The 70,443-nt window shown below is 44.1% G+C and overlaps 6 protein-coding genes across 7 annotated transcripts; 4 read left to right on the top strand and 2 right to left on the bottom strand.

Annotated features, from left to right (window-relative positions):
* The first annotated feature begins 28,900 nt into the window (after positions 1-28,900).
* On the top strand, positions 28,901-30,266 carry LOC123165439 (uncharacterized protein At2g34460, chloroplastic). The gene is made up of 4 exons (XM_044583082.1): positions 28,901-29,237; positions 29,331-29,447; positions 29,587-29,859; positions 29,963-30,266. The coding sequence occupies exons 1-4, from the start codon at positions 28,938-28,940 to the stop codon at positions 30,128-30,130; spliced, it is 858 nt and encodes a 285-aa protein (XP_044439017.1). The 5' UTR covers positions 28,901-28,937; the 3' UTR covers positions 30,131-30,266.
* A 1,135-nt stretch (positions 30,267-31,401) lies between these two features.
* On the top strand, positions 31,402-34,129 carry LOC123169560 (60S ribosomal protein L18a-like protein). The gene is made up of 4 exons (XM_044587426.1): positions 31,402-31,699; positions 31,799-31,919; positions 32,468-32,582; positions 33,796-34,129. Exons 1-4 carry the CDS (start codon positions 31,537-31,539, stop codon positions 33,856-33,858), a joined length of 462 nt encoding a protein of 153 aa, XP_044443361.1. The 5' UTR covers positions 31,402-31,536; the 3' UTR covers positions 33,859-34,129.
* Positions 34,130-36,324: 2,195 nt separating this feature from the next.
* LOC123164554 (protein MICRORCHIDIA 2) lies at positions 36,325-53,662 on the top strand. Of its 2 annotated transcripts, XR_006482504.1 has the most exons (21): positions 36,325-36,559; positions 36,645-36,734; positions 38,717-38,751; positions 38,884-38,962; positions 39,070-39,159; positions 40,014-40,089; positions 40,197-40,275; positions 40,361-40,489; positions 41,332-41,430; positions 43,233-43,337; positions 43,414-43,563; positions 44,277-44,369; positions 45,882-45,933; positions 46,012-46,123; positions 46,471-46,709; positions 47,339-47,403; positions 47,756-47,841; positions 48,951-48,993; positions 49,074-49,180; positions 49,406-49,501; positions 53,386-53,662. XR_006482504.1 is itself a non-coding variant. In XM_044582080.1 (20 exons), the coding sequence occupies exons 1-19, from the start codon at positions 36,436-36,438 to the stop codon at positions 49,176-49,178; spliced, it is 1,851 nt and encodes a 616-aa protein (XP_044438015.1). In that variant the 5' UTR covers positions 36,325-36,435; the 3' UTR covers positions 49,179-49,180; positions 53,386-53,662. The 2 variants fall into 2 exon arrangements, 1 of the variants encoding a protein (XP_044438015.1); XM_044582080.1 differs by lacking the exon at positions 49,406-49,501.
* Positions 53,663-54,109: 447 nt separating this feature from the next.
* Positions 54,110-55,842, top strand: LOC100192147 (probable WRKY transcription factor 70). Its single transcript, XM_044582081.1, has 3 exons — positions 54,110-54,672; positions 54,799-54,903; positions 55,123-55,842. Exons 1-3 carry the CDS (start codon positions 54,383-54,385, stop codon positions 55,622-55,624), a joined length of 897 nt encoding a protein of 298 aa, XP_044438016.1. The 5' UTR covers positions 54,110-54,382; the 3' UTR covers positions 55,625-55,842.
* A 659-nt stretch (positions 55,843-56,501) lies between these two features.
* On the bottom strand, positions 56,502-58,403 carry LOC123165444 (uncharacterized). The gene has a single exon (XM_044583088.1). The coding sequence runs from the start codon at positions 58,297-58,299 to the stop codon at positions 56,878-56,880; it is 1,422 nt and encodes a 473-aa protein (XP_044439023.1). The 5' UTR covers positions 58,300-58,403; the 3' UTR covers positions 56,502-56,877.
* Positions 58,404-58,645: 242 nt separating this feature from the next.
* On the bottom strand, positions 58,646-60,786 carry LOC123165446 (ribosomal RNA small subunit methyltransferase). The gene is made up of 2 exons (XM_044583089.1): positions 60,337-60,786; positions 58,646-59,639 (listed from the first exon to the last, which is right to left on the bottom strand). Exons 1-2 carry the CDS (start codon positions 60,655-60,657, stop codon positions 58,896-58,898), a joined length of 1,065 nt encoding a protein of 354 aa, XP_044439024.1. The 5' UTR covers positions 60,658-60,786; the 3' UTR covers positions 58,646-58,895.
* Between the last annotated feature and the right edge of the window lie 9,657 nt (positions 60,787-70,443).

Genomic DNA, 70,443 nt, shown 5'->3' with positions numbered 1-70,443 from the left:
CTTGCGACGCTGACTATTATTCTACGTATTGATGTTAGCCACAAAATCCAAGTTGCCATCAGCCTTGCGCTTACCATTGCCACCTTGACCCGGCGGGTTATGCTGCTGCCCTTTCGTATTGCTGCTCTTCTTTCCCTTTCTCGGCTTCTCATCATCAGACTCGGGGTCCTTGGTACTATCAGAGTCGGCATACTTGACGAGAGCCGCCATTAGCTCCCCCATGTCATTGCAGTAGCGCTTAAGCCGCCCCGGCTTCTGCTTCAAAGGGAGAAAGCGGCAGTTCTTCTCCAACATCGGGACTGCTGACCCGACATTGATACTATCCGACGAGTGTATGACAGCTGAGATCCAGTGCACCCAATGGGTTGTTGACTCGCCTTCACCCTGGACACAAGAATCCAAATCCAGGATTGACATAGGTTGTTTGCACGTGTCTTTAAAATTTTGGATAAAACGGGCCTTCAACTCTGCCCATGATCTAATGGAATTAGCGGGCAGCCCTTTCAACCAAGTACGAGCCGGTCCATCTAACATCATGGTGAAGTACTTAGCACATGCAGCATCACTAACATCCAACATCTCCATGGCCATCTCATAACTCTCAATCCAAGCTTCAGGGGGTTGATCCGCTGTGTAATTAGGCACCTTACGAGGACCTTTGAAATCCTTAGGAAACCGCTCATTACGTAGAGCCAGCACTAAACTGCACACCCAAGGTTCTAGAGGTCACTCCTGCCTCCACCGAAGCTGATGGATAAACCGGAGATTGTTGTTGAGCCGCTAACTGAGCAGCCAGCTCAGCCTCCCGACGCGCTCTGCCCTGATCCACCAAAGTTTGAGCACCGACACCTTCGCGCACCGGGTCATGCCCTCGAGGCTGGTTGCGGCGCTGTTCACTGCTCGAAACTGCCGGTGAGTCAATGTGCCTGCTATAACTCCGGCTTGGACAAGGGGTTGAGTGAATCCTTTGACGGCTATAAGAATAAGTCGCATGTTGAGCCACAGCTGTCTGAAAAAGTTCTCTAGCCCTCTGTGTCTCTATCGCCGTTGGAGACTCGCCTTCGACTGGCAGAGCCGCCAATCGCGTCGAAGCAGCAATCATATTATCCAAAGGGTTAGAATAATGTCCCAGCGGTGTCGGAATGTAACGCCCCGAGACCGACGCTCCAGACGCCTTCCATGTTTTTCGTTATTGTCGTGTATATTTATTTGTTTGCTGCATTGCTTCATGTCATCTCTTGCATTGCATCATGTCATCATGCCATCATATCATTAATTGTATAACTCTTTTAAATAAATTGTATGGATCTTCGATCCATTTAAGTCGAGGGAAGGGTGACTTCTCTTTATAACATATCCTCCAAATATTAGGGAGCTATTATAAAATATTCCATTCTTTAGGAATAAACCATAACACACTTACAGTTTAAGTTTCATGCCTTTTCCTTCTCAATTCCCGGCCTCCATCCTTGCTATAAATTGTTTTGTCACCTTCCCAAGCTCTGCCAAATGTTCGTCATTTTGGACACTTCTAACTCCTACGTCCACTTCTAACTCATTTGGTTTAAACTCAATCATATTGAATTTAAAGATTTTTTCCAAATCGTTGGAACTGTCTTTGTTGGCTTGGTGTTGCTCCAGTAAGTCCCACAAAAATGTTGCATATTTTGGCCAAGCCCTTTTGCTATTTCTTTCCTGCCCTTTTCTTATTACTCCTTTTCTGTTTGGAGGAAGAGAGAAGAAGCCCAGCAGCCGCATGCCACTAGGCCAGGCCTCTGGTCAACATTTCCCTCTCCACTGGGCCGGCCTCTAAGGCCCAGCCCACGCGCCCTTAACCCTAGCCTTCCCTCTCGATCCCTGACCTCTCCCTCTCTCGTTCCCGTGGCCGCCGCCACCACGCCCTCGATCCCCATCTCTCCCTCCTCTCAATCTCTCCCTCGCGCTCCCCCTCAGCGCCATCAACGCCCTCGACCCCTGCCTCCTGTCAGCCACACACACACACACACACACCTCGAGCCAGGGGAGGAGCCCCCGCACCCGATTCCCCAGCGCCGCCAGCCTCCAGGAGCTCCCCTCCTGCGTCCTTGATCCGGCGAGCCCCGCTGCCAGATTGCACTGCCGCCCGCGTCCGCCACCGCCTCCTCTGCTTCGCCTGTCCTCTGCTCCGCCTCCATCGTCGGCGACCACGACCAGCGCCCGCCTCTCGCAGCCCGAGCGCCACTGCCAGAGCTGCTCCGTCCGCCGCATGCTACCCTCCGTCCCGGCCGTCGTCGACCTCGTCTCGGCCTCGCCCGTCGCCTCTGTTGCCCTCCTCGACGTCCTGCTCGTCCTCGCGTGGGCCATGGACGTCCGCCGCTGCTGGCCTCTGCTGTGCGCGTCCCGTCTCCCTCGTCAACGCCATGCTCTGCTTCGGCCGCCACTCCTTCACCTGGCTGCTACTGTCTCCGGAATCGACAAGGTCACCGCATCCATCCTCGGTTTCGTCTGCGTTGACGCGAGCACCGCCTCGCTGTAGTGCCCCACCTCGGACCCTAACATCCGAACCCAGGCTCTTTCGTCTTGCTTTGTTTCTGGATCGGCAAGTACCCCTTGGAATCCTTCATGATCGTCAAGTGAACGACTACCACACCGGAACGCCAAGTACATGGATATGCCAAGTTCCTCTCCAAACGTGCACGAATACGCCTGCCGATGCGACAAGTACCTCTACCGACGACCCCGAACTTCTACGAAAACGTGTACCACTACCGTCACCGAAGACCCGTGTGCAACTACCATCGCCGTGTACCACTACTTCCCTCGGCGACCCGTGAACAACTACTTCCATTACCGCCGAATTCGTTCCGCCTCGAAAATGCACGCTTCAAAGGTATACCCGCCGGAACGATGCCCATGGACGAATGCATGTAATGTATGAGATGCACCGTATGTTTGCACCGTGTCTGATTTGTCACCGTTTCCATGCCACTAACTCATGGGAACCCGGTAGTCGGGAGCACCCCACCATCTCTAGCATGTTCCGCACATCCGCACACTTCCTTTTGCACCGGTATTTCCATTAGCTACCGGAACCGATACGTTGCCGTGACATCATTTTCGGATTCGTCGCCGTGACACCTTTTCTTTCCGCCACGATGACAAATGACTCGTATCTTGCTCAAGTCAACATTTTCATAAAAATTGCTTAAAACTTGCATATGTCATCCGCATCATGATAACAACATTTAAATGTTTAAAATTGTGTTTGTATTAAATTGCTAAATGACATGAGGATTTATCGGAACTATTGTTTGATGTTTCCGGCCTCATTTAAATTGCCTAAAATGTGTAGTTTACTTATGTCTCACCTCTTGCCATGTTAATCAACATTTAATATTGTTGGGTACATAAATGAGAGAGAACTAAATATTTGATGTGGTGTTTCGTCAATATGCAACTTGTTACATATTGAGCTCCACTGAATTTGTAGTATTGTTTGTTGCATTTTGCCATGCCATGCTTCATTTAAACCGGACATGCATCAAACTTGATTGTGCATCATGCCATGTGTATGTGGTGGTTGTTTACTATGTTGTTTGTTTGTTTCCGGGTTGCTTCTCTCGTTAGCTTCGGTTTCGTTCCGGAGTTGTGAGGATTCGTTCGACTACGTCCGCTTGTCTTCTTCATGGACTCGTTCTTCTTCCTAGCGGGATTTCAGGCAAGATGACCATACCCTCAAAATCACTTCTATCTTTGCTTGCTAGTTGTTCGCTCTATTGCTATGCTGCGCTACCTACCACTTGCTATATCATGCCTCCCATGTTGCCATGTCAAGCCTCTAACCATCCTTTCCTAGCAAACCGTTGTGTGGCTAAGTTACCGCTTTTGCTCAGCCCTTCTTATAGCGTTGTTAGTTGCAGGTGAAGATGAAGTTGGTTCCATGTTGGAACATGGATATTTTGGGATATCACAATATCTCTTATTTAATTAATGCATCTATATACTTGGTAAAGGGTGGAAGGCTCGGCCTTATGCCTGGTGTTTTGTTCCACTCTTGCCGCCCTAGTTTCCGTCATACCGGTGTTATGTTCCTTGATTTTGCGTTCCTTACGCGGTTGGGTGATTTATGGGACCCCCTTGACAGTTCGCTTTGAATAAGACTCCTCCAGCAAGGCCCAACCTTGGTTTTAACATTTGCCACCTAAGCCTTTTTCCCTTGGGTTCTGCAGACTCAAGGGTCATCTTTATTTTAACCCCCCCGGGCCAGTGCTCCTCTGAGTGTTGGTCCAAACTAGAGCACCGTGCGGGACCACCCCTTGGCAACTTGGGTTACGTTGGTACCTGTACGCTTAGCTTATCCGGTGTGCCCTGAGAACGAGATATGTGCAGCTCCTATCGGGATTTGTCGGCACAGCGGGTGGTCTTGCTGGTCTTGTTTTACCATTGTCGAAATGTCTTGTAAACCGGGATTCCGAGACTGATCGGATCTTTCCGGGAGAAGGAATATCCTTCGTTGACCATGAGAGCTTATAATGGGCTAAGTTGGGACACCCCTGCAGGGTATAAACTTTCGAGAGCCGTGCCCGCGGTTATGTGGCAGATGGGAATTTGTTAATGTCCGGTTGTAGAGAACTTGACACTTGACTTAATTAAAATACATCAACCGCGTGTGTAGCCGTGATGGTCTCTTCTCGGCGGAGTCCGGGAAGTGAACACGGTTCTTGTGTTATGGTTGTGCGTAAGTAGTTTCAGGATCACTTCTTGATCATTACTAGTTGACGACCGTTCCGTTGCTCCTCTTCTCGCTCTTATTTGCGTATGTTAGCCACCATATATGCTAGTGCTTGCTGCAGCTCCACCTCACTACCCTTTCCTACCCATAAGCTTAAAGAGTCTTGATCTCGCAGGTGTGAGATTGCTGAGTCCTCCTGACTCACCAGATACTTCCAAACAGTTGCAGGTGCCGATGATACCAGTGCAGGTGATGCAACCGAGCTCAAGTGGGAGTTCGATGAAGACCTTGGTCGTTACTATGTTTCGTTTCCTGTTGATCAGTAGTGGAGCCCAGTTGGGACGATCGGGGATCTAGCATTTGGGGTTGTCTTCTTTTATTTTGGTTCCGTAGTCGGACCTATGTGTGTACTCTGATTGATGTATGATTTATTTATGTATTGTGTGAAGTGGCGATTGTAAGCCAACTCTTTATCCCATTCTTGTTCATTACATGGGATTGTGTGAAGATGACCCTTGCGACAAAACCACAATGCGGTTATGCCTCTAAGTCGTGCCTCGACACGTGGGAGATATAGCTGCATCGTGGGCGTTACACGGAATGTGCTGGGGCGGAGTATTATTCAAGCGGGGCGGATCCATCACATGCGGCTGAACCGACGCTCTGGTCCCAGGCGCCTCAGCTGCCCGGTTCTCCACGGGCGGGTCACTGGTCCCTGCTCCAGGCGTGTTGAAGAGGTTCCTTGCATCATAAACCGGAGGTAGACGACTCTGGTGCCTCCTCCTCATGATGTCGTTTGAAGCATTCTGATCCAGTGTGAGCTGGAAGGACTCTGCCTGAATTCGTTGTGCCTGGGCGTCGAAAGCGGTCCACTCCGTAGCCATCCTAGCATTCTCAGCCGCCAGTTCTTCATTGGCTTGAGCTATCTCATCACGTAGACTTGCCACATCCATCTTGTGATGTTCTTGAGTATCCGGGGTTACCTCCACCACCATCAAGGTCGCCAGAGCCTCCAATAACTTTGTGAGAACTTGAGCTGGCAGGCGCGCAGAGCCGCTAGCATCAGCCGCCACCGCAGCCGTTGAACTGGAGTTCATAGCCGCGGCAGTTGTTGAACCAAGCCCCGGCTGTGTGCCGGCCATACCCTGTTCGGCGGCTCATAGGGGTCCGGAATACTATCGCCATCGGAATAGCCCCCAAGCCGGCCGTCTTGTAGTTGATACAATGAATTAGTCTCGCCTGTGGATGACTCACCATCAGAGTAGATGGCCATCTCACCGCCAGACATATATCCTTCCTCGCCTTCTGCCCCATGGATGAAACCAACAAAGGCGTGCTTCACGGCGGGCTGAACCCGGGCGGGTCGTGCACCCTGAGCCGTCTCGATGATGTCGGTGCAGATGTCCGGCTCAGGGCCCGGTTCGCCGATCTTGCCAATGAAGACGTGGATTCCGCCGAAGGGGACCCGGTACCCGTACTCAATTGAGCCGGCCTCGGGGCCCCAGCCTGCATCATTGATGTAGAGCTTGCCACGACGACTCTTGGTCATCCGGCCCACAGCGTATCCCTTGATCCCTTCAAAGCTGCCCTTTAAGAACTCGAAACTACCGTGCGCCAGACCCACGGTGGGAGCCAACTATCATGGAATTATCACGGCAGATGTCCTAGCGGAAGGACTTAGTCATGGAGCCATCGCAACTAGGTTAGCTTTGTTGGAAATATGCCCTAGAGGCAATAATGAAATGGTTATTATTATATTTCCTTGTTCATGATAATTGTCTATTGTTCATGCTATAATTGTGTTATCCAGAAATCGTAATACATGTGTGAATACATAGACCACAACATGTCCCTAGTGAGCCTCTAGTTGACTAGCTCGTTGGTCAACAGATAGTCATGGTTTCCTGACTATGGACATTGGATGTCATTGATAACGGGATCACATCATTAGGAGAATGATGTGATGGACAGACCCAATCCTAAGCATAGCACAAGATCGTGTAGTTCGTTTGCTAGAGCTTTTCCGAATGTCAAGTATCATTTCCTTAGACCATGAGATTGTGCAACTCCCGGATACCATAGGAGTGCTTTGGGTGTGCCAAACGTCACAACGTAACTGGGTGGCTATAAAGGTGCACTACAGGTATCTCCGAAAGTGTCTGTTGGGTTGGCACGAATCGAGACTGGGATTTGTCACTCCATATGACGGAGAGGTATCTCTGGGCCCACTCGGTAATGCATCATCATAATGAGCTCAATGTGACCAAGTGTTTGGTCATGGGATCATGCATTACGGTACGAGTAAAGTGACTTGCCGGTAACGAGATTGAACAAGGTATTGGGATACCGACGATCGAATCTCGGGCAAGTAACGTACCGATTGACAAAGGGAATTGTATACGGGATTGATTGAATCCTCGACATCGTGGTTCATCCGATGAGATCATTGTGGAACATGTGGGAGCCAACATGGGTATCCAGATCCCGCTGTTGGTTATTGACCGGAGAGTCGTCTCGGTCATGTCTGCATGTCTCCCGAACCCGTAGGGTCTACACACTTAAGGTTCGGTGACGCTAGAGTTGTAGAGATATTAGTATGCGGTTAACCGAAAGTTGTTCGGAGTCCCGGATGAGATCCCGGACGTCACGAGGAGTTCCGGAATGGTCCGGAGGTAAAGATTTATATATGGGAAGTCCTATTTTGGCCACCGGAAAATGTTCGGGATTTTTCGGTATTGTACCGGGAAGGTTCTAGAAGGTTCCGAAGTGGGGCCCACCTGCATGGGGGGACCCACATGAACGTGGGTAGTGGGGGCAAGGCCCCACACCCCTGGTCAAGGCGCACCAAGATCCCACCTTAGAAGGAATAAGATCATATCCCGAAGGGATAAGATCAAGATCCCTAAAAAAGGGGGATAACAATCGGTGGGGAAGGGAAATGATGGGATTTCTTTCCCCCACCTTTGCCAACGCCCCAATGGACTTGGAGGGCAAGAAACCAGCCCCCTCCACCCCTATATATAGTGGGGAGGCGCATGGGAGCAGCACCCCAAGCCCTGGCGCCTCCCTCCCTCCCGTGACACCTCTTCCTCCCCGCTTGCGCTTGGCGAAGCCCTGCCGGGATCCCGCTACTTCCACCACCACGCCGTCGTGCTGCTGGATCTCCATCAACTTCTCCTCCCCCTTGCTGGATCAAGAAGGAGGAGACGTCCCCGCTCCGTACGTGTGTTGAACGCGGAGGTGCCGTCCGTTCGGCGCTAGGATCATCGGTGATTTGGATCACGACGAGTACGACTCCATCAACCCCGTTCTCTTGAACGCTTCCGCGCGCGATCTACAAGGGTATGTAGATGCACTCCCTCTCTCTCGTTGCTAGATGACTCCATAGATTGATCTTGGTGATACGTAGAAAATTTTAAATTTCTGCTACGATCTCCAGCAGTGGCATCATGAGCCAGGTTTATGCGTAGTTTCTATGCACGAGTAGAACACAAACTTGTTGTGGGCGTAGATGTTGTCAATTTTCTTGCCACTACTAGTCTTATCTTGTTTCGGCGGCATCGTGGGATGAAGCGGCCCGGACCGACCTTACACGTACGCTTACGTGAGACAGGTTCCACCGACTGACATGCACTAGTTGCATAAGGTGGCTAGCGGGTGTCTGTCTCTCCCACTTTAGTCGAATCGGATTCGATGAAAAGGGTCCTTATGAAGGGTAAATAGAAGTTGGCATATCACATTGTGGTTTTACGTAGGTAAGAAACGTTCTTGCTAGAAACCTATAGAAGCCACGTAAAAACATGCAACAACAATTAGAGGACGTCTAACTTGTTTTTGCAGCATATGCCTTGTGATGTGATATGGCCAAAAGGATGTGATGAATGAAATATATGTGATGTATGAGATTGATCATGTTCTTGTAATAGGAATCACGACTTGCATGTCGATGAGTATGACAACCGGCAGGAGCCATAGGAGTTGTCTTTATTTTTTGTATGACCTGCGTGTCATTGAATAACGCCATGTAAATTACTTTACTTTATTGCTAAACACGTTAGCCATAGAAGTAGAAGTAATCGTTGGCGTGACAACTTCATGAAGACACGATGATGGAGATCATGGTGTCATGCCGGTGACGAAGATGATCATGGCGCCCCGAAGATGGAGATCAAAGGAGCAATATGATACTGGCCATATCATGTCACTATTTGATTGCATGTGATGTTTATCATGTTTTACATCTTATTTGCTTAGAACGACGGTAGCTTAAATAAGATGATCCCTCGCAATAATTTCAAGAAAGTGTTCCCCCTAACTGTGCACCGTTGCGAAGGTTCGTTGTTTCGAAGCACCACGTGATGATCGGGTGTGATAGATTCTAACGTTCGAATACAACGGGTGTAAGCCAGATTTACACACGCAATACACTTAGGTTGACTTGACGAGCCTAGCATGTACAGACATGGCCTCGGAACACGGAAGACCGAAAGGTCGAGCATGAGTCGTATAGAAGATACGATCAACATGAAGATGTTCACCGATGTTGACTAGTCCGTCTCACGTGATGATCGGACACGGCCTAGTTGACTCGGATCATGTTTCACTTAGATGACTAGAGGGATGTCTATCTGAGTGGGAGTTCATTGAATAATTTGATTAGATGAACTTAATTATCATGAACTTAGTCTAAAATCTTTACAATATGTCTTGTAGATCAAATGGCCCACGCTAATGTTGCCCTCAACTTCAACGCGTTCCTAGAGAAAACCAAGCTGAAAGATGATGGCAGCAACTATACGGACTGGGTCCGGAACCTGAGGATCATCCTCATAGCTGCCAAGAAAGATTATGTCCTAGAAGCACCGCTAGGTGACGCACCCATCCCAGAGAACCAAGACGTTATGAACGCTTGGCAGCAGCGTGCTGATGATTACTCCCTCGTTCAGTGCGGCATGCTTTACAGCTTAGAACCGGGGCTCCAAAAGCGTTTTGAGCAACACGGAGCATATGAGATGTTCGAAGAGCTGAAAATGGTTTTCCAAGCTCATGCCCGGGTCGAGAGATATGAAGTCTCCGACAAGTTCTTCAGTTGTAAGATGGAGGAAAATAGTTCTGTCAGTGAGCACATACTCAAAATGTCTGGGTTACACAACCGCTTGACTCAGCTGGGAGTTAATCTCCCGGATGACGCGGTCATTGACAGAATCCTTCAGTCGCTTCCACCGAGCTACAAGAGCTTTGTGATGAACTTCAATATGCAGGGGATGGAAAAGACCATTCCTGAGGTATATTCAATGCTGAAATCAGCGGAGGTGGAGATCAAAAAGGAACATCAAGTGTTGATGGTGAATAAAACCACTAAGTTCAAGAAAGGCAAGGGTAAGAAGAACTTCAAGAAGGACGGCAAGGGAGTTGCCGCGCCCGGTAAGCCAGTTGCCGGGAAGAAGCCAAAGAATGGACCCAAGCCTGAGACTGAGTGCTTTTATTGCAAGGGAAGTGGTCACTGGAAGCGGAACTGCCCCAAGTACTTAGCGGACAAGAAGGCCGGCAACACCAAAGGTATATGTGATATACATGTTATTGATGTGTACCTTACCAGCACTCGTAGTAGCTCCTGGGTATTTGATACCGGTGCGGTTGCTCATATTTGTAACTCAAAGCAGGAGCTGCGGAATAAACGGAGACTGGCAAAGGACGAGGTGACGATGCGCGTCGGGAATGGTTCCAAGGTCGATGTGATCGCCGTCGGCACGCTACCTCTACATTTACCTACGGGATTAGTTTTAAACCTCAATAATTGTTATTTAGTGCCAGCTTTGAGCATGAACATTGTATCAGGATCTCGTTTAATTCGAGATGGCTACTCATTTAAATCCGAGAATAATGGTTGTTCTATTTATATGAGAGATATGTTTCATGGTCATGCCCCGCTGGTTAATGGTTTATTCTTAATGAATCTCGAACGTAGTGTTACACATATTCATAGTGTGAATACCAAAAGATGTAAGGTTGATAATGATAGTCCCACATACTTGTGGCACTGCCGTCTTGGTCACATTGGTGTCAAACGCATGAAGAAGCTCCATGCAGATGGACTTTTGGAGTCTCTTGATTACGAATCATTTGACACGTGCGAACCATGCCTCATGGGTAAGATGACCAAGACTCCGTTCTCCGGAACAATGGAGCGAGCAACCAACTTATTGGAAATCATACATACTGATGTGTGCGGTCCAATGAGTGTTGAGGCTCGCGGTGGCTATCGTTATGTTCTCACTCTCACTGATGACTTGAGTAGATATGGGTATGTCTACCTAATGAAACACAAGTCTGAGACCTTTGAAAAGTTCAAGGAATTTCAGAGTGAGGTTGAGAATCAACGTGACAGGAAAATAAAGTTCTTACGATCAGATCGTGGAGGGGAATATTTGAGTCACGAATTTGGCACACACTTAAGGAAATGTGGAATAGTTTCACAACTCACGCCGCCTGGAACACCTCAGCGAAATGGTGTGTCCGAACGTCGTAATCGCACTCTATTGGATATGGTGCGATCTATGATGTCTCTTACCGATCTACCGCTCTCATTTTGGGGCTATGCTTTAGAGACTGCCGCATTCACTTTAAATAGGGCTCCGTCGAAATCCGTTGAGACGACACCGTATGAATTATGGTTTGGGAAGAAACCTAAGCTGTCGTTTCTAAAAGTTTGGGGATGCGATGCTTATGTCAAGAAACTTCAACCTGAAAAGCTCGAACCCAAGTCGGAAAAATGCGTCTTCATAGGATACCCTAAGGAAACCATTGGGTATACCTTCTACCTCAGATCCGAAGGCAAGATCTTTGTTGCCAAGAACGGGTCCTTTCTGGAGAAAGAGTTTCTCTCGAAAGAAGTAAGTGGGAGGAAAGTGGAACTTGATGAAGTACTACCTCTTGAACCGGAAAGTAGCGCAGCTCAGGAAGATGTTCCTGTGGTGCCTGCACTGACTAGAGAGGAAGCTAATGATGATGATCAAGGTACTTCGGATCAAGTTACTACTGAACTTCGTAGGTCCACGAGGACACGTTCCACACCAGAGTGGTATGGCAACCCTGTCCTGGAAATCATGTTGTTAGACAACGGTGAACCTTCGAACTATGAAGAAGCAATGGCGGGCCCAGATTCCAACAAATGGCTTGAAGCCATGCAATCCGAGATAGGATCCATGTATGAAAACAAAGTGTGGACTTTGACAGACTTGCCCGATGATCGGCGAGCGATAGAAAACAAATGGATCTTTAAGAAGAAGACAGACGCGGATGGTAATGTTACCATCTATAAAGCTCGACTTGTCGCTAAGGGTTATCGACAAGTTCAAGGGGTTGACTACGATGAGACTTTCTCACCCGTAGCGAAGCTGAAGTCCGTCCGAATCATGTTAGCAATTGCCGCATACTATGATTATGAGATATGGCAAATGGACGTCAAAACGGCATTCCTTAACGGCTTTCTTAAGGAAGAATTGTATATGATGCAGCCGGAAGGTTTTGTCGATCCTAAGAATACTAACAAGGTATGCAAGCTCCAGCGCTCCATCTATGGGCTGGTGCAAGCATCTCGGAGTTGGAACATTCGATTTGATGAGATGATCAAAGCGTTTGGGTTTACACAGACTTATGGAGAAGCCTGTGTTTACAAGAAAGTGAGTGGGAGCTCTGTAGCATTTCTCATATTATATGTGGATGACATACTGTTGATGGGAAATGATATAGAATTCTTGGGAAGCATAAAGGCCTACTTGAACAAGTGTTTTTCAATGAAGGACCTTGGAGAAGCTGCTTATATATTAGGCATCAAGATCTATAGAGATAGATCAAGACGCCTCATTGGTCTTTCACAAAGTACGTACCTTGACAAGATATTGAAGAAGTTCAATATGGATCAGTCCAAGAAGGGGTTCTTGCCTGTATTGCAAGGTGTGCAATTGAGCACGGCTCAATGCCCGACCACGGCAGAAGATAGAGAAAAGATGAGTGTCGTCCCCTATGCCTCGGCCATAGGGTCTATTATGTATGCCATGCTGTGTACCAGACCTGATGTAAACCTTGCCGTAAGTTTGGTAGGAAGGTACCAAAGTAATCCCGGCATGGAACACTGGACAGCGGTCAAGAATATCCTGAAGTACCTGAAGAGGACTAAGGATATGTTTCTCGTTTATGGAGGTGACGAAGAGCTCGTCGTAAAGGGTTACGTCGATGCTAGCTTCGACACAGATCTGGATGACTCTAAGTCACAAACCGGATACGTGTATATTTTGAATGGTGGGGCAGTAAGCTGGTGCAGTTGCAAGCAAAGCGTTGTGGCGGGATCTACATGTGAAGCGGAATACATGGCGGCCTCAGAGGCAGCACAAGAAGCAATCTGGGTGAAGGAGTTCATTACCGACCTAGGAGTTATTCCCAATGCGTCGGGCCCGATGACTCTCTTCTGTGACAACACTGGAGCTATTGCCCTTGCCAAGGAGCCCAGGTTTCACAGGAAGACCAGGCATATCAAGCGTCGCTTCAACTCCATTCGTGAAAATGTTCAAAATGGAGACATAGATATTTGTAAAGTACATACGGACCTGAATGTAGCAGATCCGTTGACTAAACCTCTCCCTAGAGCAAAACATGATCAACACCAGAACTCTATGGGTGTTCGATTCATCACAATGTAACTAGATTATTGACTCTAGTGCAAGTGGGAGACTGTTGGAAATATGCCCTAGAGGCAATAATAAAATGGTTATTATTATATTTCCTTGTTCATGATAATTGTCTATTGTTCATGCTATAATTGTGTTATCCGGAAATCGTAATACATGTGTGAATACATAGACCACAACATGTCCCTAGTGAGCCTCTAGTTGACTAGCTCGTTGATCAACAGATAGTCATGGTTTCCTGACTATGGACATTGGATGTCATTGATAACGGGATCACATCATTAGGAGAATGATGTGATGGACAAGACCCAATCCTAAGCATAGCACAAGATCGTGTAGTTCGTTTGCTAGAGCTTTTCCAAATGTCAAGTATCATTTCCTTAGACCATGAGATTGTGCAACTCCCGGATACCATAGGAGTGCTTTGGGTGTGCCAAACGTCACAACGTAACTGGGTGGCTATAAAGGTGCACTACGGGTATCTCCGAAAGTGTCTGTTGGGTTGGCACGAATCGAGACTGGGATTTGTCACTCCGTATGACGGAGAGGTATCTCTGGGCCCACTCGGTAATGCATCATCATAATGAGCTCAATGTGACCAAGTGTTTGGTCACGGGATCATGCATTACGGTACGAGTAAAGTGACTTGCCGGTAACGAGATTGAACAAGGTATTGGGATATCGACGATCGAATCTCGGGCAAGTAACGTACCGATTGACAGAGGGAATTATATACGGGATTGATTGAATCCTCGACATCGTGGTTCATCCGATGAGATCATCGTGGAACATGTGGGAGCCAACATGGGTATCCAGATCCCGCTGTTGGTTATTGACCGGAGAGTCGTCTCGGTCATGTCTGCATGTCTCCCGAACCCGTAGGGTCTACACACTTAAGGTTCGGTGACGCTAGAGTTGTAGAGATATTAGTATGCGGTTAACCGAAAGTTGTTCGGAGTCCCGGATGAGATCCCGGACATCACGGGGAGTTTCGGAATGGTCCAGAGGTAAAGATTTATATATGGGAAGTCCTATTTTGGCCACCGGAAAATGTTCGGGATTTTTCAGTATTGTACCAGGAAGGTTCTAGAAGGTTCTGAAGTGGGGCCCACCTGCATGGGGGGACCCACATGAACGTGGGTAGTGGGGGCAAGGCCCCACACCCCTGTTCAAGGCGCACCAAGATCCCACCTTAGAAGGAATAAGATCATATCCCGAAGGGATAAGATCAAGATCCCTAAAAAAGGGGGATAACAATCGGTGGGGAAGGGAAATGATGGGATTTCTTTCCCCCACCTTTGCCAACGCCCCAATGGACTTGGAGGGCAAGAAACCAGCCCCCTCCACCCCTATATATAGTGGGGAGGCGCATGGGAGCAGCAACCCAAGCCCTGGCGCCTCCCTCCCTCCCGTGACACCTCTTCCTCCCCGCTTGCGCTTGGCGAAGCCCTGCCGGTATCCCGCTACTTCCACCACCACGCCGTCGTGCTGCTGGATCTCCATCAACTTCTCCTCCCCCTTGCTGGATCAAGAAGGAGGAGACGTCCCCGCTCCGTACGTGTGTTGAACGCGGAGTTGCCGTCCCTTCGGCGCTAGGATCATCGGTGATTTGGATCACGACGAGTACGACTCCATCAACCCCGTTCTCTTGAACGCTTCCGCGCGCGATCTACAAGGGTATGTAGATGCACTCCCCTCTCTCTCGTTGCTAGATGACTCCATAGATTGATCTTGGTGATACGTAGAAAATTTTAAATTTCTGCTACAATCTCCAACAAGCTTAAAGGGGTTAATCGGGACAAAGGACACAGAGAGTTTATACTGGTTCGGCCCCTTGCGGTGAAGGTAAAAGCCTAATCCAGTTTGAGGTGGTATTGATAGGGTTTTGATTACCAAGGAGCGAATACGCTTGACCTAGTTCTCGATCTCTTGTTTCTTGCCCTAAGCCGCCGCCGGGTCGTCCCTTTATATACATAGGTTGATGCCCGGCGGCTCACGGAGTCCCGGCCGGCTCATACACAAGTGTCCGGCTCGGTGACTACCTACGCTTGCCTTACAAAACAAGTCATACACATATGGCGGTTCATCCTCTTGGGCCTCAAGTCGCCTCTGGGTCTTGGGCCGTCAACCGGCTTGTATGATCCGCCATCTTCATTGATGAGTCGCCAGTGGTATGACCCGGCCCCTCCTGGGCGGTTCATACCCGATAGTCATATCCCCAACAATACCCCAAAGCTTGTTCCTCTTGGGTGCTTGGGCGCCCTAGACGGTTGGTGATGCTTTAGAGATCAATCATTGTGGTGTAAAGCTCCGGGCAAGCGACGGGGTCTCCAATTAGGTTGTGGAGATTGCCCGGAGCAATTTGTACGGGTTTCGATGACCGACCCCAAGGGTTGCCAAGGTGTACGGGTTCGGTGACCGCCCCAAGGGTTGCCATTTGTACGGGTTCGGTGACCGTCCTCAAGGGTCCCTTAGTGGAATCAAAACATCTTGCATTGTGCGAGGGCGTGAGGAGATCACGGTGGCCCTAGTGGAATCTTGGGGAGCATTGTGCCTCCATGATACGTCTCCGTCATATCTATAATTTTTGATTATTTCATGCCAGTATTCTACAACTTTCATATACTTTTGGCAACTTTTTATATAATTTTTGGGACTAACATATTGATCCAGTGCCCAGTGCCAATTCCTGTTTGTTGCATGTTTTTTGTTTCACAGAAAATCCATATCAAACAAAGTCCAAACGCGATAAAAACTTACAGAGATTTTTTGGAATATATGTGATTTTTTGGAATTAGAATCAATGCGAGATGATGCCCCAGGCGGCGGCAAGGTAGGGGGCGCGTCCCAGGGGGTAGGGGGCACCCTGGACCCTTGTCGACACCCCGTAAGGCGGTTGGTGCCCTTCTTCTGGCGCAAGAAAGCTAATATCCGGATAAAAATCATGTTAAAATTTCAGCCCAATCGGAGTTACGGATCTCCGGGAATTTAAGAAACGGTGAAAGGCCAGAATCTGAGAGCGCAGAAACAGAAGGAAACACACACACACACACAGAGAGAGAGAGAGAGAGAGAGAGAGATCCAATCTCGGAGGGGCTCTCCGCCGCCATGGAGGCCATGGACCAGAGAGGAAACCCTTCTCCCTTCTAGGGGGAGGTCAAGGAAGAATAAGAAGAATGAGGGGGGGCTCTCTCCCCCTCTTTACCGGTGGAGCCGGAACGCCGCCGGGGCCATCATCGTGACGGCGATCTACACCAACAACTTCGCCGCCATCATCACCAACTCTCTCCCCCTCTATGCAGCGGTGTAACACCCCTTCTCCCCGCTGTAATCTCTACTTAAACATGGTGCTCAACGCTATATTTTATTTCCCAATGATGTATGGCTATCCTATGATGTTTGAGTAGATTCGTTTTGTCCTATGGGTTGGTTGATGATCATGATTGGTTTGAGTTGCATGTTTTATTATTGGTGTTGTCCTATGGTGCTCTCCGTGTTGCGCAAGCGTAAGGGGTCCCCGATGTAGGGTGTTGCAATATGTTCATGGTTTGCTTATTATCTGCGTTGCGGGGGTGATATCAGCCTAAACACGGATAAGTGGGTTATGGCGTATGGGAATAAAGAGGACTTGATACTTTAATGCTATGGTTGGGTTTTACCTTAATGATCTTTAGTAGTTACAGATGTTTGCTAGAGTTCCAATCATAAGTGCATATGATCCAAGTAGAGAAAGTATGTTAGCTTATGCCTCTCCCTCATATAAAATTGCAATAATGATTACCGGTGTAGTTATCGATTGCCTAGGGACAAATAACTTTCTTGTGACAAAAAGCTCTCCACTAAAACTAACATAGTTATTTCTTTATCTAAACAGCCCTAGTTTTTATTTATGTGCTCTTTATTATCTTGCAAACCTATCCTATCACACCTACAAAGTACTTCTAGTTTCATACTTGTTCTAGGTAAAGCGAACATTAAGCGTGCATAGTGTTGTATCGGTGGTCGATAGAACTTGAGGGAATATTTGTTCTACCTTTAGCTCCTCGTGGGTTTCGACACTCTTACTTATCGAAAGAGGCTAGAACTGATCCCCTATACTTGTGGGTTATCACTCCACTGCTCCAAACAGAGATTAGCATCCGCAAGGGTGTAAACTTCGGGATACATCATCATCTCCGCGTGCCTCGGTTATCTCTTACCCAAGCCCATTACTTATGCACTTTACTTTGTGATAGCCATAGTATGCCATGTTATATATATTGCTATCACTTAGTTGTTTATCTTACTTAGCACAAGTTGTTGGTGCACATGGGTGAGCCTAGTCGAATTAGGTTTTGTGCTTGACAATTTAAACGCTAGTTTTATTCAGCATTTGTTCAAGCCTAAACCGTAATTATTTTAAAGCGCATATTCACCCCCCCCCCTCTAGGTGACATCCATGATCTGTCACTAGTTAAATAATGATGGGGAACGTAGCAATAATTCAAATTTTTCTACGCATCACCAAGAACAATCTTATGGAGTCTTATAGCAACCAGAGGGAAAAGAGTGCATCTACATACCCTTGTAGATCGCGAGCGGAAGCGTTCAAGTGAACGGGGTTGATGGAGTCGTACTCGTCGTGATCCAAATCACCGATGACCGAGCGTCGAACGGACGGCACCTCCGCGTTCAACACACGTACGGTTGGGAAGACGCCTCCTCCTTCTTGATCCAGCAAGGGGAGGGAGAGGTTGATGGAGATCCAGCAGCACGACGGCGTGGTGGTGGAAGCAGCGGGGATCTCGGCAGGGCTTCGCCAAGCTCAGCGAGAGGGAGAGGTGTCACGGGAGGGAGAGGGAGGCGCCAGGGGCTTGGGGTGCTGCTCCCATGCGCCTCCCCACTATATATAGGGGTGGAGGGGGCTGGTTTCTTGCCCTCCAAGTCCATTGGGGCGTTGGCAAAGGTGGGGGAAAGAAATCCCATCATTTCCCTTCCCCACCGATTGTTATCCCCCTTTTTTAGGGATCTTGATCTTATCCCTTCGGGATATGATCTTATTCCTTCTAAGGTGGGATCTTGGTGCGCCTTGACCAGGGGTGTGGGGCCTTGCCCCCACTACCCACGTTCATGTGGGTCCCCCCATGCAGGTGGGCCCCACTTCGGAACCTTCTAGAACCTTCCCGGTACAATACCGAAAAATCCCGAACATTTTCCGGTGGCCAAAATAGGACTTCCCATATATAAATCTTTACCTCCGGACCATTCCGGAACTCCTCGTGACGTCCGGGATCTCATCCGGGACTCCGAACAACTTTCGGTTAACCGCATACTAATATCTCTACAACTCTAGCGTCACCGAACCTTAAGTGTGTAGACCCTACGGGTTCGGGAGACATGTAGACATGACCGAGACATTTCTCCGGTCAATAACCAACAGCGGGATCTGGATACCCATGTTGGCTCCCACATGCTCCACGATGATCTCATCGGATGAACCACGATGTCGAGGATTCAATCAATCCCGTATACAATTCCCTTTGTCAATCGGTACGTTACTTGCCCGAGATTCGATCGTCGGTATCCCAATACCTTGTTCAATCTCGTTACCGGCAAGTCACTTTACTCGTACCGTAATGCATGATCCCGTGACCAAACACTTGGTCACATTGAGCTCATTATGATGATGCATTACCGAGTGGGCCCAGAGATACCTCTCCGTCATACGGAGTGACAAATCCCAGTCTCGATTCGTGCCAACCCAACAGACACTTTCGGAGATACCCGTAGTGCACCTTTATAGCCACCCAGTTACGTTGTGACGTTTGGCACACCCAAAGCACTCCTATGGTATCCGGGAGTTGCACAATCTCATGGTCTAAGGAAATGATACTTGACATTTGGAAAAGCTCTAGCAAACGAACTACACGATCTTGTGCTATGCTTAGGATTGGGTCTTGTCCATCACATCATTCTCCTAATGATGTGATCCCGTTATCAATGACATCCAATGTCCATAGTCAGGAAACCATGACTATCTGTTGATCAACGAGCTAGTCAACTAGAGGCTCACTAGGGACATGTTGTGGTCTATGTATTCACACATGTATTACGGTTTCCAGTTAATACAATTATAGCATGAACAACAGACAATTATCATGAACAAGGAAATACAATAATAACCATTTTATTATTGCCTCTAGGGCATATTTCCAACAGTCTCCCACTTGCACTAGAGTCAATAATCTAGTTCACATCACCATGTGATTAACACTCAAAGTTCACATCGCCATGTGACTAATACCCAAGAGTTTACTAGAGTCAATAATCTAGTCCACATCACCATGTGATTAACACTCAATGAGTTCTAGGGTTTGATCATGTTATGCTTACGAGAGAGGTTTTAGTCAACGGGTCTGCAACATTCAGATCCGTGTGTGCTTTACAAATCTCTATGTCATCTTGTAGATGTAGCTACCACGCGCTACTTGGAGCTATTCCAAATAACTGCTCTACTATACAAATCCGGTTTACTACTCAGAGTCATCCGGATTAGTGTCAAAGTTTGCATCGACGTAACCCTTTACGACGAGCTCTTTTACCACCTCCATAATCGAGAAAATTCCTTAGTCCACTAGATACTAAGGATAAGTTCGACCGCTGTCATGTGATCCATTCCTGGATCACTCTTGTACCCCTTGACTAATTCATGGCAAGGCACACTTCAGGTGCGGTACACAGCATAGCATACTGTAGAGCCTACGTCTAAAGCATAGGGGACGACCTTCGTCCTTGCTCTCTCTTCTGCCGTGGTCAGGTCTTGAGTCTCACTCAATACTCACACCTTGTAACACAGCCAAGAACTCCTTCTTTGCTGATCTATTTTGAACTCCTTCAAAATCCTGTCACGGTATGCATTCATTTGAAAGTACTATTAAGCGTTTTGATCTATCCTTATAGATCTTGATGCTCAATGTTCAAGTAGCTTAATCCAGGTTTTCCATTGAAAAACACTTTTCAAATAACCCTGGATGCTTTCCAGAAATTCTACATCATTTCCGATCAACAATATGTCAACAACATATACTCATCAGAAATTCTATAGTGCTCCCACTCACTTCTTTGGAAATACAAGTTTCTCATAAACTTTGTAAAAACCCAAAATCTTTGATCATCTCATCAAAGCGTACATTCCAACTCCGAGATGCTTACTCCAATCCTTAGAAGGATTGCTGGAGCTTTGCATACTTGTTAGCATCTTTCAGGATTGACAAAACCTTCTGGTTGTATCACATACAACCTTTCCTCAAGAAAATCGTCGAGGAAACAATGTTTTGACATCCTATCTGCAAGATTTCATAAATAATGCAGTAACTGCTAAATATAATTCCAACAGACTCTTAGCATCGCTACGAGTGAGAAAGTCTCATCGCAGTCAACTCCTTGAACTTGCCGGAAAACATCTTAACGACAAGTCGAGCTTTCTTAATGGTGACACTTACCATCATTGTCTGTCTTCCTTTTAAAATCCATCTGCACCCAACAGCCTTACGACCATCAAGTAGTTCTTCCAAAGTCTACACTTTGTTTTTATACATGGATCCTCTCTCGGATTTTATGGCCTCGAGCCATTCGTCGGAATCCGGGCCCACCATCGCTTCTCCACAGCTCATAGGTTCATCGTTGTCCAACAACATGACTTCCAAGACAGGATTACGTACCACTCTGAAGTAGTACGCATCCTTGTCGTCCTATGAGGTTTGGTAGTGACTTGATCTGAAGTTTCATGATCACTATCATAAGCTTCCACTTCAATTGGTGTAGGTGCCACAGGAACAACTTCCTGTGCCCTGCTACACATTAGTTGAAGTGACGGTTCAATGACCTCATCAAGTCTCCACCATCCTCCCACTCAATTCTTTCGAGAGAAACTTTTCCTCGAGAAAGGACCCGTTTCTAGAAACAATCACTTTTGCTTCCAGATCTGAAATAGGAGGTATACCCAACTGTTTTGGGTATTCTAAGAAGATGCATTTATCCGCTTTGGGTTCGAGCTTATTAGCCTGAAACTTTTCCACATAAGTGTCGCAGCCCCAAACTTTTAAGAAACGACAGCTTAGGTTTCTCTAAACCATAGTTCATACGGTGTCGTCTCAACGGAATTGCGTGGTGCCCTATTTAAAGTGAATGCGGTTGTCTCTAATGCCTAGCCCATAAATGATAGCGGTAATTCGATAAGAGACATCATGGTATGCACCATATCCAATAGGGTGCAGTTATGATGTTCGGACACACCATCACACTATGGTGTTCCAGGCGGTATTAGTCGTGAAACAATTTCCACAATTTCTTAATTGTGTGCCAAACTCGTAACTCAAATATTCATCTCTATGATCATATCACAGACATTTTATCCTCTTGTCACGACGATCTTCAACTTCACTCTGAAATTACTTGAACCTTTCAATAATTCAGACTTGTGTTTCATCAAGTAAATATACTCAGCATCTACTCAAATCATCTGTGAAGCAAGAACATAACGATATCCACTGCATGCCTCAGCACTCATTGGACTGCACACATCAAAATGTATTACTTCCAACAAGTTGCTTTCTTGTTCCATCTTACTGAAAACGAGGCCTTTCAGTCATCTTGCCCATGTGTTATGATTTGCATGTCTCAAGTGATTCTAAATCAAGTGAGTCCAAACGATCCATCTGTATGGAGTTTCTTCATGCATATCTACCAATAGACATGGTTCGCATGTCTCAATCTTTTCAAAAACGAGTGAGTCCAAAGATCCATCAACATGGAGCTTCTTCATGCGTTTTATACCAATATGACTCAAATGGCAGTGCCACAAGTATGTGGTACTATCATTACTATTTTATATCTTTTGGCATGAACATGTGTATCACTACGATCGAGATTCAATGAACCATTCATTTTAGGTGCAAGACCATTGAAGGTATTATTCAAATAGACAGAGTAACCATTATTCTCCTTAAATGAATAACCGTATTGCGATAAACATAATCCAATCATGTCTATGCTCAACGCAAACACCAAATAACAATTATTTAGGTTTAACACCAATCTCGATGGTAGAGGGAGCATGCGATGCTTGATCACATCAACCTTGGAAACACTTCCAACACATATCGTCATCTCACCTTTAGCTAGTCTCCGTTTATTCCGTAGCCTTTTATTTCGAGTTACCAACACTTAGCAACCGAACCGGTATCTAATACCCTGGTGCTACTAGGAGTACTAGTAAAGTACACATTAATATAATGTATATCCAATATACTTCTGTCGACCTTGCCTACCTTCTCATCTACCAAGTATCTAGGGTAGTTCTGCTTCAGTGACCGTTCCCCTCATTACAGAAGCATTTAGTCTCGGGTTTGGGTTCAACCTTGGGTTTCTTCACTAGAGCAGCAACTGATTTGCCGTTTCATGAAGTATCCCTTCTTTCCCTTGCCCTTCTTGAAACTAGTGGTTTTACTAACCATCAACAATTGATGCTCCTACTTGATTTCTACTTTCGTGGTGTCAAACATCGCGAATAGCTCAAGGATCATCATATCTATCCCTGATTTGTTATAGTTCATCACGAAGCTCTAGTAGCTTGGTGGCAGTGACTTTGGAGAACCATCACTATCTCATCTGGAAGATTAACTCCCACTCGATTCAAGCGATTGTAGTACTCAGACAATCTGAGCACATGCTCAACGGTTGAGCTTTTCTCCCTTAGTTTGCAGGCTTAAGAAACTTGTCAGAGGTCTCATACCTCTTGACGTGGGCACTAGTCTGAAATCCCAATTTCAGTCTTTGGAACATCTCACATGTTCTGCGACGTTTCAAAAACGTCTTCGGTGCCTCAATTCTATACCGTTTTAACATTACGCACTGAACTATCACGTAGTCATCAAAACGTGTATGTCAGATGTTCGCAACATCCACAAACGACGCTCGAGGTTCAGCACACCGAGCGGTGCATTAAGGACATAAGCCTTCTGTGCAGCAATGAGGACAATCCTCAGTTTACGGACCCAGTCCGCATAATTGCTACTATCAACTTTCAACTAAATTTTCTCTAGGAACATATCTTAAACAGTAGAACTAAAGCGTAAGCTACGACATAATTTGCAAAGACCTTCTGACTATGTTCATGATAATTAAGTTCATCTAATCAAATTATTTAATGAACTCCCACTCAGATAGACATCCCTCTAGTCATCTAAGTGATACATGATCCGAGTCAACTAGGCCGTGTCCGATCATCACGTGAGACGGACTAGTCATCATCGGTGAACATCTCCATGTTGATCGTATCTACTATACGACTCATGTTCGACCTTTCGGCCTCTTGTGTTCCGAGGCCATGTCTGTACATGCTAGGCTCGTCAAGTCAACCTAAGTGTTTCGCATGTGTAAATCTGGCTTACACCCGTTGTATGCGAACGTTAGAATCTATCACACCCGATCATCACGTGGTGCTTCGAAACAACGAACCTTCGCAACGGTGCACAGTTAGGGGGAACACGTCTCTTGAAATTTTAGTGAGGGATCATCTTATTTATGCTACCGTCGTTCTAAGCAAATAAGATGTAAACATGACAAACATCACATGCAAATCATAAAGTGACATGATATGGCCAATATCATCTTGCGCCTTTGATCTCCATCTTCGAGGCGCGGCATGATCACCTTCGTCACCGGCATGACACCATGATCCATCATCATGATCTCCATCATCGTGTCTTCATGAAGTTGTCTCGCCAACTATTACTTCTACTACTATGGCTAACGGTTAGCAATAAAGTAAAGTAATTACATGGCGGTTTTCATTGACACGCAGGTCATACAATAAATTAAGACAACTCCTATGGCTCCTGCCGGTTGTCATACTCATCGACATACAAGTCGTGATTCCTATTACAAGAACATGATCAATCTCATACATCACATATATATAATTCATCACATCCTTTTGGCCATATCACATCACATAGCATACCCTGCAAAAACAAGTTAGACGTCCTCTAATTGTTGTTGCATGTTTTACGTGGCTGCTATGGGTTTCTAGCAAGAACGTTTCTTACCTACGCAAAAGCCACAACGGTGATATGCCAATTGCTATTTACCCTTCATAAGGACCCTCTTCATCGAATCCGATCCGACTAAAGTGGGAGAGACAGACACCCGCTAGCCACCTTATGCATCAAGTGCATGTCAGTCGGTGGAACCTGTCTCACGTAAGAGTACGTGTAAGGTCGGTCCGGGCCGCTTCATCCCACAATGCCGCCGAATCAAGATAAGACTAGTAACGGCAAGCAAATTGAACAAATCATCGCCCACAACTACTTTGTGTTCTACTCGTGCATAGAATCTACGCATAGACCTGGCTCATGATGCCACTGTTGGGGAACGTAGCAATAATTCAAATTTTTCTACGCATCACCAAGAACAATCTATGGAGTCTTCTAGCAACGAGAGGGAAAAGAGTGCATCTACATACCCTTGTAGATCGCGAGCGGAAGCGTTCAAGTGAACGGGGTTGATGGAGTCGTACTCGTCGTGATCCAAATCACCGATGACCGAGCGCCGAACGGACGGCACCTCCGCGTTCAACACACGTACGGTTGGGAAGACGTCTCCTCCTTCTTGATCCAGCAAGGGGAGGGAGAGGTTGATGGAGATCCAGCAGCACGACGGCGTGGTGGTGGAAGCAGCGGGGATCTCGGCAGGGCTTCGCCAAGCTCAGCGAGAGGGAGAGGTGTCACGGGAGGGAGAGGGAGGCGCCAGGGGCTTGGGGTGCTGCTCCCATGCGCCTCCCCACTATATATAGGGGTGGAGGGGGCTGGTTTCTTGCCCTCCAAGTCCATTGGGGCGTTGGCAAAGGTGGGGGGAAGAAATCCCATCATTTCCCTTCCCCACCGATTGTTATCCCCCTTTTTAGGGATCTTGATCTTATCCCTTCGGGATATGATCTTATTCCTTCTAAGGTGGGATCTTGGTGCGCCTTGACCAGGGGTGTGGGGCCTTGCCCCCACTACCCACGTTCATGTGGGTCCCCCCATGCAGGTGGGCCCCACTTCAGAACCTTCTAGAACCTTCCCGGTACAATACCGAAAAATCCCGAACATTTTCCGGTGGCCAAAATAGGACTTCCCATATATAAATCTTTACCTCCGGACCATTCCGGAACTCCTCGTGACGTCCGGGATCTCATCCGGGACTCCGAACAACTTTCGGTTAACCGCATACTAATATCTCTACAACTCTAGCGTCACCGAACCTTAAGTGTGTAGACCCTACGGGTTCGGGAGACATGCAGACATGACCGAGACGACTCTCCGGTCAATAACCAACAGCGGGATCTGGATACCCATGTTGGCTCCCACATGTTCCACGATGATCTCATCGGATGAACCACGATGTCGAGGATTCAATCAATCCCGTATACAATTCCCTTTGTCAATCGGTACGTTACTTGCCCGAGATTCGATCGTCGGTATCCCAATACCTTGTTCAATCTCGTTACCGGCAAGTCACTTTACTCGTACCGTAATGCATGATCCCGTGACCAAACACTTGGTCACATTGAGCTCATTATGATGATGCATTACCGAGTGGGCCCAGAGATACCTCTCCGTCATACGGAGTGACAAATCCCAGTCTCGATTCGTGCCAACCCAACAGACACTTTCGGAGATACCCGTAGTGCACCTTTATAGCCACCCAGTTACGTTGTGACGTTTGGCACACCCAAAGCACTCCTATGGTATCCGGGAGTTGCATAATCTCATGGTCTAAGGAAATGATACTTGACATTTGGAAAAGCTCTAGCAAACGAACTACACGATCTTGTGCTATGCTTAGGATTGGGTCTTGTCCATCACATCATTCTCCTAATGATGTGATCCCGTTATCAATGACATCCAATGTCCATAGTCAGAAAACCATGACTATCTGTTGATCAACGAGCTAGTCAACTAGAGGCTCACTAGGGACATGTTGTGGTCTATGTATTCACACATGTATTACGGTTTCCAGTTAATACAATTATAGCATGAACAACAGACAATTATCATGAACAAGGAAATACAATAATAACCATTTTATTATTGCCTCTAGGGCATATTTCCAACAAATAGATCGGTTGTATTTTTCATTGTCTTGCATACAACCTCCGACTAAAATGATCAAAAAGGAAAGAAAATCAACTTCCATGTTATTCACTTTTTTATTCGAGATAATCCTGAGTGACACCTCCACTAATATACCAAAATTTGACCACCATTTTTTCCTTAATTTTGCCAAATTTGGTGACTGATTAAGTTCTTTGAGAGATGAAACACGCATAAGGAATCCACAAAACAACACATCACCAAAATCGGAATACTAAAAACAATAATGTGAATTTATGGCCAGTAATAGCTATAAATTGATTAGATATATGCAATAATCGATAAAAAGAAATGAATGAAGTGGACGAAAAACACGCTACGTTTTAGACACTTCACTAATCTTAATGTCTTCTGTGGCTTTGTTAACGATAATAACCAACATATCGACAATGATGTTTAAAAAAATGAGTAAAGAATCCCCTTGTCGAATGCCATTTGTGGTCTGCAAGAATGACCTAATTTCATCATTCGGTTTAGTGGCTACGCTAACCTTTTAGACAATTTTAGCCACCCATACTCCCGAATAGAAGAAACCTCTTTCGTCAAAAAATTCTTCTTGTAAAAAGGATTGGAGTACATGACCATAAGCTTTCTCAAAATCGATTTTGCATTACTTGTTCTAATTTTTCAGTGGGAGCTCGTGTATATGTCTCATGTAAAATAACTACTCCTTCCACAATGCAGAGACTTGGAAAAATGCCATTTATGTTAGTTGTATGACTTTAAGAACAACCACGACAACATGATTAGTGCTTAGTTTGTGAATATTTTAACTAGGAAGACAACTACGAGTTGGGCCATGGCTCCCCCATGTTGTAAACATTCTTAAACCATCCCTAAACAGTATGTCGGGTTGATGAGTTTAGTCAATAAATTCTTATTTATGCCGTACTTCAATGCTTTTACATGTTTCATTGGCTCCCCTTTAAGACTAGTCATAGTGGGAGTAACTTAGATAGTAACATAAGGCTAGTCATAGTGGGAGTAACTTAGATAATAACATAACACATCCTAATAAAAAATTGCTTATGTGACATGTGGAGTTAATGAGGAGAGAGATGCCTGTGGTAACATAATATGTTACTGTAACATAACACACCCCGAGGTAAAATGAGTCTATATCTCAATTAATAAAGGCTTGCATGTTACTATCCATATGTTACTACCCATTATAAAGGTAGTAACATAGACTAGTAACATATACATGTTACTAGTCTAAGTTACTCCCCACTATGACTAGCCTAACACATCCCAAGATAAATTTGCTTATGTGGCATGGAGTTAATGAGGAGAGAGATGCTTGTGGTAACATAATATGTTACTGTAACATAACACACCCCGAGGTAAAATGAGTCTATATCTCAATTAATGAAGGCTCGCATGTTACCATACATATGTTACTACCCATTATGAAGGTAGTAACATAGACTAGTAACATATATATGTTACTAGTCTATTACTCACCACTATGACCAGCCTAACAAAATTTCTTGCTCCGTTCCTGATTTTAACACCCTCATTTAACAAACTAACAGACAAAAATCTGAATTGTTGAAACCTAATGACCTAAGGGCCTTCCGAAAGAAGAGCTATTACCCCACATAATTTACACTACGAAGAGATAACACAACCTTATGGAAGTAATAAAAAAAGCTAGCAAACTAAACAGGGAAACCATCCAGACTTGACAATTTATTACTCCCTCTTTTCTAAAATACTCGTCATGATTTTAGTTACAGAGGGAGTATGTTGCATCGGAGAAGGCAGATGTCTTGCTTCCTATTGTTGAACGAAGATCGGCGCTTAAAATCAAGGACTTAGAACAGTTTTGCTAAAACACATATAGATGTGCCGTAAGTATTGCACATCTAAGTCCTATGACATTGATCTTACGTTGAGATTCGTGTGGATATTTTCTTTTTTTTTCTTTTCTTTTTATACTTGATTCACTCACTTAGATGGACAATAACTAGAGCACATTTAGATGTACCCTAGACACACCCGACTTAGAAATACAAAATGTCAGTCGATCCAGCAAATAGGCGGATCCTCACACCTTGATCAATATTTAAGTATACAGACAAAACTTTATTTTTGAAATACTTCTGTATTCAAAATTTTAACACACATTGCATATACACTTCCTTTTTTCACATCTTCTTGACTTACAGTTAAAGGGTGATTTAGTCTAATTTCATCCAAACCAGGTTACATTGACATGATGATAATCATTACAGAACTTACACGGCAATTTGCTGGTCTAACCCTAGTTAATGTCTGCAACAAAGTGTACTACACAAACGAACAAGCAAGAGGATACTAGAGACATCTCAAACCAACAGACCCACAGGCCACACATAACCAATGGCCGGTGTTTTCCACGCCCCCACCGCCCGTCCCCGCCTGCCTCTCGTGCTCGCCTGCCTCTCCCCGACCACACGAAAGCTCCACGTCACCCGCCCGGCCGCCTCCGCGATGGACGAGGCGTCGGCGAGCGCTCCAGGCGCCAAGAAGACGACCACCGTGTTCGTGGCCGGCTCGACGGGGAAAACCGGCAAGCGCGTCGTGGCGAAGCTGCTGGAGAAGGGCTTCGGCGTCGTCGCCGGCACGACGGACGTGGGCAGGGCCCGCGGAAGCCTGCCTCAGGACCCCAACCTCCAGCTCGTTAGTTCATCTCTACTTCAGTACAGTCGCATTCCTACTCTTCTGCCAGTAGTCATGCCGTGAGACGCGTGTCGGCTGAATCCTGAATTGCAGGTCAGGGCCGACGTGACGGAGGGCGCCGACAAGCTGGCCGAGGCCGTGCGCGGCGTCGACGCCGTCGTCTGCGCGACGGGCTTCCGGCGGTCCTTTGATCCCTTTGCTCCCTGGAAGGTTTGTCCGCAACCGAAGTAGGAGTTCAGTTTCTTGCCTGAATGGTTCTGAACTTCTGATTGACATGCTCTTGCCCATGTAAAAAGAGTTAAGCTTTGCTCCTGCAAGTGATAGCTAGCTGAAAATTATGCTACTGCAGGTGGACAACTTGGGGACAGTGAACCTTGTGGAAGCATGCCGAAAGGCTGGAGTTACAAGATTCGTGCTCGTGAGCTCCATTTTAGTGAATGGGGCCGCGATGGGCCAACTTCTGAATCCAGCCTACATCGTGCTCAATCTGTTCGGCTTGGTGCTCGTTGCGAAGCTGCAGGCGGAGAAATACATCAGGGGATCAGGAATAAATTACACAATTGTGAGGCCTGGAGGGCTCACAGAACAGCCGCCCACTGGGAACATTGTCATGGAGCCAGAGGTAAGCAATAGCCCGCAGAATTCTTCTCCATGGAACCTTGCTCTTCGAGAGATTGTTGCTCATACAACCAAACATACGATGTTCATTTGTGAATTATTTGCAGGACACTCTCTACGAGGGCTCCATATCGAGAGACCAGGTTGCAGAAGTGGCTGTGGAAGCATTGTTATGCCCGGAGGAGTCTTCCTACAAGGTCGTCGAGATCGTCACCCGAGCTGATGCTCCAAGCCGCCCCCTCAAGGACATGTTTGCTTCTATTAAACAGAAATGAGTTCTTGAGCCTAATTAGATAGGGACTAGTAGTAATGTGCCTAATACGGCGTCAGTCAAGTGTGTTGTTCTTCTAACTTGCAAGTCGTGGTTCATCTATTGAATTCAGAAGTATAAAACCTACCGTGTTTCGTCTGTGGAACTTCTTGCCGTAAAAACCTACAGTGTTGGTTTAGCCAAAGAGAGCCCACGACATCCCATCATATTCATTCAGTGCTCGACCGCATGGTTGGAAATTGGTTGCACGTTGGAAAATAAAAAATGGGTGTACAACACAACAATAGGAGAGAAGACACATGAATAGAGTGTTGTGTCATCTTGAATGCCACCACATGATTGCACGATATATGTGATTCAGTTCCACGCATGAGGTTGGAGTTGACGAAACAATTCCTACGAATTCTGATGGAAAAGAATCCTAAGAAAAAAATATATCCTATAAGCTGCGATCTACGAATCAAACAACACACGTACAATATCTTGGGCGACGCTTCCCCACCGTCAGATCAACCCCCATCGAATGTCCGCAACACCGATGATATTTCCGAAAGCGTCCCTCATTTCACAACGGCCACCAACATGGCCGGTCTGCAACACCGGTGATGTTTTCAAAACATGGGCGATGTTGCAATCCGGCGACCTGCGTCATCAGCGCCTTCACAACCGACGATGTTTCCGCAACAATTGACATGTTAAAACCAGTGCACCAAACATACATGTTTTCGAAACATACTGGTAGTTGAAACATCACTGTCGGCATCCAGCCCTGCGCGGCCGGCACACAGCACCCCGGTAGCGGGGCTTGTAGCACAAGGCCACGGCGAAACCCCTTTTGTAGCGGCGGCGCAATGTCCCTTGCATCCATGAGGCCATCGCCTTGAAGCGGCACACGGGCTTCCGACGACAAGAGCTTCGGTGGGCGGCGGGCGGTACCTCCATGCCCGGTCCCCCTTCGCTCGCAGTAGCGTGTCTGAGGTGCGGCGGAGCGGCATTTGGGTAGAAGAAGAGGACAGGAGTGCGAGATATTGGGATGAACAAGTGGACATGAGAAGACTCATGTTTCTGAGAGAAAGTGGGGTCCATGGGACACGCGTTAAGCAAACGAGGCAGTCCACGCGTGACATGTTTTCAGCCGGCTGAATGCAAGCATTTCCGTATTTCTACGGATCAGATCCTCTAAATTTTCATAAAACCATTGAATTCGAATAAAAAAGGCCCTGGTGTGTTGAATCCACCCATCTAAAACAAATCATTATATTCAGTCCACCTCCCTGGTTGTCGCACGATAGACGGACGCGCTTCCTCCACCGTCTATATTCTTCCCCAAAACCGGCGACATTTTGCTCCCCTTCCAAAAGTACACAGCGCACACCACCACACCTCGAGATCTCTCCAAATCGTTCGTCCATGGCGATGCAACAGACCAGGGACCCCACCGCCAAGCTCCCCTCCGCCTCCCCCTTCGCCAGCGCCAGCCCTCCTCCCCCATACCACCACCACCACTACGGCACCTTCTCCCCTCCGCCGCCGCCGCCCGTCGCTGCAGCCGCCTACGACCCCTCCCTGAAAGGTCAGCGCTCCTTCTCTCGAACTGCCCACCAGCTCCTGCTCTTCTCCGTGGAGACTGAAACGACTCCTTGTGTGTGCGCGTCTGTGTCTTGGCGCGCAGGGCGCAGTGCTCAGGGCGTTGTTGCTTTCCCGTGCACTATCCAGCAGCAGGTCTTGGTGGAGGGCCTCCCAGTCCGGGAGCCGCGGCTGCCGTTCTGCGGCGTCGGCGTCGGCGGGGCTTTGTAAGTGCCCTTCCTTTTGGTGGTGTTTGTCTCCATTGCGATCGGTGTGGCAAAGCTTGAAGTAGGTAACAGTATGAGCACTTGGTTGCTACTTGGTATGTGAATGGGGGATTGCACAAGTAACTGTTTCATCAACAAATTGGGCGAGCAGCATTTGGAGGATATGCTCCAGGTCCAAAACATGCCATCCTTGCTAGTGAGAATTTGTAATCAAATGGTACTGGAATTGGATTATGATATAAGTTGATACAACAGAAGAGGATTATCCTAAACTGGCATAGTTAATTCTGGAATGTGTTGTGCTACTGTGCTGCTGTCTACTCCCTCCGTCCCATAATATAAGAGCGTTTTTTACACACTGCTGCTGTCTACTAGTGTAAAAAACGCTCTTATATTATGGGACGGAGTAGTAGTAAACTGCCATCTTTTAGCATCGGTATAATATTCATATTAAGGAGTTTGTGCAAGTTCATTGTTCTTACCTGCAAATTTAAAATGAAAGGACAATCAATCCATATTAAAGACTTTAGGTTGGTTTTGTTTTGAAGGTTCTTACTAGGGTTCTTCTTGGCTGCAATTCCCTGGTATATTGGTGCTTTTCTTCTATTCTTTGTTGCTTTGGATCACCGGGAGAAGCCTGGATTGATTGCCTGCACAGTTGCTGTAAGTACTCCATTTTCTAAAGCTTATCACATACTAGCATTTTCTTCCGGTGCAGAAGAAACAGGCTGTTGTTTGTCTTTTGTATAAAATGAACTGAAAACACTTAGATACTCATTAATGTTTCCTTACACGAATGCTTCCTGTAAAGTTGATTTCATAAAGCTGTGTGATCTTTGTTTCTGTAACTGAAAGTGCTTCTATCTGAAAAAAAGCAAAAAACTAAACGTGTTTCTTCTTCAGTTCAAAAAATATACCACTAGCACCGTTGACCTTTTTGTTAGTTACTCATGATGTGGTTGAGAAGTGCAACAAAAATCATCCATTAAGGGTCATTTTGAAATGTTAGTAGTAAGCAACGATGAACACAACATCCTACATCTGCGCTAGGATATTGACTTGTTAGCATATGTTCCCTTGGTTATTATACCTAGAAACAAAAACCAACCCAGCTGGAACAGTTGAAATAACATGGAGCTGCATCATTTTTGAGAATTTAGAGCTACGAGCTACAATATCAGAAATTGTCGCATGAGACATGAACATAGAACAAACGAGTAGTCTCGCTTACCATGAGTGGCTTCATCCATGCACTTCTCCGCTTGAGTGTGGACGTGCTGAACCCACTTTTCTAAAAATGCATTTTAAACACGTTTTAAAATGTAAAAATATTCAAAAGAAAATTCCACGCATACATCTTCGCAACATGTGTGCGCGGCACAAAGTTTTGTGAAAAAAATGTCTTTTGGTTTTGCCTCCGCAAAAAAGACAAATTTCAGTGCTTCTAAGTAGCGTTCCGCGACACATTTTTTTGTCTTTTTTTGCACAGGCCAAAGAAAAAGTTGTTTTTCCGCGAAACTTTCTGCGCGCACATGGAGTGTGAAGATGTATGCATGAGACTTTTTTCAGAATTTTTTGACATTTAGAAATAAGTTTTCCAAAGTGGGTTCATATGCCCATGGGTTCATCCATTCACTTCTCCGCTTATCATATGGCTTGATGTATATGCCTTTGGTTTAGTTTATGTCGAATGGTACATCTACAATGGCATGTCGCAATAGAAAGTTTGCCTCTCTCGACCTGAATGTTACACGGAGAGTTGTGCCAAAGAGATTGGGTCAATTGAACTGTTGAGATCGAGCTCGATGCCTGATGTTGTGTAGTGCATTTAAATAATTCCAGTTTTTGTTGGCTATAACGGAAGATTCTCCTGCAGGGCATTTTTGCAGTAGTCCCTTTCGTGCTCAATGGCATAAGAATGCGTCCGTTCTTTTTTTGAGAGCGAATGCGTCCTTTCTGGTGACGCTGGAACCTGGAAGTCGTCAATCCAGATTCTTAACGGCCTTATTCTGTCATGCTGGAAGTCGGCAATCCAAACCCACATGTTCCTCACCATATTTGTCATGTCTATAGTTGTACTATATACAGTTCATCCATGTGAATAACACAATCGATTATCCTATATCATTCACAGGGGCGTACATATGTGATCTGTGTGTTGAATTGTTAGTCCGGAAATTTATTTTCTGAGATATAGTAATATGTTGTAACTGTGGTAGCAAGATCGTTTGTTTTGAAGAGAAAGATTTTTTATTGTGAAATAAAATTTTAATAGAAAATTGTACTCCCTCCACTCACAAATATTAGATGTTTTGGATATTTTAATATGAACTAAATACAAATTGAAATGAGTGAACAAACACACTAAAATGTGTCTATATTCATCCGCTTTAGAAAAAATAAGTACTACTACATCTTATATTTGTGAACGGAGGGGCTATCTTAAAAAAACGTTGCTTGTGTCTGGTAACCGACGATGATGGTTCCAAAGGGTTCCAAAGTCACGGGAATAAAAGTAGAGATACTTTATCTCAGTGTATTTACCTCACAAATATAGCAATCAATCTTTTTATAATAACTCAACGTATAAATCACGGACACATAGCTATTCTGTCAATTTAAGCAATGACAGCAAATCTATGGTTTATAAACAAAACATAATCTTACTTGTCTATTTGTTTTGTATCAAGATTTGTCATGGTACGTTCTCCTCACACCTCCCATCACCCCTTTCATGCTGGTTCCCGGAACCCCCCCCCCCCCCCCCCAACTACCACCAGATTCGCTCGACCCTCCCTGTTGGTCTTTTTCGGTCCACCCTACCTTATTTTTCCTCTCCACGCCCCTCCCTTGGTTTGGAATGATCTAAATTAAATCGGTAAATGCGCACGTGCAACGCACATTAATATTTAGACAATATATTAATTACACGCGGATATTAGGTATGCCAATATTTGGTATGATATTAATTGCACGTTAAACACGTTTAACGCTCGCCATTGGAGCAGTCTAGGTCGTTGGATTGACTTAGTTTGATGGCCGAGATCAGTTAGATCTGCCTCTTTGGGTTTTTTTATATTGGTATATACTAGAAATTATGTGCTACATTAATTGGACCAAATTTTATGAGAGCCATCTACTGCATTAACTCAATCAAAACCAAATCTTGTCAAGACCTTAACTAAAACAACTTTCCTTGTCTTTCCATACACATACCCAAATCAAACTAATTCTTACCAAACTATCAACTAAATCAAAATTTAATTACCTTCTTCTATCCATAGTCAAATAAAATCAAATCTGATCAAAATATAGAATATAGTGGGTGTAAGGTATACGTCTGACATGATTGATGTTAAACTACTAGAATATGTATACCATTGTTTCAAACACGAGCAATTAGGCCTTCCACTATGTAATTGATGCCCAATATCTCAAAATCTTGCCACATCATTAGCGGTGCCCTGAGAAAATAATTTGGCACTGCTCCAGCAATGTGTGCTTGCAGCATGTGTAAAAGTAGGACCCACACTTGCATAAGAAGTAGTTGACACAACTGCCTTTTTTTCACACATCAAAGCTAAAAAAATACCACCTTATTGCATGGAGGAAGTGGGTATCGAAGCAACCAGGTGCTCCGGTTCCCTAATTTTTCCCTACGACATCAGCTGGGTAATGAAGGGCACCGGTGCCAAATGAAGCAAAAGTGATTTTGGCACCGCTTTTGCCCTACATAGTGAAGGGCCTTAGTAGTTAGTAAAACATAGAGCGAGAGTGGGCCAATTTTTCTTCTTCTTCTTTGAAACTAAGGGTACCTTTGACTCAAGGGATTTCATATGATTTTGAAGGATTATAATCTTTGAGAATTTTCTTATGTTAGTTGTTTGATTCATAGGACTGACTATTATAAGAATTTTGTCTACAAAATTGTGTGTGCTATTTCCCATATAATTTCTAGCATCCACTCAAATCTTTTTGAACGAAACCTTACAAATACTCCCACTGTTCCTTTATATAAGGTATATTTTTTCTGGCACGGTGACCAAGTAACAGAATTTCAAAAAATTTGGGACGAAATTACTCTTGGATAATTTTGTTGGTTTGTGGAAAGTAAATCAATTAGGCAAGGAAAGGAAGATATACATGCAATCAGGAGAGAGATAGTTTCCTTATTATTATATAAGAAGAGGTTCAGGAAATCAGGAGTGAGATACATTTCTTTTTTCTGAAGGGGTACGACATAAATTATGAGGAATTGGAATAAATGCAATGTGAAATTTTATCAGAAAACAAAGTAATAGAGGGAGTACATTCCATCTAACGGTGGGAGGAAATTAATCGGACGACTGGCGCCCAACCGACACCTAGTAGCAGGCTCGCAGCCTTTTATTCACGCTGTTCGAGGAGAGAGAAAAAAAGAGTCGTTTATTAGGGCATTGCGTCCAATAGCAACTGCTGGGCGGCGGACTCGTCGGCGAAACCTCCCCGGCGAACCGACCTAAACCCTAACCTTCCAATGCCAGCGGCGATGGCCGGCGGCTCAGGCGGCATGGGCAGCGGTCCTCGATCCCTCGATTGCCGCAGCTTCTGGAAAGCCGGCGCGTTCGAGGCCCCCTCCGCCGCCACCCGCGAGTCCCACGGTCCGTCTTCTCCCCCTCTAGCCATGCTTTCGTTCCGCGACTTCGACGTGGATCACGTTGCTGATGCTGCTGGCCATTGTCGCAGACGTGCTGGAGACAGGGGACTTCGACCGCGCGCGGGTGCACCCCAAGTTCCTCCACACCAACGCGACCTCCCACAAGTGGGCGTTCGGAGGTTGGTGCCCCTCCGCCTCTTGTCCTTTCCGTTCCATTGTTTGTTTTGCTTTTGTGGTGGTTGAGTAGGTGGCGGGACTTGTTGGGGTTTTACACATTATAATAAGGGTGAAATTGCTGTCCCAAACTAAGGGGGCTAGCATTTAATAAAGGAAATTAAGAGAAGCTAGGCTTGTTCGACAAAGGGGGACATCAGGTAATAGGAATTGTGATCCTCTACTACTTTGGTGGGGTTGTGCATATTGCACAGCAAATGATGTTAATGTTATTAATTTTGTTGGATCAAGTGATTCTCAGTTGAAGGGGATTTTATTCAACTGTTCCAAAATCGATGGTGTACATTCATAGTTTCGCATGATGTTTATCGGTTTGCTGGCTTGCTGTTTGTACCAGTGACGTGTAGTAGCTTCGCTCCTTAGAATTGCACTTACATGTAGTTTTTCTCTATCATCTCAACTCTCGAGTGGATACATAGTAACTTAATATTATCTAGACCGGTGGCACCGGCTGATGTGATATCAGTACCTGTTTTGCTCTTTAGATCGGAGGCTGCATATGGTATGTCTTTATCATCTCGGGAATATATAAAATAAATTTGTATAACCTGAACTACGGCAATGCAAGGTGGGATAATTGTAGTTCTGTTATAATCCCTGTGGGTTTGTGATTCTAGCTGGATAAAGATGGTGTCTCCAGTTATCTAAAACCACAGGATTCCCATGCGTAACAATAAAACCACAGGATTGCCATGCGTAACAATCATATTTTGGTGCTTACTCCTTCAGCGCGAGGGCGGTAAGCTGATTGCTCAGTCAACTGTGTGTTCTCTAGGCTACAGTGCTGAGCATAAGGGATACTGTTGTTGGGATCCCACTCAGCTCCACATGCTTCGATCTGACATTCCTCACCCAGAGCACATTCTAAATTGATTCATTTTACTCCCACCCATTCCACTGTTTCGTGTTCTATGGTACGTTTGTGAGACCATCAGTCCGATGCATATTCTTTACTCCAGCTCATTGCAGCCTCAGGTTTACTCTGATGTGACACGGGCATGATCACTCTGATTGCAATGCTCTTTTGCCCTAATGTGTGGTCCTTGGGTCCTCTCTGATGGCAATCGAATTCCATGAAGCAGCTGTTCTAGTGAACGACTGCTGTGGCAGAGTTTGGCTGAACTTGGCTTGGCTTGGAGACCACTTGGCTTTGATGGCAATGCACAAAGGTGTTGGTGCCTCCTACAAGAGATCGAGGGTGTAGGAGTATGATGCCGCTCTTCAAGAGCAATGGCCATTGAAACTTTGTAGCAGATTTCTTAGACTGTATAGGGTCTTCTTTTCTTATTCCCCTGCACATGGACATGTTCATATATTGGCTTTTGATGCATTGAAAATGTTAGATGTCCATTCCAGCAATCATATTTCTCTTTTCATGGCAACTTAGTTGAGATAATTTAGTTTTTGTGCTCTTATCTTTCCATCGATTTCCCTAGCCTATGGCCATCAATTTCTTTTCAAATTCTATTTAAGCACAGATAATAAAGCAAACACCATGCTGGAACTATTATTGGAAGTAATATCTGTTGGTCTTGTTATTGATCTGTTTACTTGATGATATATTTACATGTGTTAACTTAATCTAAATTCGAAGCAGGTAGCTATAATTCTAAAGCAAAACGCTTCCTGATTACTGGTTTGTCCATTCGGGGCTATTGCCTTCAGCAAAATATATTGCGCTTGTCCATCTGAATTTATTGCTTTTACTAATACTAAAGAATGCATGCTACTTACAGTTCAAGGAAGAATGTAGTTTGGTGACAAGATGCAAATTAGATGTGTTGTTGGAATGTTCTTTTAATTATAATAAGCAGAGCAATTAGATTGTGTGGTAATTTCTAACATCTGTTTCTTTATCATACATGTTACTTGTGCTGCCCTGGTCGATTTTTTCTAACATTTACTCTCTTGTCCTTTTCTATTGCAGCTATAGCTGAACTTCTTGACAACGCAGTTGACGAGGTTTGCAATATCTGTTAGAAGTTCCATACATTTATCTCCAACACTGCTGGTCCCTTAGAATTGCCATAGCCTAGCTTGTTACTGGGCGAATTTTATGAATAGAAATAATTATCTTCTGATATGGTTTCTCAGATTTGCAACGGAGCCACATTTGTAAAAGTGGATAAAAGCATCAATTTAAAAGACAGTAGCCCAATGCTGGTTTTCCAAGGTACCCAGATTCAACGCAAAACATGAAACTGTAATATGATTAGTGGAATAGGTTGATCAATACAATTTCCTTCATCAAGTTCTGCTAACTTGGAGCCACTGTCACAGACGATGGAGGAGGAATGGATCCTGAAGGTGTGCGGCAATGCATGAGTTTAGGATTCTCAACCAAGAAATCAAAGACAACCATTGGCCAGTGTATGCATCGTTCTGTTTGAGTTGGAATATTTTATTACTATGCTAATTTATTTCGGCTTTGAAGATGCATAGCCTAGTAATTGAGGAAACTGGAATGGAAAGAATATGTGATAATAATGTTGTTACATTCAGCATACTGCATACCATCTTAGTGTACTTTAATCCCTTTCAACACCTCGTACATTTATGATATTGTGTTGTACTGTTGAATAGTAGAATAACACACCATTTGATGGAAGTTATGAGAGGCTTGAATAAAGTTCTTACCGGTTAAATGCTCTTCATTTTTCTGTTAGTTTATATGATGATGGTAGTGTGTAAGCCTGTATGTATGCACTGATTATTTTTCATTCAAGCCTAAAAGGGTAGCTAGAAACCCAGATGTCTAAAGTTAGGTATATGGTTCACCAAATTAAATAATGGAATGATCCCTCATCGTTAACACGATTTTTTGGACTTATATTCCGCTGTAGTTCTTGGCTCACCTCACAAAAATTAGAATGACCTTTACTTCAATAGTTTAATTGAAGAGATCTGAAGGACTGGAAATTAAATAATGGACTGATCCCTCATCGGTAACAATATTTTTTAGACCTATATTCCACTGTAGTTCTTGGCTCACCTCACAAATATTAGAATGACCTTTACTTTAATAGTTTAATTACCAATTCGCACTCGGTATGAGATGCTTCTGCAAATCCAAGCCTAAAGTATATGTTTAGAGTTTTAGTTCAACTAAATATTTAAGAAACTTTATTTTCACCTATTATCTAGCTGCTTAATGCTTCATTTTCCTTTCTAAAACATTTGTTATGTCTATCAATTATTAAGTTCCTACCTTTGTCAATACATAGATGGAAATGGCTTTAAGACGAGCACAATGAGACTTGGTGCTGATGCAATTGTTTTTACTCGTGCAATCCGTGGGAGGTAGATAATCTTCATTCCAGTCATTATTGATTTGTTTCTAATTTTTTATGGCATTTGTTGGATTCTGTGTATTTATCAGTGATTAACACAATTTCTTTCTCCTGCAGTAATGTTACCTTGAGTGTTGGCTTGCTCTCATACACTTTCTTGAGGAGAACAATGAAGGATGACATAGTTGTCCCTGTGGTATGTCATGTTGGACTAGTACTTTAGTAGTGTATCGTTCTTGCGGCTTTCTCTCAGGAGCTGACATTTTCTATCACTGTTACAGCTCGATTTTCAAATCCAAGATGACCACATTGTACCTTTGGTGTATGGTTCACAAGGTGATTGGGATAGTAGCTTGAAGATAATACTTGATTGGTCCCCCTTTTCTTCAATGGGAGAACTGCTACAGCAGGTGGCATTCGTCCTAGACAGTATTTAGTCCATTCCCCAGTTGTATTTTGAGATCAAGTAGTGAGTTTTCACTATCAGTATATTTGATTTTTCATGAATGAGTAAGCCAAATATTTTAGGTGCAAAGGCATGATATGATATTAAAGGTACAGATATGTCGTATCTCTTGTTCGGCTCACATATAAAATCAATCAAATTTTTTCAACAAACTATGATAAAATATTTATAGTTATCTATTTTTATTTTGATGGAACTTCCATCATTTAGCATATATATTCAAGAAAACTGAAAATATGTAGAAGAAATAGAGTTCTTTTTTTTGAAAATTTTAGATGCAAAGCAGCAATTGAGCATCTTAATGCGTCGTATATATGTTTTAGAAGCCTCCAAGCTCTCCCTCAAAACAAATCCATGTTAGGCAAGGCAAGGCAGGGGTAGGTAAGTGAACCAAAGATGTATTGATATTCATAGACTTGCGCTGTTGTCGTAATCCAGATTGGCACGCTGGAGCTGATCCATACACATTTTCCTTCAGCAGTCTGCTCTTGTTTAGGCAACATCAAACTCAAAATATTGTCTATAGAGCAAACTAACAACAAATGGAATACTTCTAGTTTTGCAATTCTAGCCTTAATTTCTTTATTCCAAAATGGCATCGTGAATGGTTTTGTGATGCTATATAACACATATGCTTTACTTTAGTTGGGGTTCTTTAATGGCTAGTTTAGTCGATTATCACATTTTCTGAATCTATACCCTGACCAGAACAACTGCACAGTGATGTATACCTAGGCAACCAACTCTTTAAATGTGCATATATTGATAATTTCCTTGTCTGTTCAGTTCAAGGATATTGAGAGCCATGGAACTAAGGTGGTGATATACGATCTATGGATGAATGATGATGGCCTTTTAGAACTTGACTTTGATGATGACGATGAGGTAAATATTCCTGCAGTTTATGTTTCAAGTACAACACATTACCTTCGCATTCTTGTAGGGAACATTTAAACAAGCATTTGAACTTGTTTTATGAAGCAAACATTGTTGCTGACGGGAATCCTGTGATTTTAGATAATTAACATCGCCACCTTTATCCTGTTAGCATCACAAACTAGGGGAGACTAGAGCAGAACTATTTTCCCTTGTACAGTAGACTGTTGCCCTCCCATGTGCATTCTCTACCATTTTAGAAGTCTGAATTGGTGTTGACATCGGTGGAGGTGATGTATGGTGCTCCCTTCTCCATCCCACCCGCCCATAGCAACTAGCATCTACAAGCGGGCCCCAAAACCTATGCTGTTCCTTGCTCTCCTATGTCTTTGTTGATCTTTTAATAAATCGGAATAACTACGCAAATGTGCTAGCGGCAAAGGGGAAGGCCCCACAGAAAATTATGAAGTGGACCAGGCCCGCTCAGGGAGTAATAAAGTTAAACGTTGATGCTAGTTTCCATTCGGATACTGGGGCGGGAGCTACTGGAGCTCTTCTGCGGGACTGCAATGGAATATTTGCTGGGGCATCCTGTTCTTATAAAGAGCTTGCTTTGGAGTTTGGACATAGCTTCCATGGAGGCATGTGCCCTTCTCGAAGGACTGCGTCTTGCTGATGAGATAGTGATTCACTTGCTGAATGTGACTCGATGGAAATTGTACAGGCCATGCTGGATCCATCAGAATACCGTGCTTCGTGAGCTGTGATTACTGATGATTGTCGAAAGTTGATGACTTCTTTCGGCAAGGCGACGATTGTGCATTGTGCCAGGGAAAGCAATGCCGCAGCGCACAGGGGGAAACTTTCTATGGAATGGCGTGATTATCCTCCTGACTTCTCGATCCCCTCTCTTGTAACAGACATGATTATTGTTTAATAAATTTCGCCGAAGTTCAAAATAAATAAATTGGAATAACTAGGCTGTTCCTTGATTTTCCTAACAATCAAAAAATGAGGCCATGCTGCCCATTTCTCCTAAACCAAGCAAGTCCTGTGTTTCTGAAGTATTCCTTCTGTTCGCTGCTGCCTGCTGGGATGGAGACATGTCCAGCGAGACCGCACTACCCACATCTACCAAACCAAACAAGGCCATGCTACCAACGTTTCTCTCTGTTTGCTGTCGCCTGCCATGCCGCTGACATGTCCACCAAGGGGCACTGATCCATTGAGATCATGATGAGCAGCAAATATGGCAAGCCTCCGAGCCCACCCTCGTGTGCATTGCCATTCAGCATGGTTGATAGGCACCGTATGGCTGACAAAATCAATGGTCGCTTCATCCGGTTAATCCTGCTTTCGAAAAACAAACGGAAATGGTGCATAATGCAAATGAAGAATGATTTTCTGTTTCATGCCTGTGGAAACCACCTTGCTGATCTCTGCAATGTCAAGGGAATAGGGAATAATTTTCCATGAGTCGCATGCTCTCTGCGGAACTGATGTTTATTCTAGGAAACTATCTGTGCGTACGGAAGCACATGTACTGTTGTTGTATTCTTATAGCAGAGTAGGCTACTTGTGCATGTGTTCACAATTTTATGGGAAATCAACAATTGAGCATGAATTATTGTTGTTCTTTACTTGAAAAATATGGCTGTATTTCAAATTTAGACAGGTACATATTAGATAATGAGACAATAAAATATTGTTATTTAAAACTTGAGTTGTGGCAGAGCATGGCGACATGCCTTCATACCACTCTACCATTCTTGTACTGATTGAAATGCTTATACCTTGTTGCTCAATTTCAGGACATATTACTTAGAGATCAAGCTAAAGCTACTGCGGGGACGACAAAGATCCAAAAAGAAATTATTGAGCAACATATATCCCACAGACTCAGATTCTCTTTGCGAGTAGGTTTTATTTCTGTACATTCTATTATTTTTCCTATCTGCATATGACTAGTAATTTTTGTTTGTCAATTTACAGGCGTATACTTCCATCCTTTATCTTAAGAAGTATGCAAACTTCCAAATTATATTAAGAGGAAAAGTGGTTGAACATATAAACATTGCTCATGATCTGAAGTTCAAGAAAATATTTACTTACAAGCCTCAAGTCACGCATGATTCTCAAGTGGTAAGTAAATGTGTATAACAGGCACATGGATTTGTATATCCGAGCACATGTGCTCTCATTATTTTGACAAATTTAAAATGTGGGGTTTAAAGTTTGAAAATATCTTCCCAAAGAAACTTTCATGCTAGCATGTAAAGAATGACTATGTATTTGCATCATTCTGTAAAAAAGCTGAGTTGATTTGTCCTCAACACTAAAGTTCCAAGAAAAACTTGCATATAGATATTAGAATGGCCTATGTATTTGCATCATTTGGTGAAAAAATATTTGATTTTAATTAACACTAAAATGACAAGCCTGCCAAAAGGTTTATATGCTCTATTTTTTTCACATAGGCCAAAAAATTTAAAATTCTGCTCGAAACTTTGCAGCTGATAATGATACTCGACCATTTTACATGCGTGTTTTTTTTCAAATCTTACATAAGCACGAGATTTTTTTTAGCAGGGCTCAGGTTGCACACTTGAGGTTATCATGTATAAATTGTAATAGTCATTTGGCCTCACCTTGAGGTTATCGTTTATAGTAGTCATTTCTTCCATGTGCTACTCTATTTCAGAATAGTTTGCATTTAATGCCATTGATACTTTGCTAATTGTTATCATGCCTATGTTGGCTTTCCTCACCGATTCCATTATTTTGTCTGTTCGAGCACATTGTAGTTACAGAAACAGTCACTTTTGTTCAAAACTGCATTTTGACTGAAACTGTAGGTCTCAGTGAAGGTAGATGTCGGATTTGCCAAGGAGGCGCCAGTTTTGGGCATTTTTGGGATGAATGTCTACCATAAAAACCGACTAATAATGGTAACCACTCTATCCAGTTCTGGGATGTTTGTTTGTTTTTTCCCTATTATATGTTATGCTGCTTGAATCTCAACATGTAGGCAGGGTTTTTTGTCCTGCAGTCTATAGTGAGAACTTATTGTTCTCCAATGGATCGGTGTGCCAGACTGACTAGATAGATGTACTGGCTGTAACACTTATAGTGGACCATTTTTTAATCATCATGTAACATAGGTTACTTGTTGCATGCTACTACCTCTGTTCACTAATGTAAGACGTTTTGGCAGCTCAATTTGAGCTGCCAAAACGTCTTACATTAGTGAACAGAGGTAGTACTTTGCAACAAAGTGCCTTTGTTACGCATTCTCCTCAAGATTTAAGTAGTGAATTCGTGGAATACTAGACTGTTGAAAGGATTCTTCTGCAATCACTACTAATACTTGCTTTTGTGTGTGAGAGTGATCATTTTTAGAAAGCATGCATGTGCATGTGGTCCCCGTTGATGTCTTCTTACTGGTATAGAGGAACAGAATTCTAAGAAATTTATTTTGTTCATTGCAGACAATGGTAGTGAGTATTTAAGTTAATGCTAAGTCATTTTCGGGACTTAGAATGTAATGCAGATAGATGCTAATATTGGATTCTACAACCAGTGATTTCCCTCTTATCTTCCTAGTGAAACATTGATAATTCCATAGCGTCATTGACTTATTGTATTTGTATCTGATAGTAGCAAAAAGCAAAAATGTTATCAATATTTTCCGGTATGTGTCTAGTTGCCACAGTAATGTGACTAACCAAATTCAATTTAATTCATAATGGATTTGTAAGTGCTAATCCATTTTCAAGACTCGAGCATTTTTCTTTGAGAAAAGGATAAGCATCGTGACTCTTTGTATCATAGATCTGAGAAAATGTTATGTATAAGCCTAAGCCCCGACAGCCGGGAAACCAAAGATGGCCCTATAGTTAATAAAAGCAGCTGCAATTTACTTGCACCTGCTGTAACCCGATACTTCGCCTCTGATTTGATCGTCTCGAGGAGGTCACTTGAAGGCAAAGGTAGAGCTGTGAAAGATAAATGCACTCCTTTGCTTCCAGATCCACCAAGCGGTGAGCTGGATGAAGGAGCAAGTCCCATGCCTCGGCCTGGACGGGGCGATCCGATCACAGCCTTACACCAGGCGGCGAACACAGCACTGGCCTCCTCGGGGGGGTTGATCCAAGGCAGTGCCTCATCCTGTAATGGCGGAAAAGTTACAAATATTTCTTGCATCTGCAGTTTCTATCCTAACTTCCTGTTTTTTTGTTGTTGAACATGATGAGTTGAGATGTCAAAATGTGTATCACTGTTCAGCATACGTTTTTAATACCATATAAGGTTCCGAGCTGGAGCTTACCATAAAAAATGTACAATTTTAGCAATTCAGTTGTTGCAATACATGGTCTGGAACATTTTTTGTGTACAAAAAAACATTGGCATAACAAGTTGGCCAAAACTTATTTTCTTTATTAAAAAATAATCCTTTGCAGCCCTTCTGGAAGGTTCTTCAGGAAGGATCTAGCAGAGGGAGGAGTGTTGTAGGTGAGTTTTATATGTTAAATACTTTCAGAAGTGTTACTTTAATTATTTTTCTCTGGGTTGACACTCATCATGGTTTAGGTGTACTTGAGGCAAATTTTATTGAACCGGCACATGACAAACAGGATTTCGAGAGGACTCCACTATTCATTCGTTTGGAAACAAAACTTAGACAAATTATCATTGAGTACTGGTACGTGTCTTGGGATGCTCAGTCTGAAATAAAGATGCCTATATTCTCTCATCCTTATTAAGGAGATTAGAACCGCATTTTAAATACTTGAACAAGCTTCATATTAAAGAAGAAACATGTTGCTGATCTCTTTTGTTGTATCTAGTGCTTTCTTGTTTTGTTTTATTAAACTGTTTACTGTTGGGTCAATACCTGGGATTGGGAAGTGAACTGTATTTGGTGTTACCACACCACATATACTGTGTCTTGTGTGGTAATACCACATACCATGGGTATTTTGCATGCTGCCGTTTGTCCTCATTCTGCTTTGTATAATGTAGTTTCCTGCAATAATGGTGTTTTTGCAGGAAAAACAACTGTCATTTGATAGGTTACCAGCCAATGAATCCACAATTAAAAACACAGTATAAGGCTGCCAAAGGTTCAGGTGGTCCTGGACATCAGTTTCAGCAGAAATCATCGACTGCTCAGAGGATTGGAGCGCATTCATCATCGACTGCTCAGAGGATTGGAGCGCATTCATCAAATTTGCTACCGGAAACATATGATGATGCAGCAGTCTTTGGACTGAGAACTAATGGTGCAGGTATAAGACAAGCTCTATACAATCCTTCCTTTTTTTGCCTTCAATCGTTATACAAAAATGTGAGTTCATGCTGTGTGCTAAGCTGCCAAAAGGTATTCCACTCTCTTCCGGTCCTACTTGGATTCATGCAGTTCCAGGAAGTTTGAAGTGAGAAATAATTCTTACTTGAAATGTGATTCTCTTTTTAGCTTTTCTTGAACTCAAAGGTCTTTGTGCAACTAATTAATGGTGTACAATACTGAATAAAAATCTTGTGATGCCCTGTTACCCTGTCAGGGCAAAAGGTACTGGGCTGGTTGTCAAAAGAAAGGAGAGCCTGTCACTTATTTTTCTGACCAAAATAAGCTTGTTCAAATTGTTTTAGAACATTTGTTTAGAATTATTTGTACATGAAGAAGGTAAATCCTGTGGTGGAAATATAGACAAGTTATTTTATTTAGAGCTAGGTTCTGATGATCCTGTGAAGTATTTGGTGGTATGCAGATATTGTTTTCACTTACTTTCTTAACATATGACGACCAGAGCACCCTAACTTTTTTTTGCGTGTTTCCGAATACGAGAATCCACTCACCTTATAAATGTTGTTATTGTATATTTTATTCATGCTTGTTCTATTTTATTTTATCCAGGTTCTGGGTTGCAATTTTCTGGCCAAGCACAAGAAAACAGTACGAATTCAGCAAGCTTGGAAGAGGTTTGCACCTTTTAGTCTTTCAATTCGGTCATGTTCTAAATTTACTTGTTTCCTTTCTTGGACCCCAATGTAGCTCTTGTTGACAATAACATGCCATCTGTGTCCCCACTCTCTTCACAAGTTCCCGAGTCACTGCTCCCTTGATATCATTTTCTGCTGTAATGCAAAAAGGCTTATATAATGTGCACAGCCCATTGGCTATGTTTTGGCACTAGATGAGAGTGTTTACTCTTTGCGGTTTAGCATGATAGCTAATATTATGTTAAATTCCTATGTTATGCTATGCTTGTTTACTCTTTTCACATGCACATATCTGATCACTACTCTTTTTATTATCATTTGTGGCATTTAGGATCTAGTCAATATTGCCTCTGATGCTGAACTTGATCCTAATTTCATTGAGAAGCTGAGTGATGAAAACATTTCTCTGTTCACAAGGTAATTTCTCCAACAATAGCACTATAATCTCCTGAATAGATTTTGTAATTAAATGTGTTCAAAATTCCTGTTTTGTTGTCAACATATTGTTGCTGTTTGTTTGTTATGTCTTTTTTCTCTATTTTGCATAAATCTAATTGCACCATCAGTTCTTTAGTTTATTAAGCTGTGTGTGAGTGACTGGTTTGTGAGAGTTTTGACCCTTCTGTTTAACTTATTTCGCCGGCAGCACCCATTTTTTTTCTTTTCTAAAATTCAGTTGATTAGGCCTATAAATCATCAATCATTTCGGTTTCCCATTTTTTCTAAGAAAGACTTTGGGTATCCTTTCTTCTCCGAGGTGGTTTTTCTGGCTTGGTGGAACATTTGGCTCATTAGAAATGGTAACATTTTTAGACAAAATTGCCTAAATTGCACTGATACGGATTCGTGTATCAGTATCAGGTTTATACGGATATGTAAATACATCATTTTCAGAAGTGCCAATATTGATATGCTTGACTATTTTTGAAAATAATAATAATAAATATGTTATCAATTATGTATCAAGCCATTTAGCATGTATTTAGTCGGTGCAGTCCATTATCTTATAACTTATTCATTATTCAAACAAAAGCCAAGAACCAACAGCCAAACTGTAGCAGCAAGTTAGCAAACATAAAGAAGTTAAGAGAAAGGGAAGAGGAAATCAGCAGCCTGTCATTAGATAAAAATCTATAGGATAGTGGGGGATAGTGGAAATCAGCTGGCACTGCTAGGGCCTGAGAGGTATCAGGGACATATCGGTAATGAATCAGTATCAGATAGAGATACGCTGATTGCTGAGAGTATCCTGTATGTTAGCATACATTACAAAATTAATGTTAACACTATTACATGAATTGCATGTCTAGGGAAATCACGAAATGTGGTGAGGTAATTAGTGCTACCTCGAAATGTGGTGACATTCTTTTTGAGTGCCACGAGCCAAGCTACTATGGCCCTTAAATGAATAGTTTATGCACGACACATTGGCATGTAATTGTATCGATAGGACTTGGTGATTGTTTGTGTTGTTTGAGATCACGCTTACCATTATTGCATACTGAACCTGGAAGTACTTCTTTCAGGCGCGAAGAGCTTAAACAACGAGATACACAATTGAAGCAGACGGTATGTCATACCATTCAAAGTAATCAGCTAATAGCTAGCGTATTATGTTGCTAGATCAAATCAGAATTGTTCTTTTGTAGATTTTGGAGTTGGAGCATGAACTAGAGGAAACAAAAAGGAAATGCTCTCAGCTTTCTACTGAGCTGCAGGTGCGGAAGAGCCAGCAGCAGCTCCCGTACATGTGAAGGTTAGTTTGGCTACTTCTGACATATTCTTCTCTGTAAGTTCTTTCTCACGTGTCTATACCTTTGTTAATTTCAGAAATATAAAATATAGTAAAACACCATGCAATAAATTGATCTTTGACTTTGCTCAACCTTCAATTTGCAACTTTGACCATTTTTCAGTTAGTTTTCAATGATAAATATAAGTTTTACTGCAGACTTTCTAAAGCTCGTCTATTTTGGAACAGAGTTAATACTTTAATCACCTGTCGTGATCCGTCTTGGTTGAGCCTTGAGAGTCCAGTTCTGCGTTGTAGTTTCCAACCCGGCGCTACTCCCTACATGTAGGGTTAGAATTGCTTTTATAAGTACCTGATTCTTTCTTTTTCTGCAAAACCTAAACGGACAGGAGTTATGGTAATTCATTGAGCAGAAAATAGTTATCCAGTTTGCTACAGACTTAAGAAATTTCTAAATGAGTACATTCGAGAACATGAGTTGCATACCCGTTTGAATTTATTCTATCACCCCAAAACATAGCTCAGATCTGAGTTCCTCTTTTGTTGCATTCTTCTCTTTTTTTGGAATCATTTCTTTCAGTTCCAATTTGGCAAAGCTTGATCTGGTTTTGGGCCCTCTAGATCATGGCTGATCATGTTCTGAATTGTCATTACTTAACCATCTAGAAAGAGGCGCTTTGGTTTAGCCTCCAAAACGAAGCATGGTTGGCAGCAGATAAGAAAAAACATGGTTGGCAAGGCACCAATGCCAACCATGACTGATGATAAATCCAAGAATATGGTCTCCTCCATCTTCAATACAAGAACATGGACTTAAGTAGGCCTGCTACCTTGCTCTGTTCATGTTAATCAGATTAGGAAGAAAGACATGGAATTTAAAGAATGTCGGTAGTGAAAAAAAAGGTGAGAGCAAGCTAACATTTTGCTCAAATTGATGACTAAGTGGTACTCCGTCAATTTTTTGAAAAAAGTAAAATCCATATCGTTGATGGAAGGCGCGTCGTTTTACCTAAGCGTGACATAGTGATTTATGGGCAAACAACGGGCTCACCATATGGGGTGCTAGTATAATCTTGCATGTTGGGAGTTGTTGCTTACGCTGAGTAAATGCATGATCTTTGGAAGTTGTTTGAATTAAAAAGAAAACATAAAAGGGTATACAAAGGAAAATGAAAGAATTATAGGCTTACCTTGTTGGGCCTAACCCCAGCTCAACCCAGCCGTGCATAGCCCATCCCCCTGAACCGTTGTAGCTGCGTGGCGTTGTCTCAAGAAAAAACTACTCCTGCAGTCCTGTGATTCGTGCGCCATATGCGACGAATTCCTCCTGCGAAGCGCATCGGCACGCCCTTTTGCTCCTCAGAATATGAGCTCGTATGGCAGCCTTAGGCCCTGTTTGGTTCGGCTGTGGATTTCTAAAAGCAGCTGTGAAAAATCTGCTGTGGAAAAACAGCTGTGGAAAATCTGATGTGAAAAAGATGTAGGTCATTTGGCAAACCATCTGATACAGCTTTTTCAGATTTTGACCCGCAGCGGAATCAGATTTTGGAAAGCACGTCCTGGGCTGCTTCCGCTTTTGGTTCAGATTTTGGCAGCGGATTTCTGGAATCGGATTCTGCTGGGTTCGCCCTTTGGTTCAGATTCTGCTGCGCGGCAGCGGAATCCGTCGATAAAAGCTGAACCAAACAGGGCCTTAGTTTAATGGAGAACGCCGACAGCTTTTGGTTCGTGTCGCCGCCACCGTTCGTCCGCGCCGCAGCTGGCGACCACCCCAAGCATCTCCCCGCCTCACTCCCCTGGAAGTCCTCTGATGAACCTCCAACGTTCCATCAATCTCCTCCAAGGCGTCACTCCAGACTGTTCCCGAGGCGATCTCCTCTGCCGTCCGTCGGCATTGTCAACGGCCCCGTACCCGTTCTCCTTCGCTGCTTCATTTTCCTTCCTGTTCGTGTGCTCCACCGGAAGAAGGACCGATGACTTGATTCTTCAAGATCTTTCGATTAAGAGTGCTTCTCATTCTCCTATCATTGATTCCCAAGGTGGCCTCCCGATATTCCATGCAACTTGCAAAATGTATTTGAATCGGTGGGATTTAGTATTAGGGATTGAGGTGGTACTTTAATAGATTAACCAATTCACTTGTATCAGCGCAAGGCGTGCGAGCTCAGTTAGCTACCGACTTAGATAGTGAATGGGAGGTCATGAGTTCAACTCTCAACACAAGCATATTCCCAATCTACTTGCGCAAGGCGTGCTAGCTCAGTTGGCTACCGGCGTAGGTAGTGAACGGGAGGTCACGAGTTCAACTCCTGACACGAGCATATTCCCAATCTACTTGCGCAAGGCGTGCTAGCTCAGTTGGCTACCGGCGTAGGTAGTGAACGGGAGGTCACGAGTTCAACTCCTGACACGAGCATATATTTTTGCCTCCTCTCCCGAACTGTAGCCAGACGGGCCACTATAGGTGGGCCGGCTTCGTCCCGAATTGAGGCCAGGCCAGCGACGGGACTGCGGATTGGGCCACAACGCCAGGCTGCGGGTGACTGACTGAGGCCAGGCCGGTGACAGGACTGCGGGTTGATTTCTATGAAGGTTAGGGACTTATTTTTGCAAAATGTCGCTATGGACCAAGAATTAGCAGGTATAGATTGGCTACCTGATCTGTAGAAATTTGAAACACAAATCGCTAACCAAACAACCTAACCGTACTGAAGGAACCTAGTCATGCTTATTAAACATTGATCTATGCTCTTTGTAGTTTCTCTGAACACTGAATATGTTTGAACCTGAAATTTACAGGATGATATGTAGTTGTAGTGCTTTTGGAAAAAAAAAGATTGTCTTGGTGTTGACTTGGATGTGGTGTCCACTAGTGTTGTTTGCACCCTTGCACTAACAAATATAGAAGTTCCATACTTGCCAAAAAAATTCTGCTTAGCTTGGATCCTTTCATTTAGATTTCGGGTTGCAAATTGCTAGGTTCACTGTATTTATATTAAAAAGGTTAGTACCTTGACTTGCAATGATTTTTAGGGATGTAAGTGGGCGCATCCGTGAACACCTGCATTCATTTTTTTTGTATTAGCTTGATTTTTAAAGGAACATTGATTAACTTATTTTGCCCAGACGGCCGTGGGTGCCATGGATGCGTCCACTTACATCCCTATTACTCCCTCCGTTCCTAAATATTTGTCTTTCTAGAGATTTCAACAAGTGACTACATACGGAGCAAAATGAGTGAATCTACACTCTAAAATATGTCTATATACATCCGTATATTGTAGTCCATTTGAAATCTTTAAAAAGACAAATATTTAGGAACTGAGGGAGTAATTTTTAACTCCGACAACTTAAGAATGTGAAGGGAATTCTAGGTCTAAGTGAATACTAACGATTATTTAGGGCACTGAATGATGAAGATTTTTGTGCTGTCAGCAGCTTAACCGAATCTCCATCATTGCTGATCACTCTTATGGGTCTTTGAAATGAAATCACCATCTTCTTTGGTTTGAGGGACGAAATGAGCCGGTGCAGCACTAATTGTAATATAATGTTAAATGAAGGTGGGGAGTAACTTACCAACTTATCTAGGACCAGTGCATTCCTTGAATCGAACATGCCCATGTATTTCGATGACCAAGGGTGCGTTTGATTCATGCCCAAGCCAACCCTACCAAATTTTTGGTGAAGTTGCATTTGAAGTAGGTGTGCGCATTTTTTGTGGGGCTATCATAAAAAAAATTGTACATGACCTAAAAAAATGGGCACAAATACACAAACGAAACATACCCCAAATAGTAACCCATGTTGCCTCTCTTAATTTTCCTTGATTCAAATTCTAGTGCGAATGAACCCAGTGATTTCTTGAGGTTCTGTAAATGCAATTACTTGTCCATTGTCTTCTACAAATGACACGATAAGCATATTAAAATGCGCATCGATAATATTGAGGAGCCAGAATTTCTGTGTCTAATACCTTAGTGCATCCAGATAAGCTGAACTCTTGGGCATATATTTGCCGGTAGTGCCAGACGCTGTGACCATTTTAATTGTTTCAAATGATCACATATGCTTAAGGTTTGTGACTCGAATAGTTGATTGAATTTTTTGCAAGTACAAAAAGCATTCTTGATTTATCCTTGGAATCCATAGCAGTAGAATGTTTGGTCAGAGAGGCATTGGTTAAGATAAAATTGTTTTTTTTTCAGGTTACTTCATTAAGGATGCAGAGCAGCGACCAAGGCTAATGAAGAAACCACGGTGTGAAGTGCCGACGTTGTTCATATTCTTGCTAATACTAATCTGGGACCACGCTTAGGAGCATTATGAAGTAAACTAACTGTGCGTACAAACAGCATATGGTTATCAGATGTGTATATTTAACGATGTCTGGTTGCTACTGCTGTTCCGGGCACGTGATCGAAAACAAAAACTAGCAGTAGTAGTCTTATCATGAGTAATTTCATTTGGCTATATTGACTTTTACGTCCGGATTGTTCCATAAGCCAACAACAGGTTAATGAAATAGCCTTGGTTGTGGATGAATTCCAGCAGTGGTTGCTAACAAGGAGGTTAACATACATCGCAATCCACCCCAACACGTGTTGTAACACATTTCCACTCCGCAGCACGACGGCCTGGAACGGGAAGTCCAAATCGAATCTAAGGCCAATAAGCGATGTATTTTATGCGAAACCCGACGGGCAGCGGCGAAATGTAGCTAAAAAGATTTCCAGCAATGACGCGGCACGCTCTCCCCCACCCGCATCACGCCACCATCGTCATGCGCTGACGGCACTCGCTCGTCACGCGTCGCTCCTTCCAGGATGCTTCCCCCTTGGACTATCCCTCCACACCAAGGAAGCTCATTTGGGAAACCACCATGGATGCACCCGGTGCACGATGCTCAACGTGCCTGCGGTGCCCACCGATCAGTGTGACGGCCTGCACGAGCACGGCTACGCCTCACCCACCCACCTACGCAGAGCGGCATCACACGATACCAGCGCACGCACAGGTAGTCGCCAACCATGATATATAGTACGAACCTTCCTCCCTCGAGCTCCCCCCTGCCCTCGCCTTGCTGCTCCATATCACTGGCCGGCTGGCTACTCCGGTGGCCTTGTGCTAGAGCGGGAGAGTGTTCCAGTGTACTACTGCGTGCTTGTGCTTCGAACGACGTACTGTGGACTGTAGTACGTGTCCATGGAGGCCCCGTTGGCGCAGGTGACGGATGACCTGATCAAGGGGCGGGAGTTGGCGACGCAGCTGCAGGGCCTCCTCCGGGACTCCCCCGAGGCCGGCGGTCTCATCGTGGACCAGATCCTCCACGCCTTCTCCCGCGCCATCCACGCCGCCAGGGCCGCGGCCGCTGCCAGCACCAGCGAGAGGTCCTCGGACGTGCGGAGCGAGGTCACCGACGGCGCGAGCGGCGGCGCGAAGAGGAAGTCCGCCTCCGCCGCCGGCGGAGGAAACCGCAGGGCCTGCCGGAGAAGGTGAGAAGAGGCTCCAGCTCATGATTCTTGATATATACGTCTCCCTCACTAATTAACTGCACATCTGCTTAGCCACGTGACTGATGGATGTTTGCAAAATTTGCTTTCTCTTTTTTGGCGTTGCAGGACCCAGCAATCGTCCGTCGTAACGAAGAGCATGGAGAGCTTGGACGACGGGCAGGCATGGCGCAAGTACGGGCAGAAGGAGATACACAACTCCAAGCACTCGAGGTACGTTCGTTTCTGCCCTGCCCCGGCCTGCCCTGCCCTCCAATGATTATCACTAATAATGAACCTCTTAAAAACCACCAAGTGGAATGACATGACAATGGTACTCCTAGGTGTGAGCTCTGCAACGACCAGCCCTGCCTGCAATTAATATTAATCCCTCGACGTCGACGGGTCTCCGTCAACTGACAAGCGCCGGCCGTGAACGTGTTTCTTCCGCAGGGCCTACTTCCGGTGCACGCACAAGTACGACCAGCAGTGCGCGGCGCAGCGGCAGGTCCAGCGCTGCGACGATGACGAGGGCATGTTCAGGGTCACCTACATCGGCGTGCACGCCTGCCGGGACCCCGCCGCCGCCGTGGCGCCGCACCTCCTCCACCACCTGAGCGGCGCCGCCCAAGGCCTGCACGCCGGCTGCCACCTCATCAGCTTCGCGCCCGGCAGCGTCGCTACCGCTACCCATGGCACCACCACCAGCACGGCGATGGGGTCCGGCCTGCAGGGCATAAAGCCTGAGAGCGGCGACCAGGAGGAGGTGCTGAGTAGCCGCACCCCCGGGAGCTCTGCCCTGCACAGCGCCGCCGCGGCGGCGACGGCGCCTACTTGGCCCGACCAGGGAGACGTGACGTCCACCCGGCAATACGGTGGCACCGTTAGCTTTGGAGAGTACCTTGATGACTATGCGTCCCTCGGGGACCTAGTGTCGTACGTACTCGATCATTGATCGGTCGAGCTGTGGACCGGGAGGCGCCCAAGCATCGATCGACTCGGCGCGTGTAAATCGAAATAATGGCTGCGCGGATCCTCGATCTTCCTGAGCACTTGAGCAGCAACCACTGCGCGTCGTAGTTTAGTTTGAAGTGCCTCTGTAAAGAAATATAAGAGCGTTGGGAGTACAGTTTATTTTCGTGTCATGACAATTAGATGCTGCAAGTTGGGTATTGTCTTAGTTGAGCCTATGCTTTTGTCTCCCCCAAGTGACTGAGAAGTGCACAGAAAATTTCAGTGTATTTTGCACTTGACTCCACGACTTTATGCTAATTTTGGTTTCATGTTTCTGAATTCTCCATTATTTGAGGAATTATCCTCTCAACTTGCTCCCTTTCGACGCCGTATCGCCCATGTTATGTTGACAAACTGTGAAAATACCCTATCTCCACAGTTTTAACCCTTGCCTCTCGCACCATCCGTGCTTCCTCGGATCTAGCTGGCCGTCTGTTGGTCGTGCAGATCTACGTCGGTTGTCCTGTCATGCCTTCCGAGTCAGGGGAGGGGCTCGCCCGAGACAGATGCCCATCGTCGCCGTCGCAAAAATGCAAGGCATTGCAACTCAGGGCTAGCCAAGGAGCAGGCTCGGCGTATTGCGGTTGTAGATGTTCTCATGATATTTGATAGAATCTGACGAACAAATATCAACAAGAATAGCGTAAGAGTATACCACGGTATTTGTAGTATACTACACCCTCTGTTTTTAAATATAAGTCTTTTTAAAGATTTTAATATAGATTACATATTTTAGAGTGTAGATTCACACATTTTGCTCTGTATCTAATCTATATTAGAATTTCTAAAAAGACTTATATTTAGAAACAAAGGGAGTATGCGTCTATGCTAGTTTTTGTGTTCCTACATATAATATAAGATTCCACTATGGACTACTCCCTCCGTTCCAAATTAGTTGACTTGAATTTGTCTAAATACGGATGTATCTATACTTATTTAGTGTCTAGATACATCTGTGTCTAGATAAATATGAGTCAAGTAATTTGAAACGAAGGTGAAACGAAGGGAGTACATACAAAGCAAAATGAGTGAATCTACACTCTAAAATATGTATATATACATTTGTAGTAGAATATTTGAAAAGACCTATATTTATATTTAGTAACGGAGGGAGTATGGAAAGTGATACATTCAGTTGAAGTTCACATCACGAGGCAGATGTCCTGACACAGTAATGGCCTACAGAAACATACATTATGTACGGCGTTTCTTCCTCGGTGAAGTCGAGTGTTGAGGCTTCTGTGCGACACAAGTGCCGGAGATAACGGTGTAAGGGGGCAACCGTGATTCCCACACCAGCTCGAACTTCATCGGCAGAACAACAGAGCCTGCTATTATATCTCCAAATGTCATACTGGGGAGCTCACCTGGCCCGGAAGAGCCCCTTCCACCGATCAGCAGCACAAATCGAAGCGGGGTAGCCGCCGCTGACGACGACGGCGAGAACCTGGTGATATCTACGGTGCTGCCTCTGTCAAGAAGAGCTCTCGGGTGCTCACCGAAGACGGACAGGTTAGCCTCCATCACCGTTCGGTACAGCCTCAGAGCGCGGCTCCAGAACTGAACGTTCAGGTTGTTCCTCAGCACGCTTGAGTAGACGTTGAGGTGCACGAGTGACCCCTCCATCATCGTCGCCAGCTCCTTCCCTATCAGCGCCAGCCGCGGGTGGTCCGCCGGGTCGGAGCTCCCGAAGGCGAGGACCTTGAAAAGGTAGCCGTATTCCTCTCTTGACAAGCTGTTGATCCGGACGGGGTTCACGGTTCCAAACCTTGCTGGCCTCTCGAGCCGGCTTATGATCACCACCTTGCTCCCTGCGCCGGTGAGAGTTTGGAGCAGCGTGAGGAACTCGTGCCATTCCCTGTCATCCACGTCCGACCGGAACTCGACGACGATCAAAGTCCTCACAGGAGGAGGAGTAAACCTGCCACGGTCGATCATCTGAATCTCGCATCCGTCGACGTGGAGGATGGAAGGGAAGCGAGAGCGGATCCGGTCGTCGGAGCAGACGCTCCACACCAGCGTCTTCTTGCCCACCCTGCGGCCGCCAATGATGGGCAGCACGGCGAGAGCCCCGGGTGGAGGGTGGCCGTCCTGCATCAAGACGTTGATGACCCGCTGCCTCTCGACCCGGCGGCCAAACATGAAGTTGTCGATGTGAAGGTGGCAGCTGTACGGGCTGCGGAGCATACGCTCGCAGCCTGCTAGAAGCGCGACGAACTCGGCCATCTCCGAAGAGGCGGCCTCCAGAGCTCTCAGTGCGGTCTGCACCTCTTTGCTGGCAGCTGTGCTATGGAAACCTCTGAAATCCATGGAGTCTGAGGAGCCGCTCACCTCCGGTCGTGCTCCGATCTGCTCCAGGGTGCCATGGGTGTCCAGGGCGTCGTACCCCCGGTACATAGCCTCCGCGAGCGTCTCGAGCTGCAGCAGCATCCGTGAGTTGGTGATGTATCGCCCCTCAGCCTCCTCGACGACGGTGTGGACTCTGAGGAGGAGCCGGCGCAGCGACTCCAGGTTCTCCTTCTTGCTCAGGCGTGCCTGGCCTCTGTACTTGCTGATGAGGAAAGACACGAGCCGGCCGGCGAGCTCGCTTGCCACCGCGGAGACGGCAATCTCCATGGGTTTTTCTTGCTATGGAGAAGTGTGTGTCACAGCGAGACGAACACGGTCACACATAGGAGCATGACTGATGTATATCCTGCCTGAGAGGCAAGACGTGGCGCGATTGCGGTGATCAACGTGGCAGAGACGCAAGACTGGGAGGAGAGGTACTCCTCCATTATTGCTTCGACTTCAACGGTGCTGACCCTTGACCCCCCGTCTTTTGCCCACGTGTCATGCTAAATGACCATGGCACCTAGCAAACGAGAGGTTTGATAATTCAGCTCGATTCTGAATACGAAGTACTGAAATGGCAACTAAACCTGCATTTTGAGCAGCCGAAACAGTCAACACATCTATCAGCTTCACACTCAACAGAGGCATAATATCAAACCATACAAATGCGAGGATATAGGCACAAACAACACCGTTTGAACATCTTTCCCTAGAATTATTCGACTTCTCTAAAGCCTGGGCAAAATCGACAGTATCAAAAATATCTCAGAGCGCAATATCACATAGATGACTAACTTATATAGAACTTACATAACATAAACCAAAAAATAAGCATGGCTTTTCAAGATCCATCTCAAGCTAGCTGACTAAGCGGGCCCTCATGAAAAATGTATACCTGCTTTGTTGAACAGAGACAGCAAGTAGAGGAAATCAACTTGGCTCAGTTTGGAAGACCTCTTCTCTGCAAAATCACCCTGCTGCAATATGCCCATAATCTTTTCTTTGAAGCTAGCACGGCCATCTGCCGCGTCATCCATTTCCATGTCGTCGTCCTCTTTCTCGTCACCGATCTCCATGCTCAGGTCCTCGACCATATTGGCCAGCACTGCGACATCATCAGGTGACATCTTCTCCTCGCCCATTTCAGATTCTTGGGCAAGTTGGAGAGATTGCATTGTCTTGTAATTCTTCTCTAGCAACTCAAGGACGCGCTTCTGCTTGAAAAGGGAGCCCAGAGTTTTGTTTTTCCGATTGAAACAAATCCTTACAAGTCCATCCCACTCTTTGAAGCTGACAGGAGGGAGGGGTTTCCTTGGCTCAATGCGAACAACTGAAGAATCTACCTTGGGTGGAGGCCTGAAGTTATTCCGCCCAACCTTCAGCAGATGTGACACGCGAGATAAGAGCTGCACGTTCACTGACAGGCGGCAGTACAGAGTGTCTCCAGGCTGTGCTACAAGTCTCATGGCAAATTCACGTTGAAACATGATCACAGCACACCTGAAGATCGGACGGTGTGACAGAAGCTTGAATGTAAGGGGGGACGATATCTGGTATGGGATGTTTGCCACACAGATATCGAAGTACGGAAGATCACATTTAAGAACATCTCCTTGGATAACCTGCATTATGGTTCACAAGAATATACACATTTTCATTAACAAACATTTGGTTCAAACTGGAACTGAAGATTCATGAAAGAGAGTGGACTTGATATAAGCTTGATTGTTTTTCGTTTTGTCCCCCCTTCCCATAGTCATCAGTGCTACCATAACGCCTTCATCGCTGTTTATTATAATCAAAATTCACAGTTTATTTTTAAACTATAAATCATGCCATCGTATCAAGACAATCTTAGTTCTCCTAACACACCAATAGTACCTTATATTAGGTGACCAGTCATACAGTATTGCGCTACAATTATTCACAATAATATATGCAACAGTGCCTAGTAACTTTAACAATCAAGAATATGGAAATTGTCAGTTGCTGTAGGCGCAAAACTCCCTCATACATGTATTGCTATTACTCTGGGTCGACATGAACAGTCACTATGTAGAACTTGCTAACTCAGCTAATAGGGGAAAAAACAGAACGGCACTACTAATACACATACTAAGTTCAGCTAAATGAGCCCAACATCATACAACCCCGAATTCCCCCTTTTACCGCCAAAAAAAATCTCTGAGCAGTCTATTGCAGCGCAAGCACAGTAGAAAACAGATACAGCAGCATAGCACAAATCACTGAATTGTCTGCGAAAAACAAAATTTCCACAAATATGAGAAGACTAGGAGCCACAAAGGAGAGGCCTTGTACCTTGAGACGTGAGGAGAGGGGGTGCCCCTGGAACCGGCGGCTCAGCTCGAGAACCATCCGCGGGTCGAGCTCGACGGCGACAACGGCCTTGACGCCGGCCTCGAGCAGCCGCTTGGTGAGATTTCCCGTTCCGGGCCCGATCTCGAGGACGGTGTCGGTGGGCTTGAGGCCGGCCTTGGCGATGATGGAGTCCACCAGCGCCGGGTTCCGCAGGATGTGCTGGCCCTTGGACTTCTCGAACGGGATCCCACCCTGCAGCCGCGCGCCGCCGCCGCCGCCACCGCTGCCGTGGCGCTTCTTCTGGATCTTGCCGCCGGCCATGTAGGTATTATTCCGGGGTATCCGCTTGGGGAGGAGGAGGCCTCAGCGGTGGTTAGGCGGCGGTCGTCTGTGGCGCGCGCGTGGAGTGGGCAGAGAGAAGAAGCGGCTAGGGTTTTGGGGGCGACAAGGAAAATGGCATTTCCTTTTTCTTATTTAACTAATCGAAACAGGCCGGCACTGATGCAGCCCAAATGAAGCTGATAGGCCCATGATATATCCAGCAATCAATTTATTTCATTTCAGCCTGGTGCTCATTTGGACAGCACATGGATGATGTTTTCTGAGGTAAAAAAAAAAGGATGATGTTTTCTGTTTTCTTTTGAACGAGAGGGCCGGAGAGGAAAACCCTATTTAACTTATTTGAATTTTACGTCAAATTCTCGGGGCGCCACACATGCAATCGAACCGATCCACTGACACGGACGGCCTATTTGGTAGCGAGGCGCGCGTTCCACAGATCCCATTTCTGGAAACCTTCTGGAAGTTTACAGCTGGTTTTGGAACCTTCTACAAATGTTCTTGAACCGGTTTTCCTAATTTTTTTAAAAAAATCGATTTTCTTTTATCTTTTTTCTGTTCCCTTTTTCATTTTCTCCCTTTTTTCGTTTTTCTATTCTTTCTTTCCTTTTTCTTTTTACTATTTCTCATTTTCTTTATTATTATTATTATAAGTTTATTTTTATTTTTAACAAATGTACAGAATTTTGCAAAATGTGCGCATGTTCTAAATTTTATTCTTTTTTGAAAAATGTTCATGTTTGAAATTTTGTTCAGAAATTAAAAAAAAGAATTTCAGGTGTTGTTTGCTTCTTTTACAAAACATATTAGAAATTTCAGAATAATTTAAAATTTCAATTAAAAAATGTTCCTACTTTAATTTTTTGTTCAGAAATTCAGATATTGTTTGCAATTTAATTTTCTGATCACAAATTCTGAAAATGTTCAGGTATTTCAAAAAATGTTGCTACTTTCAAATTTTGTTCGTGAATTCAAAAAATGATCATGTTTCAAACATGTGTTCACAAATTCAAAGAATTTTTGGGGAACTTCGAAAAATGTGTGCATTTTTTTCACAAATTCTGAAAATGCCGCGCCTCCCAAATTTGTTCACAAATTCAAAAATGTTCATGTTTTCAAATTTTGTTTGAAAATTGAATTGTTTGGTAATTTCAAATTTTGTTCAAAAATTCAAAATATATTAGGGGAATTTTGAAAAAAAATTCACATTTCTTCATTTTTATTTACAAATTGATAAAATCTCCCAAATTGTAAAAAATCCAAAATTCCAGTTTGTTCATGTTATCAAAATGTTCATATTTTTCAAAAATTAATCCCAAATTCAAAAAATGTTCAGGGGAATCAAGAAATTGTTCATGTCTAGAGAAAATTGTTTGTAATTTCAAAAAAGTTCTCACTTTCAATTTTTGTTCCTGTTTTTCGAATAATGTTTTGCATTTTCAAGAAATTCTTCATAATTTCAAAAAATGTTCTCGTTTTCAATTTTGTTCCTTTTCTGAGAAATGTTTGAGATTCACAAAATTAGTTCAAGTTTTCAAAAATTTGCTCTTGAATATGACAATGCTTGTGTTTGAAGGCATATTAACTTTTGTCAAAAAGAAAATCCCGTTCAAAATTTCAAAAAAAGTTTAAATCTGTTTCGGCTTAAATTCATATAAGGCGGACTGCCATTTTATGTACGAAATCCCAGGAATTATGCTGGCTATTGGGGTTGTTCACTTGCAGGAGGTCCTCAGTTCGACCCCTCACACATCTTTTGCGAACTGTTGTTTTAGTTTAGCTCCTGCTGTTATGGCGTTGCATATCTAGCAAGAGAGATTGTTACTCGTAGCGGTTAGCACAACGCCCCAATCAGTAAGAAGTTGCGGGTTCGAGTCACAGCTCGCTTGTTTTTTTTTGCGTTTTTCATCTCGTGAACGTGCCACCGCAAAATGGGTTGGCCCAGCTTAGCTGCCCATGTGCTAAATGTCGGCACTTTGCCGCAACAAGCGGCATATAGGAGGTCCCAGCTAGAGAGGGTCTGATGACCCACAAGTATGGAGAATCAATCATAGTCCTTTCGATAAGTAAGGGTGTCAAATTCGAGTGCGCGATCATGACATGACTCGAGGAAGAAGCCCCGGCTAACTCCGTGCCAGCAGCCGCGGTAAGACGGGGGGGGGGGGGGGCAAGTGTTCTTCCGAATGACTGGGCGTAAAGGGCACGTAGGCGGTGAATCGGGTTGAAAGTGAAAGTTGCCAAAAAGTGGCGGAATGCTCTCGAAACCAATTCACTTGAGTGAGACAGAGGAGAGTGGAATTTCGTGTGTAGGGGTGAAATCCATAGATCTACGAAGGAACGCCAAAAGCGAAGGCAGCTCTCTGGGTCCCTACCGACGCTGGGGTGCGAAAGCATGTCAAACCCAACGAGGAGCAGAAGAAAATGATAAGCGGTTTTCAGCAAGGTATTCTCTGCAAGCCCTGAAAGTAGTAGTAACGTGTAGTTTGATAGCAAGATAATTCGCAAATAACAAGTGATAATAGTAACTAGGTGCAGCAAGATGGTCCAATCCTTTAGCAAAGGACAAGCCTAGAGTACTTCTTATAGTGAGCAAAGCATTCTCGAGGACACATGAGAATTCTCGTCTAGTCACGTTCATTATGTTTAGTTGATTCGCGTTCACTACTTTGATAATATGTGGGTGGGCCGGTGCTAGGGTGTTGTTCTTACTTGAACAAGCAACCCACTTATGATTACCCCTCTCACTAGCATCCACAAGTATGAGAGAAAAATTAAGATAAATCTAACCATAGTATGAAACATATGGATCCAAATCAGCCCCTTACGGGATAACTCATAAACTAGGGTTAAAATTTTGTCACTCTCGCAACCCATCATCAACTTATTACTCCCCAATTCCTTACCCTAGGCCCAAACATGGTGAAGTGTCATCTAGTCGATGTGAACACGACACCACTAGAAGAAGAACAGCGTACATATCAATACTGAACGAATACCAACTTCACATAATTACTTATAACAAGATTTCTCCCATGTCCTCAAGAACAAACGAAACTACTCACAAATCATATTCATGTTCAAGATTAGAGGAGTATTGTATATGATTGAGGATCTAAACTTATAATCTCCACTAAATAAATGAACTAGCATCAACTACAAGATGTAATCGACACTACTAGCAACCCACAGGTACCAATCTGACGTTTTGAGACAAAGATTGAATACAAGAGATGAACTAGGATTTGAGATGAGATGGTGCTGGTGAAGATGTTGATGGAGACAAGTCCTCCCACGATAATAAGAACATTTGCGATGTAAATGGCTTTGATTTCCCCCTCCCAAAGGGAAGTATCCCTGGCGGAATCGCTTCGCCGGAGAGCAAAAGTGCTCTTCCCCAGGTTCCGCCTCGAGATGGCAGCGCTTCGTCATGAAAGTCTTCTTCTGATTTTTTTTCTAGGGCAAATGGCATCATATAGGAGAAGGAGGGCCATAGAGGCGTGTTGGTGGGCCCACAAGCTCACATGGCGCACATCAGGGGGCGCCACCCGAGCTTGTGGCTCACTATCGTGGACCCTCTAGGTTATTCTTCTTCCAATATTTTTATTAATTCCAAAATAAATCTCTGTAAAATTTTAGATTATTTGGAGCTCCAGAGAATAGCTACTGTTGTTGCACTTTTCACGTCCAGAATTCTGGTACGTCTCCAACGTATCTATAATTTTTGATTGTTCCATGCTATTATATTATCTGTTTTGGATGTTTAATGGGCTTTATTATACACTTTTATATTATTTTTGGGACTAACCTATTAACCGAAGGCCCAATGCAAATTGTTGTTTTTGTGTGTGCCTATTTCAGTGTTTCACAGAAAAGGAGTATCAAACGGAGTCCAAACGTAATGAAACCTTCGGGAGAGTTATTTTTGGAACAAACGCAATCCAGGAGACTTGGAGTGGACGTCAAGAAAGAAACGAGGAGGCCACGAGGCAGGAGGGCGCGCCCAGGGGGTAGGCGCGCCCCCACCCTCGTGGGCCCCTCGTGGCTCTCCTGACCGACTTCTTTCGCCTATATATACTCATATACCCCAAAAACATCCGAGAGCACCACGAAACCCTATTTCCACCGCCGCAACCTTTTGTACCCGTGAGATCCCATCTTGTGGCCTTTTCCGGCGCTCCGTCGGAGGGGGAATCGATCATGGAGGGCTTCTACATCAACATCATAGCCTCTCCGATGATGTGTGAGTAGTTTATCTCAGACCTTCGGGTCCATAGTTATTAGCTAGATGGCTTCTTCTCTCTCTTTGGATCTCAATACAAAGTTCTCCTCGATCTTCTTGGAGATCTATTCGATGTAATTCTTTTTGCGGTGTGTTTGTCGAGATCCGATGAATTATGGGTTTATGATCAAGATTATCTATGAACAATATTTGAATCTCCTCTGAATTCTTTTATGTATGGTTTGTTATCTTTGCAAGTCTCTTCGAATTATCAGTTTGGTTTGGCCTACTAGATTGATCTTTCTTGCAATGGGAGAAGTGCTTAGCTTTGGGTTCAATCTTGCGGTGTCCTTTCCCAGTGACAGCAGGGGCAGCAAGGCACGCATTGTATTGTTGCCATCGAGGATAAAAAGATGGGGTTTATATCATATTGCTTGAGTTTATCCCTCTACATCATTTCATCTTGCCTAATGTGTTACTCTGTTCTTATGAACTTAACACTCTAGATGCATGCTGGATAGCGGTCGATGTGTGGAGTAATAGTAGTAGATGCAGAATCGTTTCAGTCTACTTGTTGCGGACGTGATGCCTATATACATGATCATGCCTAGATATTCTCATAACTATGCACTTTTCTATCAATTGCTCGACAATAATTTGTTCACCCACCGTAATACTTATGCTATCTTGAGAGAAGCCACTAACGAAACCTATGGCCCCCGTGTCTATTTTCCATCATATAAGTTTCCAATCTATTTTACTTTGCAATCTTTACTTTCAATCGATATCATAAAAAATACCAAAAATATTTATCTTATTATCTCTATTAGATCTCACTTTTGCAAGTGGTCGTGAAGGGATTGACAGTCCCTTTATCGCGTTGGTTGCAAGGTTCTTATTTGTTTGTGCAGGTATAAGGCGACTTGCGTGTAACCTCCTACTGGATTGATACATTGGTTCTTAAAAACTGAGGGAAATACTTACGCTACTTTGCTGCATCACCCTTTCCTCTTCAAGGGAAAACCAACGCATGCTCAAGAGGTAGCAAGAAGGATTTCTGGCACCGTTGCCGGGGAGGTTTACGCCAAGTCAAGTCAAGATTTGATCTTCCGTCAACTTGCCAATTTTTGGCGCCGTTGCCGGGGAGATCTACGCCAAGTCAAGACACACCAAGTACCCATCACAAACTCTTATCCCTCGCATTACACTATTCGCCATTTGCCTCTCGTTTTCCTCTCCCCCACTTCACCTTTGCCGTTTTATTCGCCCTCCTTTGCCGTTCGCCTCTTTTTCGCTTGCTTTTTGTGTCGCCGTGTGTTAGATCGTTTGTCGTCATGGCTAGTCCTTCTATCATTGTTAGTACTCCCGATCATGAAGTTCTTAATTTTAAACAAAGGGAGGGAGAAAATCTAAAAGATACTTGGCATAGAATTTGCAATGCTCAGAATAGATCTACTAGGAAGCAATCTACTTCCGTTCTTCTTCGCAATTTTTATGTAGGCATCACTCCTTGGAACAGATATATTCTTGATACCATTACCGAATGGAATTTCTTGGGTAGCCATACTTTTGATTCTTATAATGCTATGATAGATTTGTTTGGCCCACCACCTCTTTTGGTTAATGGAACTATTTTAACTTTGGAACATGTGATGCAAAGGCTTGAAATTATTGAAAATAAAGTTGCCACTGTAGAGTTGATTGAAAATTTGGATAAAAAGATCCACAACCAAATTACCCAATATGGATCTAAGGTAGGAGTTATTTTGAATTTTTTAAAGAAAAGGAACCTATAGTTAACGAAAGAATAGATCAAGATTCCACAAGAATTGGTAAACTTGAGGATATTATTACCAACTTAGGGTCTGCCTTTTCATCCGTGGAAAATACTCCAAATCCTCCTACTACCAAAGTTGCCAAATTAATGTATGTTCCTAAAAATAAGGGTGAATCTTCTAGTAAGGAAAATGTGGATCTCAAATCAATAAGTGTTCACCCCAACTTTTCCGCTATCATTAAAGAACCTTTTGCTTCAAATGAATTTCTTGATTTCTTGCCTAGGAGTTTGATCATTAATAAAAAGAAGGAAACTCCTAAGGGTTATAAGTGTTCTATTGAAGAATTGCCAACCAAAGATGATAATACTTAGACCTATTCTTGTTTTCATGCCTAGCTAGGGGCGTTAAATGATAGCGCTTGTTGGGAGGCAACCCAATTTTATTTTTGTTTCTTGCTTTTTGGTTCTGTTTAGTAATAAATAATTGATCTAGCCTCTGGTTAGATGTGGTTTTATGTTTTAATTATTGTTTGTGCCAAGTGAAACCTATAGGATCTTCTTGCATGATAGTTATTTGATCTTGCTGAAAAAGTCAGAAACTTTCTGCTCACAATTTTTTTTGTTAAAAATCACCAGAACGTGATAAAATACTGATTCCAATTTCAGTAGATCAATAAACAAATTATCTAGGTCTTCCTATTTGATAGATTTTTCTGAGTTACAGAAGTTTGCGTTAGATACAGATTACTACAGACTGTTCTGTTTTTGACAGATTCTGTTTTTCGTGTGTTGTTTGCTTATTTTGATTAATCTATGGCTAGTATCGGGGGGTATGAACCATAGAGAAGTTGTAATAAAGTAGGTTTAATACCAATATAAATAAAGAATGAGTTCATTACAGTACCTTAAAGTGGTGGTTTGTTTTCTTGCACTAACGGAGCTCATGAGATTTTCTGTTGAGTTTTGTGTTGTGAAGTTTTCAAGTTTTGGGTAAAGATTTGATGGATTATGGAATAAGGAGTGGAAATAGCCTAAGCTTGGGGATGCCCAAGGCACCCCAAGGTAAAATTCAAGGACAACCAAAAGCCTAAGCTTGGGGATGCCCCGGAAGGCATCCCCTCTTTCATCTTCGTCCATCGGTAACTTTACTTGATGCTATATTTTTATTCACCACATGATATGTGTTTTGCTTGGAGCTTCTTGTATGATTTGAGTCTTTGCTTTTTAGTTTACCACAATCATCCTTGCTGTACACACCTTTTTGGAGAGACACACATGAATCGGAATTTATTAGAATACTCTATGTGCTTCACTTATATCTTTTGAGTTAGATAATTTTGCTCTAGTGCTTCACTTATATCTTTTTAGAGCACGGTGGTGGTTCTATTTTATAGAAATTATTGATCTCTCATGCTTCACTTATATTATTTTGAGTCTTTTAGAACAGCATGGTAGTTTGCTTTGGCTATAAAATTAGTCCTAATATGATAGGCATCCAAGATGGGTATAATAAAAACTATCATATAAAGTGCATTGAATACTATGAGAAGTTTGATACTTGATAATTGTTTTGAGATATGAAGATGGTGATATTAGAGTCATGCTAGTTGAGTAGTTGTGAATTTGAGAAATACTTGTTCTAAAGTTTGTGATTCCCGTAGCATGCACATATGGTGAACCATTATGTGATGAAGTCGAAGCATGATTTATTTATTGATTGTCTTCCTTGTGAGTGGCGGTCGGGGACGAGCGATGGTCTTTTCCTACCAATCTATACCCCTAGGAGCATGTGCGTGGTACTTCGTTTCGATAACTAATAGATCTTTGCAATAAGTATGTGAGTTCTTTATGACTAATGTTGAGTCCATGGATTATACACACTCTCACCCTTTCACCATTGCTAGCCTCTCTAATATTGTGCACCTTTCGCCGGTATCATACACCCACCATATACCTTCCTCAAAACAGCCACCATACCTACTTATTTTGGCATTTCCATAGCCATTCCGAGATATATTGCCATGCAACTTACCACCGTTTCGTTTATTATGACACGTTCCATCATTGTCATATTGCTTTGCATGATCATGTAGTTGAAATCATATTTGTGGAAAAGCCACCTTTATAATTCTTTTATACATGTCACTCTTGATTCATTGCATATCCCGGTACACCGCCGGAGGCATTCACATAGAGTCATATTTTGTTCCAAGTATTGAGTTGTAAGTAAATAAAAGTGTGATGATCATCATTATTAGAGCATTGTCCCAAGTGAGGAAAGGATGATGGAGACTATGATTCCCCCACAAGTCGGGATGAGACTCCGGACGAAAAGAAAAAAAGAAGAAGAAGAAGAAAAGAGGCCATATAAAAAAGGAGAAAGGCCCAAACAAAAAAAAGAGAAAAAAAGAGAGAAAAAGAGAGAAGGGACAATGTTACTATCCTTTTACCACACTTGTGCTTCAAAGTAGCACCATGATCTTCATGATAGAGAGTCTCCTATGTTGTCACTTTCATATACTAGTGGGAATTTTACATTATAGAACTTGGCTTGTATATTCCAATGATGGGCTTCCTCAAAATGCCCTAGGTCTTCGTGAGCAAGCGAGTTGGATGTACACCCACTTAGTTTCTTTTGTTGAGCTTTCATACACTTATAGCTCTAGTGCATCCATTGCATGGCAATCCCTACTCACTCACATTGATATCTATTGATGGGCATCTCCATAGCCCGTTGATATGCCTAGTTGATGTGAGACTATATTCTTCTTTTTGTCTTCCCCACAACCACCATTCTATTCCACATATAGTGCTATGTCCATGGCTCACGCTCATCTATTGCGTGAAGATTGAAAAAGTTTGAGAACATCAAAAGTATGAAACAATTGCTTGGCTTGTCATCGGGGTTGTGCATGATTTAAATATTTTGTGAGATGAAGATAGAGCATAGCCAGACTATATGATTTTGTAGGGATAGCTTTCTTTTGCCATGTTATTTTGAGAAAACATGATTGCTTTGTTAGTATGCTTGAAGTATTATTATTTTTATGTCAATATTAAACTTTTGTCTTGAATCTTTCGGATCTGAACATTCATGCCACAATAAAGGAAATTACATTGAGAATTATGCTAGGTAGCATTCCACATCAAAAATTCAGTTTTTATCATTTACCTACTCGAGGACGAGCAGGAATTAAGCTTGGGGATGCTTGATACGTCTCTAACGTATCTATAATTTTTGATTGTTCCATTCTATTATATTATCTGTTTTGGATGTTTAATGGGCTTTATTATACACTTTTATATTATTTTTGGGACTAACCTATTAACCGAAGGCCCAGTGCAAATTGCTATTTTTTTGCCTATTTCAGTGTTTCACAGAAAAGGAATATCAAACGGAGTCCAAACGTAATGAAACCTTCGGGAGAGTTATTTTTGGAATAAACGCAATCCAGCAGACTTGGAGTGGACATCAAGAAAGAAACGAGGAGGCCACGAGGCAGGAGGGCGCGCCCCCACCCTCGTGGGCCCCTTGTGGCTCCCCTGACTGATTTCTTTCGCCTATATATACTCATATACCCCGAAAACATCTGAGAGCACCACGAAGCCCTATTTCCACTGCCGCAACCTTCTGTACCCGTGAGATCCCATCTTGGGGCCTTTTCCGGTGCTCCACCGGAGGGGGAATCGATCACGGAGGGCTTCTACATCAACACCATAGCCTCTCCGATGATGTGTGAGTAGTTTACCTCAGACCTTCGGGTCCATAGTT

Source organism: Triticum aestivum, chromosome 7D (genome assembly GCF_018294505.1).
Source record: "Triticum aestivum cultivar Chinese Spring chromosome 7D, IWGSC CS RefSeq v2.1, whole genome shotgun sequence".
Classification (NCBI taxonomy): Eukaryota; Viridiplantae; Streptophyta; class Magnoliopsida; order Poales; family Poaceae; genus Triticum; species Triticum aestivum.
This window is presented reverse-complemented; position numbering and strand designations above follow the sequence as displayed.

What these genes read in the sequence shown, in the direction of transcription:
- LOC123165439 (XM_044583082.1), top strand. Translation starts at nt 28,938, where the DNA reads ATGGCCGGTGTTTTCCACGCCCCCACCGCCCGTCCCCGCCTGCCTCTC. An exon ending in AGGACCCCAACCTCCAGCTC is followed by an intron (nt 29,238 to 29,330) that starts GTTAGTTCATCT and finishes CCTGAATTGCAG; the next exon opens with GTCAGGGCCGACGTGACGGA. An exon ending in ATCCCTTTGCTCCCTGGAAG is followed by an intron (nt 29,448 to 29,586) that starts GTTTGTCCGCAA and finishes ATGCTACTGCAG; the next exon opens with GTGGACAACTTGGGGACAGT.
- LOC123169560 (XM_044587426.1), top strand. Translation starts at nt 31,537, where the DNA reads ATGGCGATGCAACAGACCAGGGACCCCACCGCCAAGCTCCCCTCCGCC. An exon ending in CTACGACCCCTCCCTGAAAG is followed by an intron (nt 31,700 to 31,798) that starts GTCAGCGCTCCT and finishes CTTGGCGCGCAG; the next exon opens with GGCGCAGTGCTCAGGGCGTT. An exon ending in GTCGGCGTCGGCGGGGCTTT is followed by an intron (nt 31,920 to 32,467) that starts GTAAGTGCCCTT and finishes TTTGTTTTGAAG; the next exon opens with GTTCTTACTAGGGTTCTTCT.
- LOC123164554 (XM_044582080.1), top strand. Translation starts at nt 36,436, where the DNA reads ATGCCAGCGGCGATGGCCGGCGGCTCAGGCGGCATGGGCAGCGGTCCT. An exon ending in TTGACAACGCAGTTGACGAG is followed by an intron (nt 38,752 to 38,883) that starts GTTTGCAATATC and finishes ATGGTTTCTCAG; the next exon opens with ATTTGCAACGGAGCCACATT. An exon ending in CAGAGGGAGGAGTGTTGTAG is followed by an intron (nt 45,934 to 46,011) that starts GTGAGTTTTATA and finishes ATCATGGTTTAG; the next exon opens with GTGTACTTGAGGCAAATTTT.
- LOC100192147 (XM_044582081.1), top strand. Translation starts at nt 54,383, where the DNA reads ATGGAGGCCCCGTTGGCGCAGGTGACGGATGACCTGATCAAGGGGCGG. An exon ending in CGCAGGGCCTGCCGGAGAAG is followed by an intron (nt 54,673 to 54,798) that starts GTGAGAAGAGGC and finishes TTGGCGTTGCAG; the next exon opens with GACCCAGCAATCGTCCGTCG. An exon ending in CACAACTCCAAGCACTCGAG is followed by an intron (nt 54,904 to 55,122) that starts GTACGTTCGTTT and finishes TTTCTTCCGCAG; the next exon opens with GGCCTACTTCCGGTGCACGC.
- LOC123165444 (XM_044583088.1), bottom strand. Translation starts at nt 58,299, where the DNA reads ATGGAGATTGCCGTCTCCGCGGTGGCAAGCGAGCTCGCCGGCCGGCTC.
- LOC123165446 (XM_044583089.1), bottom strand. Translation starts at nt 60,657, where the DNA reads ATGGCCGGCGGCAAGATCCAGAAGAAGCGCCACGGCAGCGGTGGCGGC. An exon ending in CCCTCTCCTCACGTCTCAAG is followed by an intron (nt 59,640 to 60,336) that starts GTACAAGGCCTC and finishes ACCATAATGCAG; the next exon opens with GTTATCCAAGGAGATGTTCT.